Consider the following 72,089-nt stretch of genomic DNA (forward strand, 5'->3'; position numbering starts at 1 on the left):
CTTCCAGTTGTCCTGAGTGAGGCCTGATTTTAACACCTTTTCTTGGTGGTTGCTCTCCTGGGAGGAGGAATGTTGTCTTTTGTGTGTAATGTTTTGATAGAACAGGTGGCAACTTATTGGTCATGTTAAGCTTGTCTTCCAATGCTAAGGCACCTGGTCATGGCGCCAAGTAAACCATCCTTGGCTAAGAGCCACCTTACATCCTGTCAAAATGTGCCTTAATGTTGCAGGTGATGAACACAAAGGACATGAGGGATCCTCTCCTACCCAGAGGTTTAGGTTCTGTGGTGATGGGAGAACATCATATGTTGACCTGATAAGGAAACTGATCCTGCTCTGTTCCATTGACCATAGGAGTTGCCAGCCAATCTTGCGTTGTTCCACACTCTCCCATCTCATCCATTCTCCCTGCTTGGCCTGGGAAATGGCCTTTATACACCTCATTCTCTCCTCCTGCTTTTGCACCTCGTTGACAACCAGCTTCCTCCGTTGAGTTGGAGCTGCCTTGTGCCATGTAGGAGGAGCTGAACTGAGACCAAGACCCCCTCTTTCATGCTGAACTTGCCCCATGATATCACCAATTCGAAGGGCAGCCTTTGCATCCTCCACAGCTTTCTTTGTCGCCCACTTTCTTCCAGTTTTCAACACAGGTGCTACCTCCCTTACGCATTTGTCGCGTGACTCTACTAATGTCATTTCCAGTCAGACATTGGCGCACTTAAACTCCTCGGTTAGAGCGGAGACAGGTAGCTGCAGTATTCCTTTACCATAAAGTCCCACTCTGCTGAGGCAGCGTGGAACTCCCAACCATTTTCTGATGTGTGAACTGATTAAAGCTTCCAGCTTCTCTACTGTTGTCAAAGAAACCTTGTACACAGTCAGTGGCCACAGTAACCTCAGCAGTAGACCAAACTGAAAGCACCAGAGTTTTAGTTTGCCTGGTAAAGCGCTGCTGTCTATGCTCTTCAACCCTTCCACTGCTTGTTGTCTAACTTCTCCCACACAAACTCTGTCCTTTAGATCCCCATCGTACCATCTCCCAAGACTCTTCACTGGCTTCTCAGACACTGTTGGTATTGCCTCACCATTAATGAAGAACGTTTTATCTACTACTTTACCTTTAATTATAGAGATGCTCCTTGATTTAGTGGGCTTGAATTGCATTTGTGCCCATTCAATGTTATTAGTTAATTTGCCCAATAACCGATTAGTGCAGGCTACTTTTGTAGTCATGGTTGTCATGTCATCCATGTATGCTTGAATTGGTGGTAGTCGCATTCCAGAAGCCAAGCGCTCTCCTCCTACTACCCATTTTGATGCCCTGATGATTACTTCCATTGCCATGGTAAAAGCCAGTGGAGAAATGGTGCATCCTGCCATTATTCCAACCCCTAGGCATTGCCATGTAGTGCTGAATTCTGAAGTTGAAAAACTAAATTGCAAATCTCCAAAGTAGGCTTTCACTAAATTTGTTATTGTCATCAGTACACTGAAAAAATCAAATGCTGCCCAAAGAAGTTTATGTGGCACTGAACCATATGCATTAGCCAAATCCAGGAATGTCACATGGAGCTAATTCCTCTCCTTTTTAGCTGATTGAATTTGTTGCCAGGTCACATTGATGTGTTCTAAGCATCCTGGGAAACCTGGAATGCCCGCATTTTGTATTGAAGTGTCAATGAATCAGTTCTTTAATAGGTAAGTTGACAATCACTGAGCAACAATGCTGAAGAAAATCTTGCCTTCTACGTTTAATAGGGACATAGGGCGAAACTGACTGATGCTTGTAGAATCTTTTTCTTTAGGTATAAAGACTCCACATGCTCGGCGCCATGCTCTTGGTATAACCTGTTTTTCCCATACTACTTTCATCAATTTCCACAGGATTCGTAGAACCTGACATAGGTTAGGCATAGGTTCGTAGAACCTGACATAGGTTCCTGCCTTTTTGAATCTGTATGTGTTTCCTCCAAATATCTCTCCAGCTCAAACTTAGATGCTTTTAGTGTGCCATTCTTCTCACTGGTTAATAACTTCTTTACAAATTTGAATGGGTCTTTATAAAAGTTAGTTCTCGCACGCTCCTTCTTTTTGTAGCGTTTCCGTAAGCGCTCAGCTCTGCGCAATGTTGCAAGCTTATCTTTTATGACCCTTTGTAAGAGATTGAGTCCCTCCTTCTGACTTTGTTCTGCTCTTCTCCATTGGTTCCTCAGCTGTCTCCTTTCTCTAACTAAGCGTTCAATCTCCTGCTGCCGTCTAGACTTTCCAGGAATAGTTTGTACTTTTTCCTTCCTTTTTTCAACTCCAAACCTCTCACTTCCATATGCGTAGATGATGTCCCCAAATTTATCCAGTTTCTTTTCAACTGTTCCACTTAACCTTTCCAATACAAAGCAGAGATCTGTGTTTACTGTGTCCCATGCAGTTTTCTCACAAGCTCTTGGCCATTTAACTCCAGGCTTGTGCCCGTTGAGGTTCTTTTCTCTCTTATGCTGGTTTGTCTGACCGGGTTCACAAGGATCATTAGGTTCATCACTAACTGTATCCATGCAAGTCCCCCTCACATCTATGACAGGGGTGCTGATATCCTGCGAACTATGGTTTGCTTCCTGTTGCTGGATTTCATTTGACTGACTTGACTGACTTCGTAAGAAGTACTGATCAATGCGAGGCTCTTGTCCCTTCTCCCTCAAGCATTTCATTCTCCCTTGATGAATCTTCGAACCCCTGACCGTTGTCGCCTTGCTTCAGCCGCAGACACAAACCTGGAGTTCCATGTCTTTGCTAACTGCAGATCTTGAACTAGTCTTTTGTGAAGTACTCTCCATACTCATATCCGTTTCCGTTCCTAAGTCGTTACCCGTGTTGTCCAACCTTGAGTCATCTTCCGCCCCCGCTCTCGCAGACTCTAGGGATATTTTTCTCTTTAATTTCTTAGAAGTCTTGGGCGGGTGTCTCCAGCATCCTGTAAACACAGAGCTGCCGACAAGGGTAGGTGATGCTGGGATGCCAGAATCACTGTCGAGCCCTCTTAAGGTGTTGTGGGCTAGTCGACTAAACACCAAGGATGGAAGGTGCCCAATTGAAGACCCCAGAGAAGTACCCTACTCAGCTCAGTCCAGACGGTTGTCATGCCGATGCGCTAGGGAGGCAGCACTGTGGTTGTGTGTGCTGATGCGCCAGGAAGGCAAAATAGGCCGATCCCTGGAGCCAGAATTACACTTTAGCCATCAAGACCAGGCAGAAGGATATCCACATCATCAGATGGAAGGAAACAGATGGATCACATTAGTTTACAGTAAAATAAGCTATGTCTTAGTTGGTGCTTACCTTGGCGAGAGCGGAGTCCAATATCTGCATGAAGTTTTAACAGCTACTCTCATGTAATGGAAATCATAGACGTTAACAGATATTTAAATATGAAAAGCAATAACTTACTTTAACTTAGTCTAATAATCTTGCATTATTTTGAGATGTGTTTTTATGTTTAAAAAAGTACATCTTTTATAATACCGAAAGTTCACATTTTAAAAAATACATTAATAGTAATCACATGGACAAAATGCAAAGAACTGCTGACTCATGAGTATATCTCAAAATAATGCCAACAGTGCTTAATGCAGCATGCAAATTGCTTATGATACTTAAATGCCAATCAATGAAATAAAATGGTTAAATAATATTTTAGTGTGTGGTGTTTGCTTACAAGACTGACAATGATATGTATAGGGTTTGTTGTATCTTAATATAAAATAAACTTGATTATACTGTGTTTGTATTTTTAGAAGTATTAACAATAAAAAGTATGTCTCTGCGAGGGTATGTGATTTTTTTTTTTTATTCCCAATGTCGCAATATGGAAATTATTATTGATATCGAACGACATCAATATTGCTGCGCTCCATGCATCCTACAAAAATACATCTATATTAAAATAGCCACACGAAACCTCCAAGCTGCATCTTAATGTTGCTCTAATAAATAAATATTCATTTACAGCAGGAAAGCCAGTACAATATGTGTTTATTAGAACCAGGCAGCTTTACTGCTTGTGATTGCAAATAGAATGTTAAAATCACCATGGTTACAATGCAAGAACTGCACCCATGCAAAAACAAAAATATAGGCTGTCTTCAGTGTTTGGGGGTTAAAACAATCTGCAATTATGAAGCACTAAACACTGTTTCAATTCCATCCAATAAATTGTTCATAAATTATTCTCCTAACTTGTACTCTAAATCAGAACAAAACAACGCACAACACAACCCGCCCCCCCCCCCCCTCTCCCCCCCTCTCCACCACTCTGCAGTCTATTACCTAAATAAAAAAAATGTCAATGATACAGTAAGGAACAGTGCTTAACTTGCTAATAATAATAATAATAATAATAATAATAATAATAATAATAATAATAAACTATTCATATATTAAAAAAAATAAATCTCTTGTGCAAAAAAAGGCAAACCAAAAAGGTTTTGTTAAAATCGATCAATTTCAGAAGAGGAATGTCTGCCAGTTGTAAAATGTTACCAATTGTTGCTGTAGATGCAGTACCACCGGTATACATTAATGTTTAACTTCTTCAAGCAGCTGCTTTCTTATAAGCAGGAAGTCTTGGTAATTTCACTACCTTATTGGAGCAAATTCTTAATAAAATAATGTATGCAACAATCGAATGCACTGATTGGCAAACTGTGCTGTCACTCTTTATATCGTCGTGCTTCCATCTGAATTGTATTGGTACTGTTGGGGAAGTGGATAAGGAATACTTTCCCATATTATATGTCAATAAAAATATAAATATAAAATAATAAACACGTAGCTTACTAAGACATAGATAAAGATACAGACAGATCATGGATTCCGAGAGAACTAGATTTGTTTTTGCTCCTCCGCCGTCTCTATGCAGAAGGGCAGGGTCGATTATGTGGCTGCTGGCTTATCTTGGACTCTGTGGATGGTAAGTTAGACCAAGAAATAACAAACACAACAAAACGAAAAAAAATATATAATGAATGGCATTTGACAAAGATCGCTGTCAGTGATACTTAATATGTACGATGTGTCATTGGGTCTGGAACAGTTGAATGTAGAATCTCAGGGAGCTGAGTTGCGCATTTTTGTTACGTTGCAAAACCTTCACGAATATTAATGATCGTATATACAAGTCTACTACTGCTGTGACAATTACAAATGACAAAACCCTGATGTTTAATTCTCGTTTAATTCTGTATCATACGACATTACCCCAGTACAAATTGGACTATTTTGACAAAGTACTCATAAACGATCTAGTGTAAAATTAACAGTCCTAAGTTACTGTAAACACAAACATTAAATGTAAATCAACGTACTGTGCAATATATATATATATATATATATATATATATATATATATATATATATATATATATATATATATATATAATATCAGCATTAATCTCGTCTCATTTATTGAATATAACTTAATGCAATCGAAATATTGCAGTGTAATCAAGGACATGCCAGATTTATATAATAATATGTAGTTTGTATTTATTTAATTGTATTTGTATTGTATTGTTCTGCAATTCCACATTATAATGTATTTGTTTATCAGCTAGGTGTTAAATGTTAGTTTTGCATTTATATAATTTGGGCATGAGCATTTAAGGAAATCCAGCGATGTTAAAACTGGACAGATGCAAAAAAAAAAAAAAAAAAAAAAAAAAAAATCTCAAAATGCCTTGTGGAAAGTCTTTCTAAGCCTGTATGCAGCGCACGAGCTTTTTGCTTGAATCGCCATGGCAACATGCATCTCCAAAGAACTCATATCGCGTTACAGTATTTATGACATGTTTTTAAATCGTAAAGTAATAAATGCAAGTTTAAAACGAAACTAAGTAACACTAATTATAGAGCCAGTTTATTTCGTTAAAAAAAGGCTAATACAGTATTGCAATGTATTGCCACACATGTATGGCAACAGTATTTTGCAAAATAATTATCCTACGCTTTTTTGTAATGGAATGCAAGTCTGCAATGAAGTAAAAGCTTCTATGATAATAAACACGTTTATAAATTAAATACAACGATGCAAATATTGAATTGTTTGAACCATGAAAACAAAACAGGATATTTATTCCAAACGACATTTACTGATTACAAATTTGCTCCGATGCACTTGCAGTGTTCAACGATGCACCGCCATTAGGAATTGCAACCTCTGCCGACAAGGTGCTCATGTTTGCACTGTGGGTGAGGCGCAGCTTCTGGTTCATGCCCAGCCTCCACCCTGTTACACTCACACATTAAGACAGAAAGGTCATACAGTCTGGATTTACTTTAGGTTGATAGGTTTGCTGAGCATCAGATTACTTCTAATAAATATTTAAAAAATGGTTGCATGTATCAATAAGTAAGCCACTTCCCCCCAACATTTAGTGTATTGAGTAGACCAATTGGAAAAGGGGGTCACCAGTAAACACACATTATTATTATTATTATTTATTTCTTAGCAGACGCCCTTATCCAGGGCGACTTACAATCGTAAGCAAAAACATTTCAAGTGTTACAATACAAGTAATACAATAAGAGCAAGAAATACAATAACTTTTGTTCAAGTAAAGTACAAGTTTGACAAACCACAATTCAACACATGACAAACACATTTATTGAGTATTATGCCAGCTATAGGAATAAACCCTAGTAATTACACCAGGTGACATTACTGTCTGTGAAATCCTAAATTACTAAAATAAAAGAACACAGTGTTTTACCAAAGCTCAATAATCAAATAGTATTGGAATTAAACACTGAATGATGCTGATGTTGATTTTTGCTACCAAAATAAATCTACATATATAAACTGTTCTTTTTGTCATTTTTTATGGAATTTAAAGCATTAGAATGTAATATGACAAATTAAACTATCATATGAAAGGCCCAGTAACACTTTTTTGTTGGATCCTCTGAAGTACATGCATGTTTGAAAAATTTGAAAAATAGAAAAACAGTGCTGGTTTGAAAGCTATTTCAAATTCTCTAAAAACATTGATTTATAATGTCATTTTTAAATTTGTATTATAAATAAGATATTTATATTAATTTTATATTAAACATTTTTCAAAAGTGCACCCTGTGAATGTGGCCATAAACACAGGTTTAAAGCTGATAGTCTTTTAAAATTATTATTTACAGTCGTAAACAAAAATACATTTCAAGAATCACAGTACAAGTAATAATACAATTAAGAGCAAGATAAATTCAATAACTTTGGTTCTAGCAAGTACAAGTATGACAAAATACGATTCAATAACGGAGAAGATAAATGTAAAAATAAATGTAAAAACAATTAAAACTGCACTGATACAGTTCTTAAATTGGTGACAAATAAAACATAACTGAGCGTTTGTGTGATTCGTAATTTTATTGGATGCAGAGCTCCAGAAAAAAGACGTGGGGAGGACGTGATATACTATACAGGACATCATGGTGATTGAAGACAGGGAGGATATACTATACAGGACCTCATGGTGATTGAAGACAGGGAGGATATACTATACAGGGCATCGTGGTGATTGAAGTTCCTCGTTGGTGGTGATCTCATAATCGAAAGGAATAGAAAAAAAACATGCATGATAAAAATAGCCAAATGTGCCTGGAAAGATGCCAGTCTGGCAGCACTGATCAAGGGGGAGTAGCCTATAAGTCCCATGTGAGATGCATGCATTACCTATTAAATGTTACCTCAAGTTCAATGTACAAATAAAATGGGAATTTGTATAATTTGTTTTAGAAAAATCAATAATTTAATTGGCGTTCCAGTACTTCAAGATGTAGGACTACACCACTGTATGTAAGGTTGGTGGTACCGCCAGCATATTTTACTTCAGCCTTGCATAAACAACATACCGCAATGTTTGATGCTATACAGCCATCCTTTTTAGATTTTTTATCAGGAAATGATTCCACAGGTGTGACTTTGCTTTGCAGAATTTAAGCAGCTTGAAATCCCTGTGTGCTTCTGTCATATTCTCTTTTGTGTTAGCACAACTACTACGAGTTCTAGTGGGAAGTGATTATCGAGAGAGGTAATAGCAGTCATTTTCCAGTAGACGTTTCCCTGAATTAGTTTAACCAAAAATACTGCTATTGTTGTTCAAATACCTGTTATTGTATTTCCTAATGAATTCGCAATATACCGGTATATCGGTATTATCACGCACCCCTACTCTATTTTTATTTATTTTATTTTTATTTCTTAGCAGACGCCCTTATCCAGGGCGACTTACAATTGTTACAAGATATCACATTATTTTTACATACAATTACCCATTTATACAGTTGAGTTTTTACTGGAGCAATCTAGGTAAAGTACCTTGCTCAAGGGTACAGCAGCAGTGTCCCCCCACATGGGATTGAACCCACGACCCTCCGGTCAAGAGTCCAGAGCCCTAACCACTACTCCACTCTGCGGCTAAGAGAACACCCCCTGGGAAGCAATCAAAGTGTTCTTATAGCTGAAGTGTTCTCTAGACGGTGTTAGCCACCAGACACTATATGTATCAGTCAATAAATAAATACATATTACTTGTCATGACGCAAGTGCATCAACATATGAAATGAACAGAATAAGTAAAAGCAAAACAATAGGCAAGTGTATGTTAATAAACTTTATAATCCAGGGCTGGCAATGGAATGTGAAACAAGCAGTGTGATTGGTCAAGCAATATTCCAGCTGTCTGTATATTGGATGGATATGGACAGTTGGCGCCTTGTCACATATTCGAAATCACTGCTCTGCCTCACAGAATTTAAAGTAACGGTAGCCATCTTGTTTACAGTTTCAGATGTACAGTAAAGCTATAAAACTGAGTGACCAATTACCAGAAAAAAACCCCAAAAGTAGTAAGTAGACATGCCGATTTGGATGAAGAACAATTAAATGAACTGGAAGATAGCAAAAAAAAGCAAAAAAAAATGCTGTCTTTATACTCACTCACCCCGACTTTGTCACTTCAAATTATGTATTTTTAGCAGTTTGTAAACACTAAAGAAAAACACAAAAAGACACCCCTCCACCCCTGTCTAAGACAGACCTTGAAAAAATACTGAAATCCGAGATGAATTTATTTTTTATTCCGCCTGTCTGTTCTGCTCAAACAGTGTGTCTGACAGGAGAAAAACAAAAAAACTCAACTCCAAGGCTGGGTGACCTCTGACCTCTGAGGCAGTGGTGAGGAGGAGGAGAAAGGCTTGCAAAACAAGTATTGGAAGGTGAGCCTGGACTATGTAGGTTGAGAAACCAATAGGATTAGTGTTGCGAGCTGAGCCTCGCTCCTAGAACTACAGCAAGCCTCTATGAACGGGGAACACCAAACTGCTCTGCGACTTGTGTCTGATTCAGGTTTTTTCAAGAGCTCAAACAATTTCCAACTTTGTGTAGCAAGAGTGACAGCGGTGCATTTTGCCCTTTGTTTAAATGCCATTTTGTAGCGATGAGGTGCACTCATGGAAATCCGAATACAAAACAATTCAATACAATGCCAATACTTTTGACTGCGACTGTGTGGTCAGTACCGTGTCTGTTTTAAGGAATGTTTTGGGAATGTTTTGTTGGAGGACTGTTTTGTACATTGATTTTTTATTATTGGTTAAATTAAGCTGCCACTTCATTTTAACTGTTTTAGAAAGGTTGTATCGGTTTATTATCTGTCTGGCTGTTTGGCATAATCGAATGTTTATAAACATTCTTTAAAACTGTCTCGCTTAACTTTTGGATAAAATGTGCCCCTGGGGGTTGTATTTACCATATTCCTTAAAATTTAAGACACACTTTTTAAACCAAATTTTTCTTCTCAAAAATGACCTGCGTCTTAAATCTGAGTACATCATGGTGATGCCTGTATTAAAATCGCCAACAAAAGAGATGACTGCCCGAGTACACAAACAGGAACGTGACTGACTGTCCGAGAAAAGACAAATACCTCACTGCCAATCTCTATTCATCCATGACATATAGACAGACGTTTTCAAAGAAGCGGCATTCGCTTCCTGGGGAATTCGAAGAGAAGCTTTTTTTTCCCTTATTTTAGACATGCCTAGAAATAACACAGTTCACAAAAAGGGAGAACAGCAGGTGCAAGTTGTCATGTCTGGAAATGAGAAGCAACACATAACTGTAATGCTCAGTGTCATAGCAGTCGACCGCAAACTGCCTCCAGTATCTTTGCTAATGCATCTTTAGTTGATGTTTTATAACTAAAGGAGATGATATTGGTTAGATCGCCAGTGGTTAAAATCTTGATTTTATCTTCACCAAAGTATTGCATTACTACCCCCCCCCCAACTCAAATGAGGTACTTCATAAACTAGCAGCACTGCATAATAACACGGTGAGAATTGAAATATCTAGCACATGAACACAACATGAAGTGCATTGGTCTTTTAACACAACCAGTTAAGTGGCATCTGTAAATCAGAAGTGGCAAGATCGATAAGTACAATCAATCTGAAGCCTGCAAACATTAAATCCACTAAACCAATCAAAATGAATGGTGCAGTCTTAATGACTCTTTTTGTAAATAGCTTTTAGGAAATCTGCTGAAGTCCTTTTCTAAATGTAATTTAAAGGTGAACAGAGAGGAAAATTGTACAGCATTTGCACAGTATGTATATATTTGTGCATTAACATTGGCATTGTTGCTGAGTATCGGTTTGTTTGGTGCCGCACAGTAAACGTATATAAATGCAGCACATTTCATTTTTTCTGAGCATCAACCCACAGGGGTTATATGCTGGATGACTAACATTCATCATAGAGACTTGCACTATGGCATGCTCATGTCCACAAGAATTTGGTTCAAAATAAAAAGATAGGGATTCCTTCAAGGGGTTGCGTGACCTTTGGTAAATATGCGTGTGATCTGGTAGTGTTTATGAGATCGACTGCAGTTTCTTACAGTAAATGTTTTTTGTGATTTATTTTCCCAAGTTAACTTAAACATGCCATTATTATTATTATTATTATTATTATTATTATTATTATTATTATTATTATTATTATTATTTATTTCTTAGCAGACACCCTTATCCAGGGCGACTTACAATTGTTACATTATACATTATTTCACATTATACAGATATCACATTATTTTTTACATACAATTACCCATTTATACAGTTGGGTTTTTACTGGAGCAATCTAGGTAAAGTACCTTGCTCAAGGGTACAGCAGCAGTGTCCTCCACTGGGGATTGAACCCACAACCCTCCGGTCAAGAGTCCAGAGCGCTAACCATTACTCCACACTGATGCCATAAAGTTTCAAATATATGCCAGGTCTCTAATAGCTTCCCGCTGGATCGAAAATACCAGAAATATGCATTAATATAGAAAAAAAAAGTGTAATTGTTAATCTCAGGCCAAGGGTTGCTGTGTTCAGATGCATTCTTCAGTTCATGCCATTTTGTAAGAGTTGCATTAAGTTGGATATGTATAAACTTTTAGTATCTTGTTTGAGAAAGCTTTTTCCCCACTAGCTCAATTTAGTTACAGATATTTTCTTTGGTGAATGTCCATGGAAGTGTGTCAATATTTGAAATACATTCTGGAATGATAGCTCTGGGGCAAAATTAAACTACAGGATTGTGTTGAAGTAAAAATCAATCAATACACATGGTTTTTGAATACAGTACGTAGATGTTTTGATATACAGCACAGGGACGTCAAAACGTATTCCAATGCCAGCATAGCATAGCAATCCTCGTCGAATTACTGATTTGTTTGAAGTCAGTCAGTGTGAAGGCGTCACTTAACTGACTTTTATTTTATTAAAAGCCAGGGGCCTGTTTCATGAAAAAGCGATTTGCGGAGAATCTCAGTCGCAGGCACCTCGCAGATTAAAATCTGGGTTTCATAACACGTTCGCAGGGCTGCGACGTAGCAGATTTTTACTGAAATGTGCGACAAAGCCAGACAGCAACTGCAAGTAGCAATTTTCATCGCAAATCCTGTTATAAGACATACCATGCCGCCATCGACGTGGCAGATAAATCAGAAGGGAAAGAGTATTTAGGGGCCGTCAAATCCTCTTGATGCAGCATATACAGACTCAGATATAATATCAAAGTACCGATTGTACAAGAAGGGAGATAACTAATCTTAGGATGGTCAAACGTATTTTTAGATAACAACGAGAAACATTGAGTTTCAAACAATAGTAAAACAAAACAATATATATATATATATATATATATATATATATATATATATATATATATATATATATATATATATATACAGCTCTGGAAAAAATTAAGAGACCACTGCAAAATTATCAGTTTCTCTGGTTTTACTATTTATAGGTATGTGTTTGGGTAAAATGAACATTTTTGTTTTATTCTATAAACTACTGACAACATTTCTCCCAAATTCCAAATAAAAATATTGTCATTTAGAGCATTTATTTGCAGAAAATGACAACTGGTCAAAATAACAAAAAAGATGCAGTGTTGTCAGACCTCGAATAATGCAAAGAAAATAAGTTCATATTCATTTTTAAACAACACAATACTAATGTTTTAACTTAGGAAGAGTTCAGAAATCAATATTTGGTGGAATAACCCTGATTTTCAAGCACAGCTTTCATGCGTCTTGGCTTGCTCTCCACCAGTCTTTCACATTGATGTTTGGTGACTTTATGCCACTCCTGGCGCAAAAATTCAAGCAGCTCGGCTTTGTTTGATGGCTTGTGACCATCCATCTTCCTCTTGATCACATTCCAGGGGTTTTCAATGGGGTTCAGGTCTGGAGATTGGGCTGGCCATGACAGGGTCTTGATCTGGTGGTCCTTCATCCACACCTTGATTGACCTGGCTGTGTGGCATGGAGCATTGTCCTGCTGGAAAAAACAATCCTCAGAGTTGGGGAACATTGTCAGAGCAGAAGGAAGCAAGTTTTCTTCCAGGACAACCTTGTACTTGGCTTGATTCATGCCAAATCTGCCCGATTGCAGCCTTGCTGAAGCACCCCCAGATCATCACCGATCCTCCACCACATTTCACAGTGGGTGCGAGACACTGTGGCTTGTAGGCCTCTCCAGGTCTCCGTCTAACCATTAGATGACCAGGTGTTGGGCAAAGATGAAAATTGGACTCATCTGGGGGTGCTTCAGCAAGGCTGGAATCGGGCAGATTTGTCTTTGTGAAGGACGCATGAATCAAGCCAAGTACAAGGTTGTCCTGGAAGAAAACTTGCTTCCTTCTGCTCTGACAATGTTCCCCAACTCTGAGGATTGGTTTTTCCAGCAGGACAGTGCTCCATGCCACACAGCCAGGTCAATCAAGGTGTGGATGGAGGACCACCAGATCAAGACCCTGTCATGGCCAGCCCAATCTCCAGACCTGAACCCCATTGAAAACCTCTGGAATGTGATCAAGAAGAAGATGGATGGTCACAAGCCATCAAACAAAGCCGAGCTGCTTGAATTTTTGCGCCAGGAGTGGCATAAAGTCACCTAACATCAATGTGAAACACTGGTGGAGAGCATGCCAAGACGCATGAAAGCTGTGCTTGAAAATCAGGGTTATTCCACCAAATATTGATTTCTGAACTCTTCCTAAGTTAAAACATTAGTATTGTGTTGTTTAAAAATGAATATGAACTTATTTTCTTTGCATTATTCGAGGTCTGACAACACTGCATCTTTTTTGTTATTTTGACCAGTTGTCATTTTCTGCAAATAAATGCTCTAAATGACAATATTTTTATTTGGAATTTGGGAGAAATGTTTTCAGTAGTTTATAGAATAAAACAAAAATGTTCATTTTACCCAAACACATACCTATAAATAGTAAAACCAGAGAAACTGATAATATATATATGCAGTAAAGATTTTAATTCCGTTAATATTCAAGCCATCTCACATGCCAACATGTCTGTGTTAGATGCTGTCACTTGATTCCCTGGGAGTAAAAATGGCAGTTTCATTTGGGCAAATTGTGATATTGCTTTACCAGTGGAGATATTGGTAGACAGTGGGTAAGATCATAATAATAATAATGCATTTTATTAACAAGTTGTGTAACTTATAACTATTTATCTTTTTTCATTATTGCTTACTTAGATGGATAACAAAAGACATGTTTATTTACGTTGGGTGAAAGGCAGCAGGAAGAGCTTCACTATCTGCTTTTCTTTTTTTTTGCTTATTCCAATCCTCTCTCAATACCAGCCACAGCTACTTCACCAGTAATATTTAGACAAATGTTTCCTCCTCATGTGAGGTCTTTTTCATCTCCCTTCTTCTTTTCCCTTTTAATTTAGTTCTTCTCACTAGATCTATCCATTTCTTGGTACTGTTCTCTGCTCCGCAGTGTTTTTACTTCATCCATAATCATCTGCCACTTTTTCTTTTCTTTGTGATTAAACTTCCTGACAACTTGCAGAATAGAACGAATTTGTGTTGACCAACTATTTCAATAACTGTATCAATTTTTATTCTTTCTAAAAATCGTCTTTCCTTGGTATACCTACCATTGTATGTAATTATGTGATTATAAATACCAAGTTACTGATTTTTCATACAGATCGCAAAAGAGTGATTTATGAAACGCTGGCAGCGCCAGCCTCTGTCCTCGCAAGCACATCGCAAATCGCAGAACATTTTTGAAAAGGGCCCCAGGACCGTAAAAAAGATAAGACAAAAGCACCTAATATCCTATACAGGCTTTAAGAAAGGCAGTGTCAAGTGATTAGTGATTTTTTTTTCGTATGGCGTCACTGAGACGGACATTTAATTTTTAAAGGGTGGAGACAATTTCAGCAGCACACAGAAACAAAACATGACACAAGAACTTGTTTACAGCTAAGAAAAAAACAAGAAAACACTGTAATTAGAACATTTATTCTGTCTCGTGTTTTTATATGTGCGTTACAACATTTATAAATATTAAGAAATGAGTGGATAGAAGCAGATACTATTTCATACTATTATTTTATATATAAATATTTATTTTAAAAAGTGGTGTCCATTATTGCTTATAAAGACCCTGAGAATAAATGTGTATTATGCCACTGCAGTCACTCGTGTCACAATGGCCCTGCATATCTGACTGTCGGGGAGGGCTTTTGTGGCAGGCTTTTAACTTTAAGACTGTTTTTTGTGTTCTGAGCAAAAATAAAAAAAAATGGCCAGGAAGGATGGGAACAGTCTCAAAACCCCAAATGCCAGGGACCTATTTACTGTTCATACAATGCCAGTGAGTGACGTATATATACATGACATGCCAATGAACTATATACATAAAATGCCAGGAAATAGATCTATATTAAACAAATGCCAGGGAAGACACCGTATAACAGGACATTTTGGCAGGGAATTTATTTTGGCTTTATTGGCGGTTTTGATTGGATCGCCAATAATTCTTCCACCAATCAGAATGTGGTATACAGTGAGCGATCCTGCCCTCTGACAGACTGGTATGCAGCACAGGATAAAGAAGCGCTGGGCAAGGGAAAGGATGTGTTGGATGTCAAAGTGAATATGAGAATGACAGTGTGATGAAGCCAATTTGCTTGAAAAAATTAAAAGCAGACCGTTGTAGATACTACTATTAAGGTGATCGCAACGTCCCTAAACAATATGTTAAAATTCTGCACCGTATAAAAATGAGTTGATTTTGCCAGTGCTTGCTAGTCTATTAACTAGTTTTAAATTCAAAGCATTTTTGTTTTGGCTTTATTGTTAAAGTTTTCACACGTGGCAATGCTGTCCTACAATTACGAAATGATATTGTGATCATTCCACTGTGTTATGTTAATGAACCAGAGCTACGTTTTAAAACTGAGAGTTTGCAAATGCCTATCGTTAAACTGTACTACAGCTACTAATCCTTTCCAATTACTGATATCTTAAAATTAAGGACTATATAACGATAATGCTGGAACTCATTTTTAGAAGGCCTTCTTTGTTCTTATCGAAGTTGCTGCAGTGACATTGTAGATGCTATAACTAGTTACTGTAAATGAGATACAGTTTCAGAAGACAGAGTTCATTAAGTAAACATGTATTTGAATGTTTTTTAAATTAAAAGCAGAAATACAAAGCTGTGGCATTTTTCTTTGTGAACAAACATGCTAAGTGAAAAACGGCAATACAGAAACTGTCAATCTATCAAGGTAGCAAATCTGCCGAATTTAATACTGTCATAGACAAACTGGCTAACATACTAACACCCCTCCTCCTCATCCTCTATTACATTTCCACGGGGTTGGCCAGATGTGGATTTTCCAAATCTAAATGCAAATAGATTTGACTATTGCTTCAATTTCTTTGACATTTTATATAGGGTAAGTAAGGGATATTTTGAGAAGTTTTTTAAGCTGATCACCGAGCAAGTCAGGGAAACTCAGTGGCCTGTAGCGCTGCAGCAGTCCTGCGACATGGAGAATGTTTTTAAAGCTGTGTGGTTATTTTAACTGGTGAAAATAAAAAGTACCTTAGTGTGAGGGATCGACTTCAGCTCCCTGTTATCATATGGGTTTATTCAGACAGGTTTAATATCTCACAAGACTATATGCCTTTTAACACTACTGGAAATAATGTGTACAGTCTGTTCTGATGCCGTCATATTTAACCAACATGATATAAAAATGTGCACCACCAATCCCGTTTCATTTACACATCACAGTCCTGTACACTCTCCAGTCATTTAGACATTTTTCAAATTGCTTCCCACCCACCTCGTCTTCGTATTCCAGTTTTTTTTATATATGTACATCGAGCCAAGTTGGCGACTCAGTGAGTATAATAAGTTGTGTTAGAAATGGATAGATTAATTTGCTACACGAGGTAATGGTTGCGGGGACCCAAGACCCAGTGAACTATTTGTCAGGAAGTTTTGTCAAACAAAACACTTAATACTGCAAAATTGAGATGCAATTTATCTACAAAGCATTCAGAATGTGAAAAAAATTACTTTTTTAAATAAAAGAAACAGGAACTTTGACATGGAAACTTTCAATTCGAAAAATGACAACATCCCTTGATGATCTGGTAGCGAATATTGAAGCCCAGGAATCTCTTTAAGTTAGGTATGTTATGTAAATACTAGGGCTGTCAAGCAATTAAAAAAATGAATCGAGATTTAATCTTGCGATTAAAAAAAAAATCTTAGTTAATCTCGGTTTTAATTGCATATTAAATTGATATATTATTGATGCTATTATTATTATCCTTAACTGTAAATAAAATCATTTAAAATGTATTTATTTATGTAACCAGGAAATGTACCCATTGAGACCATCACCAGAATTTACTAGGGACAATAATTTAGAAAGTGCAACCAACACAATAAAGCGTGTGGTTCTAGCTTGATCAGCAGCACACAGAGATCAGAAAACAGAATAAATAGGATGTCTACTTTTAAATGTGATTGTGGACTGAAATAAATTAGTTTTTTAAATACAATTATACATATGTAGCTGCAGTAAGCACTTCTAGGAAATGAACTGTTAATTGTGAAGAGAACAAACAAAAATAAATAAATAAACATTGTCATCATATCCAAAAACTGCAAATTGACAAGAAAAATTGGTAGGCTTACATACAACGCACAACAACAAAAAAGATTAGCAATGCAGCCTACTTTAAAGAAAAAGTCCTATATTAGCATACTTAGCTTGATTCATGGGCTTGCAGCGATCCTGAATTTCTGTTGAAACTAGTGGGTTTAATTATTTGTTGTATTGTTGTTGTCTGTAGCAGAAGAGCTGCTAATGTACTTTGAGAAGTGAAGGCGTGTTTTTGTTCAGTGAGCTGATAGAATGTTTTTTTAAAAAATAAATAAACTTCCCATTCCTTTTTAATGCTTTTCTCCATGATGTGGTTCAGTGAGTAACTTTCTATTTAAACAATAACTGCACTCAGACACTCAATACAATGTTGCCGCGGCCGGGATTGAAGTACGGTGTGCTGAAAGGCTCAAGAGACAGCAATGTGATTAACACGCATTAAAAAAAATAATCTCCAAAAAAATTAACGCGTTAATTGCAGAAGTTAACTGTGATTAATTGATAGCTGGTACATTTTTGTGAACGTTCAAATGCTCTGCAGGTGTGTGAACGTGTGGTTGGTATTGCACAGGTGTAGAGGTGAGGCAGTGATTATAAACAACAGTCCAACAACAGTTCAATGGTCAAAACAAAGCATTATTGTTGCTTTTTAATAATACGACTGACTATACACAATGATGTGTACAGCCACACGATGTGTACAAACCACGGGGTTCAGTTCCGAAATAATAATACTACAGTGAGTGCTCTGGGTGCAAGTGGTGTTTTGAACAGTGAGTAACAGTGCAGTGCAGTGCAATCCGGGTTTGATGCTGGCTGAATAGCGACAGCTCCCGGATATTTAGCCATCTACAGAGTCAAACAAAGACAGTTAGCTAAACAATCAAAACACTTAACTCTACTTATTAATTACGTCTGTTCTCTCAACGGGTTTTTTCCGTAACCATAGCGAAGGAACAGATCACTGGGCCACTTCCCTTAAATACCCTCTCTCACGCCCTCTTTCGGTGGCGCGGCCAATCACGTCTCCTCCAATCCATGACTGACACATCGCTTACCGCATTAAGGCGCTGACTACTGGTATCGTGGCCCTGCCCCCTTCCTGGATGGCCGGCTTCCGACTGACCCTGGAATGAACTGCCAAACCATCCATTACGTGGCACTGTGCTCCGATTATACAGTGTCCTCACAGGTCCACAGGTCGGGAGGGAGATTGTTGACTAGGATTCATTCGCTCTGTCACAAGGTGTCCGCGTTTAAACGTTTAGACCATATGTACATACAAACACTCTTTATATTACATTCTGATGTATACTGACAGCCCTAGCAGAGGACCCCTAAATAAGCAAATAGCATTTTAACATGAAAGACTTAACTACAAAGTAAAAACTAAAACTAAAAAAACTAAAAAAAACATGCACGTATACACCAAAGTATATATTGAAATTAGTGCTGTTACTCGATTCTAATTTTTGATTGGTTAATTTATGGACATTAGTTGATTAACCAGTAGATTCATCCGTGCACATTTTTAATAAAGGTAACAATCTTATAAGCCAATGGGAATTTGGTCTTTTTAAAGCATGTGTATTATTATTTTTATCTTAGTAAATGTTTCTCTTGTATTAGTGCTGCACTATAGGGCAGCAGTGTGGAGTAGTGGTTAGGGCTCTGGACTCTTGACTGGAGGGTTGTGGGTTCAATCCCCGGTCGGGGATACTGCTGTTGTACCCTTGAGCAAGGTACTTTACCTAGATTGCTCCAGTAAAAACCCAACTGTATAAATGGGTAATTGTATGTAAAAATAATGTGATATCTGTATACTGTGAAATAATGTATAATGTGATATGTTGTAACAATTGTAAGTCGCCCTGGATAAGGGCGTCTGCTAAGAAATAAATAATAATAATAATAATAACTATTGAGATGTACCTGTGCCGGCCCTGTGGGCACAAAGTGAACAAAGTATCAAAGAAGAAACAAAAACAAGAATAACTAGATTTTAAATTTCTGGAGAAACTTTGTCTGCATTGGATGTGGCATACTTGGTTTCCTATAGAGGTTCTATAGTAAACATCACTCTACCTGCAGTGTGTAAGGAGCTATATACTGTCAAAACCGTGAATTGTCCAGTTTGACCATGAACAACAGGTTATAGCCATTACAGTTTTGTGCAACAGGGGGAGACTACCTGCTGCTCCTGCCTTCGTCGCCAGGAGACTACACGCTGCTCCCACCTTCGTCGCCAGGAGACTACACGCTGCTCCCACCTTCGTCGTCAGGAGACTACACGCTGCTCCCACCTTCGTTGTCAGGAGACTACACGCTGCTCCCAGCTTCGTTGCCAGGAGACTACATGCTTCTCCCACCTTTGTCGCCAGGAGACTACACGCTGCTCCCACCTCCCCCATTTCCAGCAAGAGCAGAGCAGCAGGAGCTGCCTCTGTCTCTGCCACCTCCACCGCCAGGAGCAGAGCAGCAGGAGCTGCCTCTGCCTCCACCACCTCCACCAGCAGAGGGCGAATTTCTGCTGGTTCCGCCTCCACCGCCATGGGAGGAGTACCTGCCGGTCCTACTCCCACCTGCACCGCCCAAGGATGCCTGCCTCACACTGCCCAAGGATGACTGCCTCGCACTGCCCAAGGATGACTGCCTCGCACTGCCCAAGGATGCCTACCTTGCTCTGCTCAGGGATGCCATGTCTGCATCGCCTGGGGTTGCCAGCGGTTCGCCATTGCCTGGGGATGCCAGTGCGCCATCGCCTGGGGATGCTTGTCTGCCTCCACCAGCATAGAAAGAGTACCTGCTGGTCCCACCACCTGGAGAAGAGGAGCTGCCTCTGCCTCCACCATCACTGGGAGAAGTGGAGCTTCTGCTGCCGCCTTCATGGCCAGGGGCTCCCCTCCTGCCGTTGCCTCCCGAGGATCCGATACAAAAAAAATGAAATCGGTGGATAGCCATTGAACACTGGAAAACACCAGAAAAACCATGGAAATGGTTGATCAATTAACCTATTCCCATTAAAAAATAAAGCCTACTACAAAAATAATAATAAATACATTTCCCTCTGCTGCTGGGCAATGTCCCGCCTTCCTGACTTGCATCTGTCGTTCTCAATACTTTAAACCTGCCCCATCTACTGAATGACAGCACATTCCTACATTTCTGTTGGAGATTCCACTTGCGAGATTTAAAACGAGATTACAGGATGGAGGCTTGTTAGTGGGATTTCAAGCTGTATTACAGTTAAAATACGGAGGATTTAAAACAGAATTGTGGCGAAATGTACAAAAATGGTTACGCACAAAAACCCCAGAAGGATGTGCCCGTGACCATAGGGATTTCGTTGTGGAAGACGGCAAAGGAAAGAAGGTACAACTTAAGTGTGCAAGTACTGTCGAGTCACTACTTTACATATTTTGAAAGAAAAAAAAAACGCTCAAGCCTTTTGGAAAGTAAACGAAAACACTAATTTCATGCAGTATATCAAAAACGAAAGCCCTGAAAAAATCTATTTACATGAAACTCGAAAATAGCTAAAAATAAGCACAGAAAAATACAATGAATAAAACCTGAAAAACAGAAGCCCTAGGTATAACATGATAACTTGTAATGTGATATTTTATAATGCAATACTTTGTACTGATATTTTGTAACAATTGTAAGTCGTCCTGCTAAGAAATGAATGAATAAATAAATAAATAAATAAATAAATAAATACATAAAATAATAATAATAATAATAATAATAATAATAATAATAATAATAATAATAATAATAACCATAGATGTAGTAATGAAGTGGTGTCTACAATGTTGTGTCATAACACATTTTTTCCTCTTCTATTAATATTCAAGTGTTACGTTTGGCCCACACAAAATGGAAGAAGACTATGAAGATGCCCCGATTAATAAGACATGGGTTTTAGCACCAAAGGTCCATGAAAATGATGTCACCCTTATTCTGAATAAATTACTCCAAGGATATGATAACAAACTCAGACCAGATATTGGAGGCAAGTAATGTTTGAAATTGTAAGATAAAATACTGTAGTCACTGTACCTAGACCACTAGATCCCTAGCACATGCAGTAGGTTGTTTATCAATGGATTGTCTACATAATAGTGTCCTTTTCATTTTTTGACAGGTAAATAACTTTAACAAACAAATCAATTTTAACCCAAAGGTGAGGGAATGCACCATCTACTCCATATTTAAGATTATAACTCCACTACATCATGTCTAGCTTATGATTAATGCATATCTAGTATGTCACCAGAAATGTGTTTGCTGAACTTTGAAATCTCAAAATGCAGGCCTGCTGTATAATACATTGTTCTCAAATGAATGCTTCCTGCAGCACCTGTTTCATTCTTTTGCAGTAGTTAATCTTGCTGCTGGTTTAGTAGCTTAACAAATAGGTAAAGTGCTGAAATGAACGATCCCCTCAACTACACTACAAAAAATGAACATAAGCCACCCATGTTTGTTTTTTACCATGTCTTGATTATCCATACAAGAAAAGTCCCTTTGTAATGTATTTGAAAAGCAATGCTCGAGCTTGAAAGGGGTAGTAAAATGATGGTCCATAATTGCTAGTTGTTCACTCAGTGTGTAATTGTTTTACAGTGAGGCCAACAATAATTGAAACTGGTGTATATGTAAACAGTATTGGACCTGTTGATCCTATAAATATGGTAAGTACATTTGAGTGTTTCTGTCATTGACATATTAGTGTATTATGTTTAATGTTCTGCTGTTATGCAGCAATTAATATTATGCATTTTAATGGGCTGCAATTTGAGTTTCTTTTGCACTGTGCTGCATTTGAGTAGTTTGTGTGACTGATGTCTGTTGATTTCTGACTTTATTATTATGAAAAACTATATAACTACTTCAATTACTACGATGACTACTACAGTAATAACAATAATTAATACATCTCGTACTTTTACTAATATTAAATTGATACATGTAGAATATGTAGAATTAAACAGCATTATACACCATCTTTCCAACCAATCAGACCAGTCTGTTACCAAGGGATATGTAACGACACACTACAGTTTCCTACGCAGTGTATGAAATATAAATTAAATCACAGTGCAGAATTCTGTACTTTTATTCAAGTTCAAGTTCCAATAAAAAGCAAAAGAAAGAACCCTTTTCTGAAAATGTATTCAGTGAATGATGTATATATTTTTAAGTGTATTGAACTCGAAGATACATTTTTACAGGTACCTCCTCATGCACTACACACATTTTTGCACACATAATATAAACATGCATTATTATTACCAGATACTTAAATACAATTTAGCACGCAGGTGAGTTAGTCACGGCTGTCTTGAAAGTTATCCATTATTCTGTCAGTTGTTCGTTTTTTGTTTTTTTTAATTCTTAGATGACATTTTGCTTTATTGAGTATATTGGATAAACAGTGGTTCTAGACGTATTGTTATTGTAAGAGCTGCTGTATTTAGATCCTTTACAGTTTAGATCATTGAAATTTACTTGACTGAGTTTGCGTATTCAGGTCTTATGCAAAGAATAATGGTAAAAAAAAAAACAAAAAAAAACCACATGGCAATACAAGTATTCAATGTAACGTTATTGACTTTGTTTTAGGAATATACGATTGACATATTCTTTGCCCAAACATGGTATGACAGCCGACTGAAGTTCAATAGTTCTATGAAAGTGCTCATGTTGAATAGCAATATGGTGGGCAAGATCTGGATCCCAGATACATTTTTTCGAAACTCAAGGAAATCAGATGCCCACTGGATAACAACACCTAACCGCCTACTTCGACTGTGGAAAGACGGGAGGGTCCTGTACACATTAAGGTGAATATCTCTTTCAATTGCAGTTTAATTTGTACAATACTGTATACATGGTATACACAATTCTTATTGCGAGAATGTAATTCAGTAGATTTTAGAATGTCTTTAAAAACATAAACACAATATGTAGCTTGAACTACATTTTCATACTGTATGTGGTCTTGCCTTTTGTTTTTAATTAAGTCTTTGTTAAGGTATTTGTGATCTTAATTCAGTTCCAGATTCACTTTTTAATATATATATATATATATCGTTTTATCTCTTCACTCTGGTTTCATGATATAGTAGTGCTGTTGGGCTGTTTTCTGTGTCTTTATCTGTATGCCAGATTGTCTAGCTTGTTTTTGCTTCTCAATGCACCAGCTGGACCCTTACAAAGGGTTCTGGTGTATAAATACAATATACAGACAGATTGCTCATTAACCCTGTATTACAATGTATTTAATGTGTTTAACTAAACTTCTATAATTCTGTCATGATTTTAGGTTGACTATTAATGCAGAATGCTACCTTAACCTGCATGACTTTCCTATGGATGAGCATTCCTGTCCACTGGAGTTTTCAAGCTGTAGGTGTTAACCTTCACATGTAATCCACTGACACATTCTTAGGCAGCTTTCATAAAACATAGGAGGTGAAAATGTATTATACAGACCTCAACCAACACCCATTTGATGTGGACATTTTAAGAGAATGAATTAAAGAAAATATATTCGAATTTGAATGATATTTACAAATCATGAATGATGTATTTTAGAATGAGTAATGCAGTAACTTCTTGAGTCTCACCTAATATACATTTATTGTCAGCATATGATGTTTTTCATTGTGTTGTTTCCAAGATCTAGACAGCCAGGACAAGGGCATTTCATGGTGAGGAATTTAATGTATCACAAATTTGATTAATCTGTTTTTGACCAAGGCTATGCTCTTAGTTTTTGTGCCTAAGTAATATGAAGTCATCAATTGCTGTTTACTGAACTGAAACGAGAATGTAACTCAGAAGGGTACAATGTAAAGGGATTTTCTGTTTTTAGATGGGTATCCAAAAAATGAAATTCTCTATAGATGGAAAAGAAACTCTATAGAAGTTGCAGATCAAAGAAACTGGCGACTATACCAATTTTCATTTGTAGGGTTACGAAATACTTCGGAAGTTGCACGCATTCAGTCCGGTAAGATACATAATTAACATGCATGCCAAATTGTTTCATTTTTTTTTTATTAGATTTTTTAGACAAAGATCAGGAAAAATCCACCATATTGTATTTATCTTGCAAGACATTACTATTTAACATCTTTTATCAAGAATGTATGTTGGCTCATTAAGGACAGTGGAAAAACATTAAATGATCTCAGGATCTTGACATTTCAAACTGTTATGTAGGGATCACAAGATCATTTAGGTCAGCACATAATTTATACATTGTACACACACAAAAAACAGGGAACAGTTTATTAAAACTGTGAATGTATTTTAAATAGTAATACAAGTCAACCTGTGAAGCGCCACAAAACATAAAAAAATGTGTGCCTACTCCTTTAAGACAAGTCAGGGATATTGCAATGGGAACTGTTTGTTTTTGTTGCAATTATATGAAGAATTATTCATGTTGTCCCGGCCATGTGATGAAGTGAATGGCACGGTATGCCATTGATCAAGCCAAAACGGCCAGGAACCGTTTATAAAAATGAAATAAATAGTGTGTAACAAAATAGTGCATTGTGTGAAAATACCATACCATTCTGGCTTTCTAAAAGTCATTGTGAATGTAGCATTGTGTTAAATGTGTAGAATACATAGCTATATATATATATATATAATCTCTGTTTTTCTTTTCCAGGAGATTATATAATCATGACAGTATTTTTTGATCTAAGTAGACGAATGGGCTACTTTACCATTCAAACATATATTCCTTGCATCCTGATAGTTGTTCTTTCATGGGTGTCATTCTGGATTAACAAAGATGCGGTGCCAGCCAGGACATCATTAGGTATGGTTTATTTTTAGTGCATGTCTTTAATAGAAAGGGAGGAATACATTAATTAAGCTTGCATTTTATTTTTTATATGGCATATAACTGGTATCAACCTGTCAGAAGCTATTCTGGGTCCTTATGCTGTTTAAGTTTTGGAATTTGTGCATTGGGTGAAATTGTGATAATATTGTAGACAGAAAATGGCAATGCGTAGATATTTTGCAGTAGAATAATTTAACACATGGCTGCAACTGCAAGAAAAAAGAAGAGGAGGCTTAGCAGTGACAGCAGCTTGTGCAAGGAGTGGTGTTGCCACACTAATTGAATCCCTGCATTTTATCCACTAAACTGGATTTTTAACTGAGCTTATTGTTCTATTGCAATATCTTCACAATGATCCCTACTTACAGCATGCTGCCCTTTAAGCAAATACATGTAAAAATATATTGTTAAAGAATAAACTGCCTAGCCAAATGCATTTAAGATTCAACGGAAAATAAAGTAATTAATAGTCAGTATAATTATCTTGACAAGTATATATTATTTACATATAGGACCTGTCTGCCCAAGTCATACAATATTATGGAATCTTGTTATATCAGAAAATTCTGTCAAGTACAATCCTCTCCCCCTCTCTCTCTTCCTCTCATATATAGGTATTACTACAGTATTGACAATGACAACACTGAGCACTATTTCGAGGAAGTCCTTGCCAAAGGTGTCTTATGTGACAGCTATGGACCTCTTTGTATCAGTGTGCTTCATCTTTACATTTGCTGCATTGATGGAGTATGGGACCTTGCATTACTTCACTAGCAACAGGAAGCCAAAGAAAGACCAGGCAAAGAAGTCAAACCAGGCGCCTCCAGTAAGTAAATAGTCATACCCTATTTCCAAAGTATTTGCTGAGGTCTGTATTTAACATCTATTTTTGAAAAGAAAAAAAAATGCTGTTTTGGTGAACTATATCCAAACTGCAAAGCACTCGCTCACAGGTTGTTTGTTACAAGTTAATTAAGGACAAGATTAATCGCTTTGAAAACACATCCAATTTTGTGATACATGTAACACTAAGGGGCTATTTTGAAGTCAAGGTATATAATGTCCCTGCAACCAAAGAATCGCCTCGCCTCGCCTCGACTCCCTGCTCAAAAGACGTAACCCGACTCGAGTCATGCAAAAAAGTCTCCACCTAACACATTGTTTTTATGATAAAATCAATAACAAACTTATTTCATTTTCAATACATGCAGCCCTGTCATTTTGCACATAAATAGGTTCCTGCCATGGTTGTTAAGACCGTTGCTAAGGAAATAGAAAACACCTTTCTAGCCTATAGCATCATTCTGTGATCATAACGTCACAAGCAGCAGGGAGCCCCGGAATCAAAATGTGTAGATGGGAAGCAAAGACAGATTTCTGATCACTGATCACAGAAAATACTGAGGAACGTAGTGATTTTTGAGTTTTGTCACAGACAAAAAAAAACAACAACATGGAGAGTACACTAAAAGTACCTGCGGTGGTGGAGTTCACTTTTAATAATTATACAGTCGACCTGGAGAGAAACAAGCAGGCTGCATCCTGCCAGCGCTGTAAAGCGACAATAGGAATAAAATGCATAACTGCCACTAATTTATACCGGTAGGTTTTTTGTTTTTTTTCAACAGCTAAAATGAGAATCTGAATTAATTAAAAACTCAGGCACAATGCAACAGTTGTATTTTTCCAAAATGATTAGGTAGTCGATATTCGATATTTTAAAAAGTATGCCAGAGCAAATTAAACTACACAGCAGAAAAAGCACTGATTAGGAGTTATTTTTCAGGATTTGTTAGCACACAAATAAAGGTAATGAATGCATCTAAAACGTTTCTAATAAGTAAAATGTTGCCTAGTGGAAGCTTGAAAAGTAAATAATCTGGGAAGTATTTGGTGCTCACTATTCTCTTTATTTAATGTATGTATGTATGGTTGTATGTATTTTATCTATTTATTTATGGACACCATATCTCTTAAGGGAGTTGGTGCTTTGTAGCTTTTTTTAGATTTCCCTTTAAATCCAATTCTGAATAAAACATTGTTTACAGTACACATTTGTTAAGCTAATGCAAACTAATAAAAATTACAAACATTTGGAAGTTTGCCTAAACTAAAATTAGGTAGTCCAAGGTCAGTGCTAATCAGGGTCTGTGAAACTACAGGTTTATGTTTAAAGTCTTAGTTAAAGACTTTAAGGCTTAAAATGTTTTTCTTTTCTTTCTTTCTGGCCATGACTTATACTTTAACATACATATACATAAAACTTTAACTTTAAAGTATAAGACGTGACCAGAGAGAAAGTTTAAAAGATTCATTTGTTTTTGTACTTTTTTCAGTACAGTATTATGCTTTGTTATGCCATTAGGCCTCCAACAGACACCTTTTTATTATGTTTTGTGCTTTTCTGAAGCAGTATCTTTTACTTAAAAATATCTAGTTGACATTTAAGGTCAGCTTACAGTAGAGGAGAGATATGTAGTACAGATTCTATGTTACCTGTGAATTATATACAATTTTGCCTCTGTTTCTGTATTTTCTATTTGTCTCCTATGTGTTAAAACCTTGAAGTAATATCATCAATAACATGAAATTATATGCCACCAAATTTCCTTTCATTTGATTAATGTATCTGAAACAAAACTATAAGGGGGAGTGTCAGTGTTGAGAAGTGAGAAAATATTTAGATATGTTCTTTGTTTTGTGGTATCATTCATTACTAAACACCAACCCAATTGAAAGGGGTCTTTATACAGTGGCAAAATGTGCTTATAGATAGATCAAGGTATAAAATTCTGAAAGACGAAAACAAAGCAGAAACCGTGGACTTTTAATGGTGAACATAAGTGGGTCAAGCATGACCACAGTATTGTGCATCCTAATTTTGTATTTAACAGATTTTTTTTTATTTTTATGTATAGATTGTTAATCTCCTGTAAAACTAATCTGATTAACCCTTTGCGGTCCTATGTCGGACCTGGTCCGACATTGCAATTATTCCTATCCGGTCCAATGTCGAACCCTGTCCGACATCATCAAAAAGACGCAAAAAACGGGTTTCTAGTCGTTTTTTCAACTACCATTTAATGGCCTAGTGGGAGCGTCAGGAGACGAGACAAGCCGAAAAAAAGGGTGTATCTCATGAATAGTCATACTTGCCCCTGGCATCAGATAACGGCGGCCATAAGGAAACAAGCTGGCTGCTAGTGCATCAGCGCTCAGAGAATATCACAGACATTTGCAGAGCTTTTTTTCAGATGTTATAGTAATAAAATAATGACACGCACTTAATAAATGGACTGCAAAGGGTTAAATCAAGATATCTTGAACTGTCAGAACCAGTGCTTAATTTTTGGGCGTGCAGAGTCATATTCCTGGTACCTCAAATTAAAATTCTCAACACAGTTGTATCACGTCTGAAAGTTCTTGCGTGTGCGCTAAAGAGAGACAGTCCACTGCCACGTTTGAAACCTACTTTAAATTACTTTACGATTTCAGCTTGACTGCCTTTAAATAAGATGACACTGGCTGCAACTCTATTGTCGTTTTTTATACACAAATAAGCTTACTTGATTTGAAAAACGTCATGAACGATACAAGCAACTTCTTACACTACTTGGTTTGATTCAATGAGTAGTAGACAACAAAATATGAAAGCTGAGCATTCATTTCAACAAAGAACAACTTTTAAATGAAAAAAAAATATTGTATCCTACTTCAATAGGAACATTAGCCTGCTATATTATATTAAACCAAAACAATAAAAAAAAAAACGATCTGGTCCTCTCCTAAGTTTAATTAATCGTTTTTGTAATCTACCAGTGGCTTCTGTTGCATACACATCGCTGATAATAGTGCAGATTGTGGGTCGGGGAACAATGTTGTCCTTCTGGGGTCCTCTGACTTTTAATTTGTTTGTTTTTTAAACCATTTAAATGCAAAACCATAACAAAAACATGTATACAGTCTTTTTTTTTAAATGTATTTAAATTTGTCCTGCGGTTGCCTTTGATTAATTTTTCTGCACGTACTACTACTTTGTATATGATGTCGAATATGTGAATGTAAACATCTAACACCAGTACATACAATACTCTTTCAAATAAACCTGTTATGATTTTGAATGTGCAGTTCTTAAGAACAGTATTATTGCAATGGCTTGCGCCCCGGCACCTCTTTCTTTACAAATTAAGCACTGGTCAGAACTAATGACTCAAACTGACTTCAGCCAGATTGGTGACTCGACTAGACTCGACTCGAGCAGTTTAGCGACTCGACTCGAGCTTGGCATGTCAAAGAGTCGACTCGAGCAGTTTAGTGACTCCACTCGACTCAAGCCTTTAATTTTTCTGCACGTACTACTACTTAGAATACGTGAATGTAAATATCTAACACCAGTACATACAATACTCTTTCAAATAAACGTGTTATGATTTTGAATGTGCGGTTCTTAAGGACAGTACTATTGCAATGGCTTGCACCCCGGCACCTCTTTCTTTACAAATTAAGCACTGGTCAGAACTAATGACTCAAACTGACTTCAGCCAGATTGGTGACTCGACTAGACTCGACTCGAGCAGTTTAGCGACTCGACTCGAGCTTGGCATGTCAGAGACTCGACTTGAGCAGTTTAGTGACTCGACTCAAGCTTGGCATGTCAAAGACTCGACTCAACTCGAGCAGTTTAGTGACTCGACTCGAGCAGTTTAGTGACTCGACTCAACTCGAGCTTGGCATGTCAAAGAATCGACTCGACTCGAGCAGTTTAGTGACTCGACTTGACATGTCAAAGACTCGACTCGACTCGAACTTGACATGTCAAAGAATCGACTCGACTCGAGCAGTTTAGTGACTCGACTTGACATGTCAAAGACTCGACTCGACTCGAGCAGTTTAGTGACTCGACTCGAGCTTGGCATATCAAAGACTCGACTCGACTCGAGCAGTTTAGTGACTCGACTCGAGCTTGGCATATCAAAGACTCGACTCGACTCGAGCAGTTTAGTGACTCGACTCGAGCTTGGCATATCAAAGACTCGACTCGACTCGAGCAGTTTAGTGACTCGACTCGAGCTTGGCATATCAAAGACTCGACTCGAGCAGTTTAGTGACTCGACTCGAGCTTGACATGTCAAAGACTCGACTCGACTCGAGCAGTTTAGTGACTCGACTCGAGCTTGGCATGTCAAAGACTCGACTCGACTCGAGCAGTTTAGTGACTCGACTCGAGCTTGGCATATCAAAGACTCGACTCGACTCGAGCAGTTTAGTGACTCGACTCGAGCTTGGCATATCAAAGACTCGACTCGACTCGAGCAGTTTAGTGACTCGACTCGAGCTTGGCATGTCAAAGACTCGACTCGACTCGAGCAGTTTAGTGACTCGACTTGACATGTCAAAGACTCGACTCGACTCGAGCAGTTTAGTGACTCGACTCGAGCTTGGCATATCAAAGACTCGACTCGACTCGAGCAGTTTAGTGACTCGACTCGAGCTTGGCATATCAAAGACTCGACTCGGGCAGTTTAGTGACTCGACTCGACTTGACATGTCAAAGACTCGACTCGACTCGAGCAGTTTAGTGACTCGACTCGAGCTTGGCATATCAAAGACTCGACTCGACTCGAGCAGTTTAGTGACTCGACTCGAGCTTGGCATGTCAAAGACTCGACTCGGGCAGTTTAGTGACTCGACTCGACTTGACATGTCAAAGACTCGACTCGACTCGAGCAGTTTAGTGACTCGAATCGAGCTTGGCATATCAAAGACTCGACTCGACTCGAGCAGTTTAGTGACTCGACTCGAGCTTGGCATATCAAAGACTCGACTCGGGCAGTTTAGTGACTCGACTCGACTTGACATGTCAAAGACTCGACTCGACTCGAGCAGTTTAGTGACTCGACTCGAGCTTGGCATATCAAAGACTCGACTCGAGCAGTTTAGTGACTCGACTCGAGCTTGGCATGTCAAAGACTCGACTCGGGCAGTTTAGTGACTCGACTCGACTTGACATGTCAAAGACTCGACTCGACTCGAGCAGTTTAGTGACTCGACTCGACTTGGCATATCAAAGACTGGACTCGACTCGAGCAGTTTAGTGACTCGAATCGAGCTTGGCATGTCAAAGACTCGACTCGGGCAGTTTAGTGACTCGACTCGACTTGACATGTCAAAGACTCGACTCGACTCGAGCAGTTTAGTGACTCGACTCGAGCTTGGCATGTCAAAGACTCGACTCGGGCAGTTTAGTGACTCGACTCGACTTGACATGTCAAAGACTCGACTCGACTCGAGCAGTTTAGTGACTCGACTCGAGCTTGGCATGTCAAAGACTCGACTCGGGCAGTTTAGTGACTCGACTCGACTTGACATGTCAAAGACTCGACTCGACTCGAGCAGTTTAGTGACTCGACTCGAGCTTGGCATATCAAAGACTCGACTCGACTCGAGCAGTTTAGTGACTCGACTCGAGCTTGGCATGTCAAAGACTCGACTCGGGCAGTTTAGTGACTCGACTCGACTTGACATGTCAAAGACTCGACTCGACTCGAGCAGTTTAGTGACTCGAATCGAGCTTGGCATGTCAAAGACTCGACTCTGGCAGTTTAGTGACTCGACTCGACTCGACTTGACATGTCAAAGACTCGACTCGACTCGAGCAGTTTAGTGACTCGACTCGAGTTTGGCATGTCAAAGATTCGACTCGACTCGAGCAGTTTAGTGACTCGACTTGGCATGTCAAAGACTCGACTCAACTCGAGTCTTTACTCCCCAATGACTCGTTGGTGACTTGTTACAACTGTTATATAAAACAATGTAAAAAGTTTATTACTGCAGGAAACTAGATTTTTGCCAGTTTTGTGCCATTAGAACTATTTTAAGCTCAAGATAGGGCCAGAACTGCGCTGTCAAAATCACGTTTTAACACAATCTGTACAGTGACTGTTGTCTATGCAGCACTACGTACATTTCAATGTGAAATTACTCTTTTGCTTTAAATGCTAAATCTAAGTAAAATTAAATAGCAGTGGCTTAATCAGAAGGTACATTTTTAATGTTTTTTACATTTTAATTCTTGATGCTGACCTTGAATTGAAGGTTTGCTCACTAAATATATTCCAATCCTGCTAAATGCTAATTTAATTACATAACTGACATAAATAAATTAAGTTTTGTTTGCTTGTTTAAAGGCCAAACTGCCAAGCAGTACAAAGACACTAATAAATCCTTGAAAACAAATATTATTACTCCATAGATGAATGATTATCCTCTTTGTCTGAATCGGCAGCTTTCAGAGAGATTAGTATATGAACTGAATAATAAAACAGTTGCTTTTACTCAAATTTACTAAGGCTACTGTAAACCAAACAATTGTAAGTGCAGCTTGCCATCATAAAAGCGATTACAGTAGAGAAGATGTTTTCACACATCTTTGGGTCTATCTTTCCCTGCAGGTCACTACTGATGAAGGCTATCCAAGTTGGTAATTTTTTAAGAAATGCTCTTGCATACGTGTATTACATAAGCGATAACTACTTAGCAGTTTGTGTGTATGAGGAGATTGCAACCTTCCGACTGGATACAATCTGGATACAATCTGTAACAGAGTTAAGGGTTTTATTATGGCATGGATGACTTTTTGGCAACAGCACCAATTCATCGAAATGCACTGCATTATGCACCACAGTGTCTAAGGATTCTGGCTTTGACCGGATTACTAGATAAAACACTGTAAACTCCAAGGGAACAATCTTTCTTCATATTGCCCTCCCAAAAAGTTAAATATGCCCACAGTAGATCTTCCCTCCCCTTTTGTGTCTCTTTCATTTTCAGGAATTGAAAGATTTGATGCATAAAATAAATTGCAAACTGGAAACTGCTCAGTTCTTACAACGTCTGAGTATGCACACAACACTTTATTTTAGATGTACAGCCTTAGGGTCATATAAGTAATATTTACTGTCCCTTATAAAAGTTTAGCACAGTACTTTTGCAGTTTTGCCATGTATTTCCCATGGTTATACTATGCATTTACCACATTTTACCATGGTTTGCCACATTTCTTAAGGTTAATATATTGGATTTAGTCATATGAACCAATATTGGAGACAGAACATTTTATGAGTAGCATGAAATGTCTATTTTCAGAATATCATTTTATTTGAAGAGCACGCTATTTCATTCAAAAGAAAAAGAAACATAAATGAATTTGCCACTGTAAAGGGCCTCTTTCATAAGAGAAGAATGGCTCACTTTCTTACATCACCCGGCTTCTTGTTCGAAAGCAAAAAAAAATAAAAAAATATTTTGCATGGGGCAGACTGGGATTCCTTTAAATAAAGGAGTACAACTAGCTATCTGCAGTCAGTATCGAACTGACAGAATTAATGTAACGAAACATGTTACTAGAGCCTTAGGTTAGAACACAATCACTTTCGATTCACACTTTTACTTCCCTTCAGGTTTATGTAATGCATGTTTTTTTCCCTTCGTTTTGTCTGTATGCATTCAGTGTTATTGAATACCTTTCAACAGTCCTTTCTATGTTATTATTATTATTATTATTATTATTATTAATAATAATAATAATAATAATAATAATAATAATAATAATAATAATAATTTATTTAGTAGCAGATGCCCTTGTTACAAAATATCACAATACAAATGTATGACAATACAGAATATCAAATTCAAATAAGAGCAAAATAAAGAATACAGTAAATAATTTCATTTGAGAGCAAATTTGACTAAGAGCAGTTAAACTTAAAGTACGGATATTTGCTTATAAGAGTAAATTCCATTAAGAACATGTAGTATTATAAATGGATAAGAATGATTTCAAATATGAGCAATTACAAAAAAACGTGAATACGGATATGTGAACAGGATGCCTTCACTGATGACGTCAGACCAGAAACACAGACTCAGGAGGTACGGGTGAGAGCTGAAACGCTACGACGTTCAGCTGCTTTTATTAAATAATAAAACAAAAACAAAAGATTTAAACAAACAACAAAACACTACAAAACAAAAGGGCACATTGGCCAAACAAATATAAATAAACAAATAAGCGTGCTGGTTTTACCCCAGCACGATACTTAGCAGTTGTTTACTCTCTCTCGCTCGCTCAAAACCCGTCTCTCCTCTGAGGGTAGAGAGCTGCAGGTTTATATACAGTGACCATCTCCCGATTAGCAACAATTAATCAATGAATTAACTCGGGAGATGGTCACCGTCTGCACGAGTTTAATGAGGATGTGTGACTGTCAGCTAGCTAAATAAATCACTAGCTGATCAGTCACTCATCCTCACGGGGTTTTTAAAAATACAAAAACAATAACAAATATGCGGCGCAAACAAGAATACAAAAACAGTGCACAAATATATAGAGGCGGGACACTCCGCCACACATGCCCCCCCCCCCCCCCCTTGTGCGCAGCACACATGGCCTTTTCGGCCACATCCCCCTTAGTCCCCAAAGTTCCGGTTCACAGTCCCGGCCCAGGAACGGGCAGCAACGGGCCATAGGTGGTGGCCACGACGGGATGTCCTCCTCCCATCCAAACAGCTGTAGCATCCCGGTGGACCGCGCACAGGCCGGCTCCTCCGGCCAAGGAAATTTTGGGGGTGGTCTCCAGACCTCCTTCCCCGTCTTCATGGCTGGCAGCTCCCCTCCGTGGGGCTCTAGCCACCCGTTTTCCTGCAGTGAAATTGCTGCAGGGGGAGCTGGTCTCCTGACCTCCCCCCAGTTCTTCATGGCCGGCAGCTCCCCTCCGTGGGGCTCCGACCACATTTTCTCCTGCCACGAAAGTGCGGCTTTGGGACCTGGTCTCCTGACCTCCCCCCCTTCTTCGTGGCCGGCAGCTCCCCTTCATGGGGCTCCAGCCACAGTATTTCCTGTCGCATGGCAGGACTGGTAGTGACCCGAGGTGAAGCAGGACCCTCGGGAGGCAACGGCAGCAGCAGCAGCGGACCCTCGGGAGGCGACGGCAGCAGCAGCGGACCCTCGGGAGGCGACGGCAGCAGCGGACCCTTGGGAGGCGACAGCAGAAGCAGCAGTGGACCTCGGGAGGCGACAACAGCAGCAGCGGACCCTCCGGAGGCGAACTCGGGAGAGGAGCCCCTGGCCATGGAGGCGGCAACGGGAGCTCCACTTCTCCCTCGTACCCTGTAACTGGTGGCTCTCCAGGCGATGCGGAGCCACAGGCAGCCCCAGGCGATGCAGAGCCACAGGCAGCCCCAGGCGATGCGGAGCAACAGGCATCCTTGGGCGATGCATGGCAGGCATCCTTGGGCGATGCATGGCAGGCATCCTTGGGCAGTGTGAGGCAGGCATCCTTGGGCGGTGCGAGGCAGGCTTCCTTGGGCGGTGCGAGGCAGGCATCCTTGGGTGGTGCGAGGCAGGCATCCTTGGGCGGTGCGAGGCAGGCATCCTTGGGCAGAGCAAGGCAGGGCAGGAGCAGTCCTTCCCATGACGGTTGATGTGGAACCAGCAGGTATTCACCCTCTGCTTGTGGAGGTGGGAGTGGTAAGCTGTCCTCCCACGGCGCTTGAGACGGAACCAGCAGGCATTCACCCTCTGCTGGTGGAGGTGGGAGGGGCAAGCAGTCCCACGGCGGTGGAGACGGAACCAGCAGGTATTCACCCTCTGCTTGTGGAGGTGGGAGTGGTAAGGTGTCCTCCCACGGTGCTTGAGACAGAACCAGCAGGCATTCACCCTCTGCTGGTGGAGGCAGAGGCAGCTCCTGCTGCTCTGCCCCTGGCGGTGGAGGAGACAGAGGCAGCTTCTGCTGCTCTACCCCTGGCGGTGGCGGAGACCGAGGCGACTCCTGCTGCTCTGCCGCTGGCGGTGGAGACGGCAGCGATGGCTCCTCTCCCTCTGGCACTGGAAACAGTGGCGAGGGCTCCTCTCCCTCTGGCGCGGGACACAGCAGCGGGGCCCCTCCCATATCTGCAGCCAGGTAGTTGAGCACCATCGCTGCGATGTCTGGGAGTGATGCTGGGTGTTGTTTCTGTTCCCAGGCCTCCCACCGCTGTCTATCTCTTGCCCACAGGAGGTTGATCACAGCAGGGAGGGCTTCCATGATATCCCTCTCAAGCGCCACCAGCCAGTCCCAGAGGACCAGTTCACCTCGGAGGATGTAGAGGCAGCTCCTGCTCCTTTCCCTCAGATGGTGGTGGTGGAGGTGAAACCAGCAGGTATTCCTCCCCTGCTAGTGGAGCCTTGGGCTGTGGATGCTCGGCCTCCCACTTCCTGGGCTGTGGACGGACCGACTCCTCATCCTCCGGTTCCTGCTCTGGGCAATCCTCCCTCACCTGCCATGGAGGGGGTTGGTCGGGTGCTACGTGCCCAACCTCACCAACAGCGAAGCAATATTCCTCACCTTTCAGACAGGTGAGGCAGATGTCTAGCACAGCAGAGACCCGGCGGGACTTGGAACCAGCACCGCGCTGTTGCTGATGCACTTGCTGCTGCTGTTTCCTCCGTCCACTTCTTCCCATTATTATTATTTTCTCAAAAACAGAAAAAATACTTTTGAAAAAAACTGCAGTATTTCTGGCCTGACGCCTGGCGGCGCTGTCCTCCCGCTTCTGGACACCAACTTTGAACAGGATGCCTTCACTGATGACGTCAGACCAGAAACACAGACTCAGGAAGTACGGGTGAGAGCTGAAACACTACGGCATTCAGCTGCTTTAATTAAATAATAAAACAAAAACAAAAGATTTAAACAAACAACAAAACACTACAAAACAAAAGGGCACATTGGCCAAACAAATATAAATAAACAAATAACCGTGCTGGTTTTACCCCAGCTCGATACTTAGCAGTTGTTTACTCTCGCTTGCTCAAAACCCGTCTCGCCTCTGACACTCTCCTCTGAGGGTAGAGAGCTGCAGGTTTATATGCAGTGACCATCTTCCGATTAGCAACAGTTAATCAATGAATTAACTCGGGAGATGGTCACCGTCTGCACGAGTTTAATAAGGAGGCGTGACTGTCAGCTAGCTAAATAAATCACTAGCTGATCAGTCACGCATCCTCACTGGGTTTTTAAAAATACAAAAACAATAACAAATACGCAGCGCTTTTATCCGCGCCGCAAACAATAATACAAAAACAGTGCACAAATATATAGGGGTGGGACACTCCGCCACAGGATACCTTAAACGTGAATAAGGATACCTTAAACGTGAATACGGATACCTTAAACGTGAATAAGGATACCTTAAACGTGAATACGGATATCTCAAATGTGAATACGGATACCTTAACCCTTTGCAGTCCTATTTTGGACCTGGTCCGACATCGCAATTTTCCCTTTCCGGTCCAATCTCGGACCCGGTCCGACATCATCAAAAAGACGTAAAAAACAGGTCTCTAGTCGTTTTTTCTCCGGAAAAAACCGAGAAAACCATTCAATGGCCGAGTGACACCGATAGGAGCCGAGAGAAGCCGAAAAAAAGGGACGTATCTCATGAATACAGATAGACCCGGCACCACATAGATAACACAACATTTGCAGTGCTTTTTTTCAGATGTTAATGACTTTGATCGCATTATTGAGGAGTTTGGTGATAAAACGAGTGATCAGGAGATGATTTATCGGTATGCACTACTATGAAGAGGTATGTGAAAAATACAGTGAACAAGGGGTGGGGCAGGGCTGGAGATGCAGTACTGGGTGTCCTGTTGATATGCAATTCCTTTTAAACCTATTTTTCTGTAAAAAAAAATACTTTTAAACAGCATGTCTAAAATAAACTGCGCATGTGAAAATAAATTGGACCTGACGCGCCTGAGACGTACTGAATAAATGGACCGCAAAGGGTTAAACATGAATACGGATTCCTTAAACGTGAATACAGATATATTACTCAATCAGGCTGTAATTGCCTTTCACTAATTGTCTGCATCATTATCTGCTGTTGGCACATTTTTTTTTTCTCAATCAGTATTTTACAAAATGTGAAAACAAGTGAGTTCTTACTCCGCATCTGTTTGTAAACACAATGGATGGCTGCTGTGGTACACTTCCTGATACAGCGATGTTTAGCTCTTATTAAAGACAGGCAAGAAAAACTTCAGAAGAGAAGGGCAAGACAGAGAAGACCCCGCATATTCAAACCCAGGGTCACTTTGTTGGGAGGGATTGCCCTCTCCGCTTGCCTCTCCACCGGTCTCAGCTGTGATGTGGATGACAGCCCTCCTGTTCCTGCTGCATGGCTGCGTTGTGAATTTCGCATTTGTTTGCCGCTGCAGGTCCTGCCACCTTTTCATGACCTGGTTGACTGTCCTCCTGGTAACACCGACAGCATTGACTTTCTCCACTAGAGGACCATATTGCTTCTTTGGTAGCATAACTGATGTTGGCTGAGGCTTTTCCAAGTAACTCAATTTCAAGGACTCTCAGCTCCTCTGCAGAAAGCTTTTCTTTTCCGTGCACCAAGAGGACTTTGCTGCACTTCCTCTTCCTGACATGTTTTTTGTTTGGTTTGATTTTACAACCGCTGGACACTAAGTGGGGCCGCTAAATAGCTGAACACACAGGTGGCGTTCATTGCGACCCTCATTATCATGATTGCGGCTCATTATTTGTGCATGTTGAGTAAGTTGCAGTGCTCTTAAGCTTACATAGGCCACAGTGCAAAATAATTGCCTGGCTGCTAGGCAATTAGGATTTTGCAGTCACAATTGTTTGCACTGCGCCTATCCTTACATCAGCCCCATAGTTGTAAATTGTATTTTCAGGCGCTGCTTGTATACATTAGAAAATGAAGTTTGATTATTGCTCTAAGTGTGCCATTACTTCAAGTACACCCTAAGATAAGTGTATATCATGATAGAGTTGATTAGAGCATATCATTTTTTTTTTAATATTACTTTTTTAGATGTCAGTGTTTTAACTTTGTAACCGAAAACATAAAAGTTTATTATTGCATCCTTAAGTGAATGTACCGTCTTACATACAGTTGTAGTCAAATGTTTACAATGGAAATTTATAATTTCTAGAAATTTCTCGAAAACAAATAATTATAGGAAACATCTTTTGTAGCAAAAGTTTTGCTTTTGTGGATGAGGAAGAAAAGTTACAAAAATAGATGTCTACAGTTATTTACTTCAGCAGTTTTTTGAAAAACTCAAAAAATACTAATTTGAAAGTATTCATACCCTGACAAGGAAAATGAAATTAGTAGCTAGTTGAGGCACTTTTAACAATAATAACCTCTTTTAATCAATTACGATATTTGTCAATGAGCTTTTGGCATGATTCTTGACCAGTGATTTTTGACCATTGTTCAACGCAAAATTGTTCCTGTTCATTCAAATTCCGAGGACTATGAATGCACGTATAGTGAAGCAAAAATGTAACTTTCCTGGAATTAACCATGCATAAAGCAAAACCAAAAAAAAAGGTAACATTCCCATTCGTTGATCATTTTAATTAGCAGTTTTTTAACTATAAATAGCCTGGCTAAACGGTGGTTAGGAGTTCATCTCGAAGCAACAGACAAGCAAACCAAGTGCGAGAAGGAGAGCAGGTCGGGAGAGTGGAAGAGGGAATGGGCTCGCCCCAGGTTTGGCTGCTGGAGCAGGGCTGAAGCGAAGCTGAAGCGTCTCGTCTCCCAGAGAAAGCCGCAGCACCTCTCACAGCAAAAGGCAAATACATTAGGAAAGATAACCACGTAATAGGCCTAATATTTATGCTCAATAAGATGTCTGTGTTATAAAGTGCCAGCACAGCTTTTCTTTAGTTCAGATACTTTATCAAAAGGGAGAGACAGAAACGGAAGTTAGACTGAGAAGTTGTTTATAGTTTGAACAACACTGGTACTGTATTTACTGTAGAAATATTGCATGAATCACTAGTATAGGGAATTGGGGGATATGCTGTAGGAGCGTTATATCTGAGCAGTATTATAACTGAGAGCCGTATAGCGAGAGAGCACTGTATATATAGAAAGAGATGGCTTTTAATATAAAACAACTACTTTGTTTAACTATTCCAACCTGGGTTAAAATACATTTCTCTCTTAACGTTAACACTAGCACCGCCATAGCTGCTTTTTGAACGGCTTTTGCAATTTAAATATCTCTGCGTGTGTGAATATTTCGTGCATGTCTGTTCTTAAGTGTTACTAAATATTTGAATTAAATACCTATACGGTGTTTCAGCTGCAGAATCGTAATAATGAATAAGTTATAAGCACTTGCTTCTTCAACCGCCAGACCCGCAGTTTATGCGGCATATTGAAATCAATACAATATAGCCGATAGTTTAGCCTGGGCTTTGTGAAATAACATATTATAATCCTGTTGAGTACTTGAAACACAGATGAAAGTCATTCTACACATCATATATTATTATCATTTACACTACATTTCTCAGGTGGAACGACTGTGCCACCCTGAGTGTGATGGTGCAAAAAAATAAATAAAATGTGCATATTCTAAGCTCTCTGCACAGATCAGTGACCATCGGGACTGATGCTAAACGAAAGCCAGAGACTGTTGCATTTTACAACGCAACGAAGTATGGTGTAGATATACTGGATCAAATGGCTTGGCTGTATTCTGTCAATAGTACTTGCAGGTGGCCTGTGGCTGTTTTTTATAATGTTTTGGAACTGGCAGCCATCAACACTTTGGTTTTGTACATGGAGTGTACCGGCAACACAATCATTGTGAGGGACTTCATTTTGCAGCTAGCCCTGGAGCTACGGCAGAAACATTTTGATAAGAGACACGAAAGCCGACTGGCAAATGCCCCTCAACCTTCAGCCAGCGCTGCGCCCACTGGCACACAGAATAAAAGACAATGCCAGGTTGCTAAATGCAATAAAAACAGAACATTTGATGTCTGCGCCCGTTGTGAAAAGACAATCTGGCAAATGCACTGGTACAGTTGAAAAGCGTGTTTTCTGCGTAGATTGTACTTAGAAAGCTGTAATAGAACTCTGAACAAACAGCCTTTGAACTCTTTCTCTTTGAGTATCCGATTGTTTGGTTTTTATTTTCATATCGAAGCCCATATGTAGTCCGAAATCTCGGCGGTTCTGGTGTTAAACACATTCTTCTCAGTAGGTTGGCTTTGTTTCATGTATAGATGTGGTTTAACAATTAACAAAGTAATATTGGACAAAGGCTGCCAGAAGGTTCATAGCAAACTTCTAAGTCTGCAATTATAGATCCAATTATTTTCACTTAAATCCAGGCTGTCAAAAACATGGTCAAATATAACAACCTTGTATTAGCTATTCAATGCTTAAACTAAACATGACCTCTCTCTTTGTTTCTACAAAAACCCTGTTCAGGCAAGTTTCAGACCACCTGCTTTTTTTTGTTATTAATAGGAAACTCTACTGTATTACATTCTTACTGGATCTAAACACGGTCCCACACTATTGGCCCCCTCACTTCTTTTACCAAGTCTTCATTAATATCTATAATATACTGAGCTTCAAAAGAAACTTATCACTTATATTCAAGCATCCAAAGAAACAAATCACTTATATTCGAGCATCAAAAGAAACGTATCACTTATATTTGAGCATCAAAAGAAACTTATCACTTATATTTGGATAAAATTCACTAGATGTGATCGAAAAATGACAAACTCTGTTTTAAAGCAGTTGCAGTGACTTTTTATTGTGCTGATTAACAATTGACATCACGAAGATGCTGCAAAATGATCTGTCGATCTTGGGCAGGTGTTGTGACTCTTGGTCTCCCAGTTCGTGGCCTGTCATTGACAGAGAGTGTCTGATTATACCGTCTCGCCAGGTTTGAAATTGCTGGTTGTGAGCACCCAAGACAGCGAGACACAGCACACTGCCCTAGTCCAGCCTGTAACATGCCGATTGCACGAAGGCGCTGCTCTCTTAACAGACGTGGCATATTGTTTTTGTTTTCTGTGATTTTGTTTATTGCTTTTATTCAAGCTTGCAATTCAACAGCTGAATTCACTCCATATCCAGTGTCCAATCAACTCTCTCACTAATTAGGTGATTTAGTGCATATGCTTCAGTCATAGTCATTCAAACGTGTCATGGTCAAGGATGAATGATCGAGTGATTAAAAAGTAACCAAAAACATTTAGTCAATGTCCATGATTTACATACCTTATTTTTTTCTGAAAATAAATGTGTTATAATAGTGATATTATTATTTGTTTATTTAGCAGATGCCTTTATCCAAGGCGACTTACAGAGACTAGGGTGTGTGAACTATGCATCAACTGCAGAGTCACTTACAACTACATCTCACCCGAAAGACGGAGCACAAGGCGGTTAAGTGACTTGCTCAGGGTCACACAATGAGTCAGTGGCTAAGGTGGGATTTGAACCGGGGACCTCCTGGTTACAAGCCCTTTTCTTTAACCACTGGACCACACAGCATCCTCAATGATATGTTTCTTTTGATGCTCGGTACATAGTGACGCCATAGACAGTTCACCATTGACACACACTCCTGTACCAGAAGGTTCTTCTTATTAGTTAAAAGATCAATCATCATAGAAACCTTGAATTTAAACTGCTGACGACCGATGAATCTTGCTTCATTTGCTAACACTAATTTTTTCCTGTCTTAGCCACGACTGGCACCGCTTTGTATAAGCAAGCAAAAGCAAGTTTACCAATTAATTATATGCCTTCAGTAAATCTACTCTAGATTAAAGGTATTAAATACAGTCTGCACTATATTGTTTTATTTTCAAACTTAACAATTCTTCTGTTATAATAAAATGCTTACACTTATATTCTGTTTGAATTATTCTAGAATACCTGTGTTTACTACTTTCAGATCAAGCTTTTCTAAACAAGAAACTTGACTGTGGACACATTCTTGAGCCAATTAAACTAGATGCTTGTTTTTCAGTCTTCCTTTTTTATTTTTTATTTCAGTAAAACCTTATACAAATAAAACACTTATTTGTTAGTCTAACTTTACTCACACATATTGGCTCTTTTCATAGAACATAAGAACATAAGAAAGTTTACAAACGAGAGGAGGCCATTCGTCCCATCTTGCTCGTTTGGTTGTTAGTAGCTTATTGATCCCAGAATCTCATCAAGCAGCTTCTTGAAGGATCCCAGGGTGTCAGCTTCAACAACATTACTGGGGAGTTGGTTCCAGACCCTCACAATTCTCTGTGTAAAAAAGTGCCTCCTATTTTCTGTTCTGAATGCCCCTTTATCTAATCTCCATTTATGACCCCTGGTCCTTTTTTCTTTTTTCAAGTCAAAGAAGTCCCCCGGGTTGACATTGTCTATACCTTTTAGGATTTTGAATGTTTGAATCAGAGTTTGTTATTCTTATAGAGCCTCTGTGTTTAGTTTAAAACATGTTTTAAATTATTTTTGCCTCGCTCATGCAATACTTGTTAGTATAACAGTTTATACGTAGGGTTTGATTGGGAAGCGCAACTGACCAGCAAACCAGCTTTAAATGCCCCAATATTGCTTCACTCAGGCAAGCAGAGTCGAGGGGTACCCTGCAGTAAATTTAATGACAAAACACATGTAGCTTTATGCATGTGCCCAAGTTAGTAAACTAGGTTACAGCTTTGTATTACATTGTTTCACTTTTAAACTTATCAGTTTCCCTGTAATAAATACTTTTGTTTCCAAAACATAAATAAATGCAACACTTCTTTTCGTTTTAAATGTAATTCTGTCCAACAGTTGCTTTTTCTTTTGTAATACAAAAGACTCTGTGTTTTTGGCTCACAAACATCATCCCTCAGTGAGTCTGTCAAAGCCACCACAGGTGTGGGTGACAGTCTTTAAAAGCCTGATACCTGCAAAAAACTGAAATCTTGTTAGCTGGGCTCCCATCTCTACATTCCCATTCCCATTGTCAGTGGGAGAACTTAGCTGTTAAAGAAATTAAGCTGTTTCTATCAAGAGCCATGCATCTCTGCCGCATACACTTTTCACTCAAAAAAGGTGATCGCACCTTGAACAAGGGAAGACAGGTTTTAGGTTCACTCGTGAGTTATTTTCTGTGAATATTAACAATCCCTTCCAAAATGAGCCAATGCCGAACAGTAATGCACATAATAATAATCTTGGTTTCCCTTCAGTGATTTTTGTAGCTCTGAAGGAATTACTGTCATGAACAGGGAACACATGGTTATTTCACCAAAATAGCTTGAGCCTCGTCTAATTATAGTTTAGATGTGTTTTGTACTGTTTGATATGTACAACCAATTAAAAAGAGAAAAGGAAAGAGCACAGCAGTACACGCTTTAAAATGCATTTAATTCAACAAAGTGTTTATATTTAATGTACTGACCATTTGATTTATACATTCCAAATGTATTTTTAATTTGATTATTTTACAGTCAGTATGATAAGTGTGTAATACAGTACTAGTGAGTGCTTCTTGTTAATATTTAGGTTTTATATAGGTTTGTCATACTGCTGTAGGTTTAAGTATGACAATGATATTACATTATAATAGTAGTTTTTCAAGGAACCTATTTAGTAGACTCTTTCCAATTGAAAGTGAAAACGATAATAGAGCAATATATTGTGCAGGTTGGTGCAATGCAGCAACAGTTAGTGGATAAATTCAAGGCGTAAATATTGTTATACTAGCAAGAAGAAAGTTGCCTCCAAATTGATTTATCCTCTATTTAAAAGAGACCTCTAGAAGTAGATTTTTTTTTCAATTAAATTTGTTGAAACCCCTTTAATAATGTGCTTCTTGCAGTAGAATTCCGATTACTAAACGATGCCCTTGTTCTGCTTTATAAAGTCCCCATTTTTTTTTTTTTTTTTAATTTATTTATTCCTTAGCAGATGCCCTTATCCAGGGCGACTTACAATTGTTACAAGATATCACATTATACATTATTTCACATTATACAGATATCACATTATTTTTACATACAATTACCCATTTATACAGTTGGGTTTTTACTGGAGCAATCTAGGTAAAGTACCTTGCTCAAGGGTACAACAGCAGTGTCCCCCACTGGGGATTGAACCCACAACCCTCCGGTCAAGAGTCCAGAGCCCTAACCACAACTCCATACTGCTGCATTTTCTGTCTTTGTAAACTAAAGACATATCTACCATACTGGTAGAGACGCAAGAAAAAATGACTGCAAGAGAGACAAGAGAGCTGCACAAAACCAGCAAGCTTTTTTTTTCTTTTGCAGTTTAAGTACATTTTAAGTACATCTCTATGTTGGTTTTAAGTATTACTTACAAGTACTATAAAACAAGAAAAATTCGCGAGGAAGAAATGTTTGCGTTTGTTAAAAATCTGCAAAATTATTGTGCCGTGAAATATCTTATTCATACATGTGCCGTACAATAAGATAAAAAGAAGCGCACACATTTACTGCAGCAAAAATTGTTCTTGATGGCCATTAGCAAAATTAAGTTGCCGCAAAAAAATCCTGTTTTAAAGTAGTTATGAATAAACTGGGATCACCTCTATGTTGACAATTAACACCCTAATGCAGGGGTAGTCAATAGACGGACCGCGGTCCAGATCCTGACCGCCAGAACATGCCAGTCTGTTTTTACTTGCATTCACATTGGAAATGCTATGAATTTTTGACACAACACAGTTCTTATGAGAGTGTGGTGCGCGAGGGTACAGTAGGTGTCGCTGTCATAGTAAGTAGCAGATACAGTGAACGGCATGAATGAAACTAAATGTACAACATAGTGGTGGGCAGTTCGATTCTTGTTACTGACTCGACTCATTTGATTCAGTTCCGTTTGGTGAGTCTCGAACAATTTTTTCATTTGATTAACTGATTCAATGAAACAAAACCAATCAATGTAGACTGAATCAATTGGGTACGAAGGTTTATTTGAACGGAAAAGAATGAATCGTTCACAAACGGCACATCACAAATCTATAGCTAGCTGTCTTCAACTTTACAAAAACAGTTTTGCTGTTATTTTTTTTATTATTATAAATAAATAAATAATAAGTCAATTTAATTACTTATGTCTTCTTTATACAGGGTTGTAAGTGAGAGGCTCTGTTTAATTAGACAGATCCATCCCTCCCTGCCATACAACGCTGCTACGAGAAGTTGAATGTTCCCAAAGCACAACGCTGCCATCGATTATACTGATTTGCAACAAACCCATTATAGGCATTAAAAATTAATTTCGGTCACCATCAGAATGGAAAAACGTGACAATCACAATAGTCACACGACAGATCCGATTCTGAATTTATTTTTTATAAATACAACACAAAATACAATTCAGTATTACTTAAGCACTAAATCTCTCTCTCTCTCTCTCTCTCTCTCTCTCTGACATCTTGACAAAAAAAAAAAACTTTTAAGCATGGCAAAATTCTGTTTGCTGTTTGAAATGATCTCACTCATTTCTTTGTTATGGGCTTTACAGTAAGGTGTCTAATATACTATATAGATTTACTGCAATATATGAACTATCTGGTAAACATACTAATTATTTGAAGCAAAACTGTTAACCCTCTGCATATGACAACATGGCACATAATATTCAGTTTTATAACACTCAACGAGTTGATAGACAACCTGTTTCTGAATCATTTTATGAGTTTTCATAGGCTGGTAAATCGACTCCTGTGTGTCACGCAATTCATTCATTGGATGAATCAAAAGAACCGATTCAGACGGGACTCTGATCCGATTCCCATGATTCACTGTAATGAGTTGTTCAAAAAGAACGAGTCGTTCTCAAACTGCACATCACTAGTACAACAGTATTAGAAGCTAAAACGAAGTGAAACTGCATGTGTTGGCTGCTGTCGTCTGTTTTGCAAGCGTCAATCTTTCCCATCTCTATGGCCAATACCTTATGATTCAAGTTTAGAAAAATCGCATTTCACAAAGACAAAGAAAAAAATCAATGAATACCTGTAGCAGGGCAGAAGAGAGCCCTGCACATAGTTAGTGGGGCAGGGCGAAGCCCTGCTGTTAAAATATATTGTGTTGGTTTAAAAAAAATAAATAAAAAAGATGTATTATGATTTAAAAAGAAACATGTTGTTTGGTTTGTGTGTTGGTGGTGGTTGGTGGGGATGGGGTTAATTCCTATCCCTGCAAAAAACGTGAGAATATGGCTGGAGCCTTTTACTGAATTCTTGTTTAAGGGGTTTGTAATTGGTATGAGAGGCACGTGTATAAAAGCTTGTGTTTTTCTGTGTTCAGGGTGGGTGTTTGGAAGGAGGAACGTGTGTGAGAGAGTAGGGAAAAACTAAACATAAAGTAAAAAAAAGTAAAACAATTATTTAGTGTGAGAGATTTGTTTTGTGCAAACCTTTTACTTTGGCTGTGTGAGCTGTGTTTTTGTACATCCTGTTGATTTATTTTTGTTGTTCGAATAAATACGTGCGCACCAGCGCCTTCAACCCCGCAAGTACCTGCCTGTGTGGCAGCTTTCTGGTCTGGGTACATCACCACTCGAGACAACCTGTCACAGTACCGGTTTTCTAAGCTGATTAAAAATATTACCGGTAAAATATAATATACTCTTTTTTTAAAAGCACGTACAAGCAGTGGTTAAAGTGGGGCAGTGTACACCGGTATGCATACCGGTAAGATAAAAACTGACAGTATGGTATACCGGCAAAAGGAAAACATAAATCTACAGGGAACTCCAATAAACCAACCTTATCTTTCACCAGTCAAATCACAGAGTGCTAAAGTTTTGAGTCCCAAGAAATTTTTTTTGTCGGTTCCATCTTCTTTAGCAGCTGCAACATTGTTTACCGTCAGGAGTTTATGGATGATTTAATCGCACAGCAGATTCCCTAGTTAAATGATGAGCTGATAAGAGATCCTCAGCCAAAGAAGCAAGAACGGTAATTTAAGACGTTGCCATTAATGAAAAACAGTAATGTAGCGTGAGTTTTGTACTGAAGTAGCTTTTGCAGGAAAAAAAAGGTTTCTTTCTCAAACTGACCAGAAAGGTGAAAACAGAACACATATAAATACTTGGGACTGTAATTAAGAAGTGTACTGCTAAGAAAAAAGAAAAAAAAAACGCGAAATATTTAGGGAATTAGAAATGAAATGTAGTGCAGCTTACTTGACTGCAGTAAAATAAACTACCATTCACTAAAGTAGCTCTCAGATTGTGCTGATGAAAATATCTACAACATATGACAATGTGCTTGCTGTGGTGTATTTAATATCAAAAATAGCAGAACCAACACGCTGCAATTTAAACTTGTTTTTTTACTCTAAAATAAACGGTAACAAGTAATCATAAGAGCTGTCTGTGTTACATGCTGTCAGATCAGGACTTGACAACACTGAGCATGAGAGCTGCAGCATGCTGTTTCCCATATTACAACTGTACACAATTAAAGGTGCAGTCACCAATTCCAAACACATTTTCAGCCTGTCTGGTATTGCAGGGCCTTGATGCTCTGAAAGTCAATTTCTCTTGTTGATCTTGCCTTGCTGTGAGCAGTGCTGAAAAAAAAACATTTCACTGTACTAATGGAGTCAGACACTAGAAGTACACCACTGCTAGTCTAGCACATGCTTAAGCCATCTGAAGTTGTGCCAGAATGCACCATTTGAATCCTTTTTTTTTTTAATGTTCCTGTGGGAGGAGGGACACATCCCTCCCACACTCTCCCCCATTGGCACTACACGCCACAGTGACATCGGTGCTACCTTGTAAGTGCCATACAGCAAAGTCATTTTTCAATTCATTTTTATTTTCTTGTGCTTCACTTTTGTTTGCTACAATAAGCTTTGTTTTTGCAATGGTGAAATCCAATGTTTGGGTCTGCTAACACAGACGCATATAAGAATACAGTAGCTATACAATTCTATGGTTTTGGCAAGGAAATAACTCAGATAGAAAGTCAACAAAAAAGGCAGACAGCCGTTTTGATTACCAAAAAGCAAAAAAAACTCCTATAAAACAACAACATGTGTAATAGTGATATTTGTGTAGTTATGTGTTTGTTTGGGGGTATGGGGAGAGGGGTCAGAGTTAAAATGTGCTCTGGACCTTCACCTTGCTGTAACTTAAGAATTTTGGACCTTCACATAAAATAATTGACCACCCCTGCCCTAATGCAATTAAACCGCTTCTGACATAATTGCCATTCAAATGACAATAACTATTAAGCAATTGATAAATAAAAAAAAAGATCTAAATGATTGTGCTTTTTCCGTAGAAGTCATCTGTCATAGATATCCGACCGAGATCAACGCTACTTCAGGTGAACAACATGGCCTACTTTCAAGAACAAGATGATTATTCATGTGAGTGTCTTGATGGGAAGGATTGCTCCAGCTTCTTCTGCTGTTTTGAAGACTGCCGCACAGGAGCTTGGAGAGAAGGGAGAGCGCATGTCCGGGTTTCAAAAATTGATACCTATGCCAGGATCTTCTTTCCTACTGCATTCGGTTTGTTTAATCTTGTTTACTGGGTTGGGTATCTATACCTATAAAACCAGCAATTGTGAAATAAAGGTTAGTGAATATACACCTGAAGGTGATGTTAGCTAGTCCAAGATTAGTGCTCGGCTCTGAGGATGTACATTAGATTCTTTCTACACGAATATAACAAACAAGACCTGAACACACACACCTCTTCTCAAAGCATTTCTCTAACTTAGTATGTTTTTTACTTTTGCTGTAGAGATCATTTTATCACCTCAAAAGACAATTTTATCCAAATTACACTGTGGGTTCCAAATGAATGACAAAAATCATGTCATTCACTTGTGAAATAGTACGATAGTAAAATGCTTTCACTTTTATTTTCTTGTCTTATAATTATCTTGTCTATTGGTCTGTTAAAAAAAAGATAAGAAGGGTTATGTTATTTGACTAATACAATAGAGAACAGATAAGCATAGCGTATAATAAAAATATTGATATTAAGTTTTGAGAAAAAAAGCTTTATGAGAATTTACAGAAAGGCAATCAAACAGTATCAACTGCACTTTCAGAACAAACTTCAATATTCGTGTTCATTTTTGAGTTGATACTTTTTTTTGTTTGTTTGATTTGTTTTTGCTTTAGATAAATAATACTGATACATTCATGGAATTAAGGTAAACTATAAATGTAGAATACAGAACAGAATACAAGATAGGTTTTTCATCATGGACACTTTCATAGAACTACAGTAAAAACTGTGAATGAGGTCATGTGAATATTATTATTAATGAGTGATTTAGCAGACACTTTTGTCCAAAACGACTTACAGAGATTAGGGGGTGAACTATGCATCAACAACTAGGACCTTGGTTTTACATCTCATCCGAAGGAACGAGTGCAAGGAGGTTAAGTGACTTGCACAGTCACACACAGGGATTAGAACCGGGTACCTCCTGGTATCAAGCCCTTTTCTTTATGTATATGTGTTTGTGTGTGTGTGTGTGTGTGTGTGTGTGATTGCTTTCTGGAAAGGCTTCCTGCTGCTGTATCAACTGGTGTTTTAATTAACTTATGTCTTGTTTAAAAATAGAATATAGGGTTCTGACACATTGCAAAGTAAGTATATTCAAATTTACTAGCATAGGGCACGCTGGCATGTGGCCAGTATGAATACTATCATCCTACAGCACATGAAATCTTGACATTGGATTTCCAGTGTTTCAATTTCAGTTGCACTGTACGTGTCATTTCAATTGCCAATTTTTTAGATGTGCAAGAAAGTCAAACTTCTGTTTGAATACAATCTCTGGAACAATATCCTTGAAATGTTAAATGTTAAACAAAGAACAAAATGCATAACTATATACTGTGATTCTTGATTAACTTGCAAACCTCAGGCCTTGGATATTCAGATACACTGGCGTGGATTTCCTCTGCAGTTTATAAAATGTATTTATATTTTTATACATGTGGGTAGAAGAAAAATATACTCAATAGTAGAATTAAACAAACAAATCATTTTAGCAATATAGATATGTTGGATTAGCCTACAATTTTTTGATAGAAAGCAGCATTAAGCTAACATTTTACATGTGTAAAATTGACAGCTATATATATATATTACAGCCTACCTTTGCAATATATTTAACTGGGTATCAATCTTTTAATACCAATAAGATTCAAACTAGAAAGCTGGAGCAACTGTAATATATGGCATTTTAGATGTGAAAAATACCTTAAATGCCTCGTTTGATGATTATAGTTGGTTGGGATACACAAATACAACTTTATATTTACTCACATGTAGTTCTGGGTGTTACATCGTTGTTTGTCAAACCTTGATACAATAAAAAAATAATAAAAAAATACTCAATTCCTAGAGGCCTGTAGCTGCATGCACAGAATGACATCGGATTTGCTTGTTTCTGAGCAACAAAGAATCAGAATTGAGCTGCAGCAACACATCCATTTTTAAGTTACTGTGGTGCTGTGTAGATAGAAAAGAACACAGACAAAGACATTAATAATGACCTAATTGCAGCTACAGTTACAATGGAAAGCTCTAAAAAAAAAAACAGGATGTTTTTTAGAACAGAATGTTGGAAATGCATTCAATGAGATGAAACCTACCAACTTACAAACTTGTTCTTTAAGGTGCCTGTTAAAGGGTGTTTATTACTGGCCTGTATGTTACACAGTACTTATGGGTTTGCATATTCTTTTAAAATACATTGGAATTAGGTTGGATCAATCAATTTGATGAGCTTAACAAAACAATTGCACCTTGCTTTGTAGAAGCAAAACTGTGATTACAATGGAAATGGATCCTAATTGTATTGTGGATTAAAATACCTGAATTCCACTACTGTTGATGCTGCTGGATGTATTGATTGATTGAGTATTACAAAATAAACTATATGCCATATATATCCTGGATACAACTGAAAATAAGATTTCAATAAGATTTATTGGGCACCACTATCTCAAACAGTGAATGCAAGTCTGTTTTGTGTATTTGTATCTGCTAAGGTATGTAAAAAACCAAGGAGGACCCTGTCTAGAAATGGTGTTTGTAATTAGATCTACCACTTTTCACTTTATTTAAATAAGGTCCCTTACTACATACTAGATATGTCTTAATGTATAATTGTGATGTTATTGTGTGCAGTGTGTTTTGTTCAGTTAGATATCTCCTGTGAGTGCCAGTCACTTGGATAATATAATTCGAAAAACTGCATTCTAAACATTGGCATACAACAAATGTAGTGCCCATTCATTGAAAACCAACAAAATAGGAAATAATGCATGTCTCTTTTACTGTTAGTGTGCTTTACTAAGACATTTAAATCCTTGCTTTCATGTGGTTTTGGTGTGTGTCAACAGTGCCTGTTAGTTTAAATAGACAGTTAATAACAAATTTAACAATTCATATAATTCAATTAATAGAATGTTACATATTTAAAATGATGGTTGCTTTGCACCCACAAGTTGCTACATATTGTATAAATAAAAATAAATAAATAACAAAAAAACACACCAATGGATATTCAAAAGCATGGACTGTGTTGACAAGGTTTTTTTTTATTTTTATCTGATGCCTTACAAGGTAAAATGTTAGCAAAGTCTACTGCATTTGTTCAAAATGTGTCCAAACTTTGTTTTTATGAAGACTACATAACTCTGGTAGTGGGTTTCTTGAAAAGTTGTCTTATAAATATAATGACCTGACTTATATTTCTCATTGCATAACATGTGGTTGTTTACTGTATGTAAGTGTTGTCTTGTGTCTGTGAATTTACTGTATGTGTTAACGTCTTTGTGTCTGTGAATTTACTGTATCTGAAATGTAACTGATTCACTGTGAACAATAAAACAGTGCCTGCAAAAGTACAAAAGACTAAAGCACTTTCTTACCATCTTCTCAGGTGGCACAGCCACATTTAATACAAATGTTAAACCATACAAGTTAAGGAGGTTTGTTGACAGCAATCATGAAAACCTTACTTTTCAAATGGCTTCCACTGTGCATTCCCTAACACTAGTGACAGAATTGTTAAACTGTGCCATAGCATTTCACCTGTAAATTACTGGGAATGAAAATAAATTGAACATAAATGGGGCAGTATTATTGCATGCCACAGTTTGGACCATTAACATTACTGGTGGGGGAGCAAAGTCAGCTCCTTTTTTATGAAAAAAGGTAGATATTTGGGCTATTCTAGCGATATACACAAGATATATACAAGATATATACAAACTTTCTAGTTTGCCTTTCAGTTTTGTATTATTATTATTATTATTATTATTATTATTATTATTATTATTATTAAGCCTATGAAAAGTCTTGGGAGATGGTATGATGGGGACCTAATGGACACAGTTTGTGTGGGAGAAGTGAGACAGCAAGCAGTGCAAGGGTTGACGAGCATAGACAGCAGTGCTTTATCGGGCAAACTTAAACCCTGGTGCTTTCAGTTTGGTCTACTGCCAAGACTTCTGTGGCCACTCACTGTGTATGAGGTTTCCTTGACAACAATAGAGAAGCTGGAAGCGTTAGTCAGTTCATACGTCAGGAAATGGTTAGGAATTCCACGCTGCCTCAGCAGAGTAGTACTGTATGGTAAAGGGATACTGCAGCTGCCAGTCTCAGTTCTAACCGAGGAGTTTAAGTGCGCCAAGGTTCGATTGGAAATGACATTGGTAGAGTCACACGATGAATGTGTGAGGGAGGCAGCACCTGTGTTGAAAACAAAGAAAGTGGGCAGCAAAGGAAGCTGTGGAAGATGCAAAGGCTGCCCTTTGTATCAGTGATATCATGGGGCAAGTACAGCATGGAAGAGGAGGCATTGGTCTCAGTTCAGCTCCTCCTACATGGCACAAAGCAGCCCCGGCTCAATGGAGGAAGCTGGTAGTCAACGAGGTGCAAAAGCTGGAGGAGAGGATGAGGTGCGTAAAGGCAGTTTCCCAGGCCAAGCAGGGAGAATGGACGAGATGGGAGATTGTGGAACAACACAAGTTTGGCTGGTGAGATCTATGGACAATGGAACACAGCAGGATCGGTTTCCTCATCAGGTCAACATATGATGTTCTCCCATCATCACAGAATCTTAATCTATGGGTAGGAGAGGATCCGTGGTGTCCTTTGTGTTCATCGGCAGCAACATTAAGACACATTTTGACAGGATGTAAGGTGGGTCTTAGCCAAGGATGGTTTACTTGGCGTCATAACCAGGTGCTGCGATGTTTGGCCTTAGCGTTGGAAAACAAGCGCAGCATGACCAACAGATTGCAACCAATTCCAGCAATATATGACACATGAAGAACAACATTCCTCTGTCCAGGGGAGCAACCACCAAGAAAAGGTATTAAGCCTTTGCGGTCCATTTATTCAGTGTGTGTCAGGCGCGTCAGGTCCAATTTATTTTCACACGCACAGTTTATTTTAGACGCGCTGTTTAAAAGTATTTTTTCACAGTAAAACAGGCTTAAAAGGCACTTCATATCAACAGAACACTCAGTACTGCATCTCCAGCCCCGCCCCACCCCTTGTTCGCTGTATTTTTTACATACCTCGTAATAGTAGTACATACCGATAAATCATCTCCTGATCACTCTTTTTATCACCAAACTCCTCAATAATGTGATCCAAGTCATTATTTTATTACTATAACATCTAAAAAAAGCTCTGCAAATGTCTGTGATGTTCTTTGAGCGCTGGATGCGAAGCAGCTATCTTGTTTGTTTATGTCTGTGTTATCTATGTGGTGTCGGGTCTATCAGTATTCATGAGATACGCCCCTTTTTTTCGGCTTCTCTCGGCTCCTATCGGTCTCACTCGGCCATTGAATGGTTTTCTCGGCTTTTTCCTGAGAAAAAACGACTAGAGACCTGTTTTTTGCGTCTTTTTGATGATGTCGGACAGGACCGCAAAAGATTAAAACCAAAACTCATCTAGGACAACTGGAAGCTGCTAGAGACTGTAAAATGCTGGCAGATGTTGGTCAACGGCTCATTTTCCCACCTGAGCTTTCCACCACTAACCTTCAACCTGATATTGTCTTGTGGTCTGGATCAGTATGCTTTGTTCACTTTGTAGAGTTAACTGTGCCATGGGAGGATACTATGGATGAGGCGTATGAAAGGAAGAAACTTTGGTACGCTCAACTGGCTGCTGAAGCGGAACAGCGAGGATGGAGAGTCTAGGTTTACCCAGTGGTGGTGGGTTGTCGAGGATTTGTGGCATAGTGAACAACTTATCTGAAGCAGCAAAGAGGAGCAGCCACTGGCTCTGGTTGAGATGAAAAGATTCTGTTTGGGGACCTCAAGAAGAAGAAGAAAGAAAGCAACGTCGATGTAAATGAAGGTAAGTAAGATGGGCTTAGCTGAGTGGGGGACGTAGGGGGGTGAGGCTGGGACGCCAGAATCACTGTTGAGCCCTCTTAAGGTGCCGTAGGCTAGTCGATGAAACACCAAGGACGGAAAGTTCCCACTTGAAGACCCCAGAGAAATACCCTACTCAGCTCAGTCCAGACGGTTGTCACGCTAATGCGCTAGGGAGGACGCACTGTGGTTGATCCCTGGAGCCAGCATTACACTTCAGCCATCAACACCAGGCAGAAGGATATCTACATCATCAGATGGAAGGAAACACAGATGGATCACATTAGTTTACAGTAAAAGAAGCTGTCTTAGCTGGTGCTTATCTTGGCAGAGCTGTCCAATATCAGCATGAAGTTTTAACACCTACTCTCATGTAATGGAAATCATAGTAGTAATATTATTAGTAGTAGTATTTTATTACTATTATTAGTAGTCGTCGTAGTAGTAAATATTTGTAAAGATTCCAATAGAAGAACAAGCAGCAGAGGAAAGTGCAAAAGTATTTTAGTATGGAAGTATGGAAACAAAAAAGTCATATAATTTATAAATGAACTCAAAAAATGAATGGATGGGGATTTCAATGTAATATTTAAAACTTAAGAGTGTTCTCCCCCATACATTATTCAGTTTGATCATTCAAATCTCATAGTGGATATCCAAGCACTGCTGGGTTTTTTAAAGTAGTGTCACAGAGAAAGATTGCCAACAGTAAAGCCATCTTTCAGTTTATCATGTTCCTGATTTGTTGATGATAATCTGAAATGAGGTAAGGATGCACAGACAGGAAGAACTTTACTTAAAGTGAGATCAGATTAATGGACTTGTGTGCTTTGGTTAGGAATTAGATGTACCGGATAATAGAAAAATAAAATAAAGAAATACACTTCATATGGATAACACATTCTTTGGCCACGAATTGGAGAAAATAATAACACGACTTAAAGTTATGCATTAAATGTAATGTAAAAAAAAGAGCTACTAAATAGTGCTACTAAATTTGGACATTACTTAGAATCATGATTTCCAAGAATTACCACTTAAAACATAAAATTGAAGAACTATTCGTTTTAGCTCACTACAAACTATTTGTATATCATTCAACAATATACAATTTCGCCACAGTGTGCATTCTGTTTTATTTAAACATACTGGGATCTATTTAATTAATCTAAAAAGTGATGTATGTTGGGAGCCATAAATAAAATAGCTTTTAGAATTAATTGATTCTGATTAAACAACAAGATATACTGCATATGGTATCAATAAATCTCCCCAAAACCCCAAACCAAGCCAACACTGAGCTATTATTCTTAAGCAAGTTATGCTGATAAGAGTTACCACAGACATGGCTTCTTATCCACTTAAAGACCTGAAAAGTAAATCATGTATGGGCTGATGGTAAATTGACAATCACAGGACTGATTTGGGAGGTAGTTTGTTTGCATTTGTGGGGCCAAGATGTTATTCAGTTGGGATCCTTCAAGAAGCTGCTTTATTAGATTCTGGGATCAATAAGCTACTAACAACCAGACGAGCAAGATGGGCCAAATGGCCTCCTCTCGTTTGTAAACTTTCTTATGTTCTTATATACAATGGTAAGAAAAATTGAGTTATCCCAGTTTATAATCCAGGGCTGGTAATGGAAGTGAAACAAGCGATGTTATTGGTCGAGCAAGTTTCCAACTGTCCGTATATATTAGATGGATAAAGACAGTTGGAGTCTTGTCACATATTCTAAATCACTGCTCTGCCTAACAGAATTTAAAGTATCGGATTGTAGCAATCTTGCTTTTACAGTTACATATGTACAGCTGTAACTATGAAACTGAGACCAATTACCTGCAAAAAATCCCAAAGTAGTAAGTAGACATGCCGATTTGGATGAAGAACAATCAAATGAACTGGAAGATAGCAAAAAAAAAAATCGCTGTCTTTATACTCAGTCACCCCGACTTTGTCAATTAAAAGAATTTATTTTTTAGAGGTTTGTAAATGCTACAGAAAACCATAAAAAGACACTTCTGCACATTATCCACCCCTCTCAGACACATACCTTGAAAAATTTCTGAAACCCGAGGCGTCGTTGTATTTATTTTTATTCCTCTCATCTGTTCTGCTCAAAGAGTGTGTCTGTACTGTCAGTGACAGTGAAAAAAAATAACTCAGTGCCGTCTAAACTCCGCCCCCTGGTGTATCTTTTCAATGGCAATGTCCACAATATCACAAATACAGATGTACTTTCTTTTGCATTTTCCAATAAAATTAATTTACTCATCTTAACTTGGTGTGTAATTCAAAGTTATAAATCGGTCTACTTTATTGGTGTGAGGATATTTAATTTAAAAAAAAAAATAATAATATTTTTTTTGCCCTAAACATGATTTATGCTTTTTTTTCTTCAAATCTCCTGTTTGACCTGGATTATAAATTCAATAATGCCCAGAGGCATCCATATATTTGACGTATACGGACGGCCTGTCAGGCCTTATTGCATACATAACATCACAGATCAAGTACCGGCAACCTCCTCACTGAAAACCTAGACAGACATATCAATCCGCCACAACTGTCAATAACACAGAATACATTACACAATTCCTGAAGTGAATTTTAATTCAAACATGACAACTGTGGAAACCTCATTTGGCAAAGAGCTTTCAAACAGAGTAGCCAGGAGACCAGACAGCACCTCTCAATGAGAGAACAAAGAAAACATTAAAAAAAGACATCTGGAGATTGACTCTGAGGGACTAGACAAGATAGAATCTGACAGAAATGAAGCATCCACAAAAGTTTTTTACGACTGGGTGAGTGAGAGTAACACAGATATAGACTTGAAAACTGTCACAATAGAACACCTTAATACAGTTCTATGACAATGTTATGCCTCTGTCAAAAATAGCTCCGGCGACCCGTATGGCATAAACAGTTACGTGGGGCTCAGAGCGGGCTTAACAGACATTAAATGAACCGCCCCTGAGTCCTAACATTAATATACTGTCAAATGCATAGTTCAACTCTACTAACTATTATTATTATTATTATTATTATTATTATTATTATTATTATTATTATTATTATTATTATTATTATTCAAAATGTAATCTATGTCTCCATTTAAACTATGAATCAGGGTGACCTGTTCATTCAGCTGAGGTAGACAACATTGACTACAAATGTAAGTAATTTATAAACATTCTTCCTTGAAAATAATGATGTCCGTTTTCTTTTTGAATTGAGACGTGTTTCTAAGTTATTTCACTTCATTAAGCAACTGCTCCCCATTTTTTATGTAGCAAAGTTTACTCATTGTCCATTCTGCAAAGTCCGGTGGTACGATACTTAGGCATCAATGAGGTACACAGAAAGGTCATTTATTAGAAGATGGCTCTTGTGGCCATATTTTACCAAGTGATTAATTACCAGGCAAGATCCCCTAATAAAGTAGTTTCAGAATGTGCTGAAGAATCATTTATTATAATGAACAGGTTTAGTACAAAGAATTCATCAGCTATAACAATGCTGTGTTGTTTTAACCTGTTACATCATACTGTCATGCACAGATGGTTTAGATTAAACAAATTGTTTTAAAATAGGGTTATTTGGGTGTACTCGTGTGTTATGTAAATTTCATTAACATAGGCCTGGCTTACATACAGTTTAGAGACTCCAAATTCTCTCTCCATTGTTGTGAGACTGTGACATAGCAAACACATATCACGTACATTCCTCACGCTATAGCAAGTATGCAGGCAAAATTGTGCATTGTTTTGAGATATACACATGCGTCAGAGTTTCACTGAATTTTGAATTACTTAAGCTATTAATTTATTCTTCGCCGTGCTTTATATGTGGACTTTCAGTATTATAAATGAAATGTACTTTTTAGACATCAAAACATATAAAAACATGTAAACACAAAATAGATCAAGTGAAAATTAAATTATTAACACAGCAGTTACTGCTTTCCATTCTGAAATGAAATATGCACTATATCCAGCCACAGATGACTCATGTCATTTTGAAAATGTACCCTAGGAAACATTTTGACTGGATGATTTTTATATCATTAACCTAAAGTATTGGATTTTAGCTCCATTTGTAGACTACTATAAGGATCTGAATTGCTGAAGCGACACTTCTGTAGGAAACCTTGTATACAGTGCCTTGCAAAAGTATTCGGCCCCCTTGAACTTTGCGACCTTTTGCCACATTTCAGGCTTCAAACATAAAGATATGAAACTGTAATTTTTTGTGAAGAATCAACAACAAGTGGGACACAATCATGAAGTGGAACGAAATTTATTGGATATTTCAAACTTTTTTAACAAATAAAAAACTGAAAAATTGGGCGTGCAAAATTATTCAGCCCCCTTAAGTTAATACTTTGTAGCGCCACCTTTTGCTGCGATTACAGCTGTAAGTCGCTTGGGGTATGTCTCTATCAGTTTTGCACATCGAGAGACTGAAATTTTTGCCCATTCCTCCTTGCAAAACAGCTCGAGCTCAGTGAGGTTGGATGGAGAGCATTTGTGAACAGCAGTTTTCAGTTCTTTCCACAGATTCTCGATTGGATTCAGGTCTGGACTTTGACTTGGCCATTCTAACACCTGGATATGTTTATTTGTGAATCATTCCATTGTAGATTTTGCTTTATGTTTTGGATCATTGTCTTGTTGGAAGACAAATCTCCGTCCCAGTCTCAGGTCTTTTGCAGACTCCATCAGGTTTTCTTCCAGAATGGTCCTGTATTTGGCTCCATCCATCTTCCCATCAATTTTAACCATCTTCCCTGTCCCTGCTGAAGAAAAGCAGGCCCAAACCATGATGCTGCCACCACCATGTTTGACAGTGGGGATGGTGTGTTCAGGGTGATGAGCTGTGTTGCTTTTACGCCAAACATAACGTTTTGCATTGTTGCCAAAAAGTTCGATTTTGGTTTCATCTGACCAGAGCACCTTCTTCCACATGTTTGGTGTGTCTCCCAGGTGGCTTGTGGCAAACTGTAAACGACACTTTTTATGGATATCTTTAAGAAATGGCTTTCTTCTTGCCACTCTTCCATAAAGGCCAGATTTGTGCAGTATACGACTGATTGTTGTCCTATGGACAGAGTCTCCCACCTCAGCTGTAGATCTCTGCAGTTCATCCAGAGTGATCATGGGCCTCTTGGCTGCATCTCTGATCAGTCTTCTCCTTGTATGAGCTGAAAGTTTAGAGGGACGGCCAGGTCTTGGTAGATTTGCAGTGGTCTGATACTCCTTCCATTTCAATATTATCGCTTGCACAGTGCTCCTTGGGATGTTTAAAGCTTGGGAAATCTTTTTGTATCCAAATCCGGCTTTAAACTTCTCCACAACAGTATCTCGGACCTGCCTGGTGTGTTCCTTGTTCTTCATGATGCTCTCTGCGCTTTAAACGGACCTCTGAGATTATCACAGTACAGGTGCATTTATACGGAGACTTGATTACACACAGGTGGATTCTATTTATCATCATTAGTCATTTAGGTCAACATTGGATCATTCAGAGATCCTCACTGAACTTCTGGAGAGAGTTTGCTGCACTGAAAGTAAAGGGGCTGAATAATTTTGCACGCCCAATTTTTCAGTTTTTTATTTGTTAAAAAAGTTTGAAATATCCAATAAATCTCGTTCCACTTCATGATTGTGTCCCACTTGTTGTTGATTCTTCACAAAAAATTACAGTTTCATATCTTTATGTTTGAAGCCTGAAATGTGGCAAAAGGTCGCAAAGTTCAAGGGGGCCGAATACTTTCGCAAGGCACTGTATATAATTATATATGTACTGGTACATGAATATATGTACTGGTATGTGCAGGAGTGATGCAGTGTGATAAAACAGACAAAGAGAGTTATAATACAGTTAGAAAGGAATTTTATTGTATCCAGGTCTGGTGACCACATAATAAGACCCTGGCAATACACAACAATGTGTATTGTGCGGCGTAAATAACACGGATTGCAATTCCAAATAATAAACACAAATATTCGTCCCACAATAATACTAACACAGTCACCAGTCCTGGGTGCGTGCAGCAGTGCTCGTGGTGGGTGGTACAGTTTATTAGTGACAATCATGCAGTGCTGTTCCGGCTTTGCGCTGGCCCTTGACGACAGATCCGGAATCGTGTCAGCCGTCTAGTAATTTACAAAACAAGACAATTACAGACAAACAAACAAAACACTCATGAAACGTTATCACTGTCGTTACAGGTTTAAAGCTCAAACCAAAACGAAGGAACAGATTACGATTCTCCGTCCCCTTTTATGCTGTCACACATGACCCCTTGGTAACCGAGTGCAACCGCCGCTCCAATCTGTGGCTGCCACATCGTTTCCCTTCCGGGTCAATGCATTATTGCATTATTGAACTAAAAAAACGGCCCTTAAAATAAAGCGTGACCGTTTATTGAAGTGTATTCTGTTTATTGAAGTGTACTCTGTTTATTGAAGTATACTCCATTTACTGAAGTATACTTAGTTTATTGAAGTATACTCCGATTATCGAAGTGTACTCTGTTCATTGAAGTGTACTCCGTTCATTGAAGTGTACTCTGTATATTGAAGTGTACTCTGTTTACTGAAGTATACTTCGTTTATTGAAGTATGCTCCGTTTATTGAAGTATACTTTTGTCATGTAGGAGGTGTTTGCCAATTGTTGAGGTCATCCTGTGTCACCAGTTGATGAACGTGGAACAGAAGAGATTGGTTTATTTTTCTAAAGCTGTGTAGTATGTCTCTGTATAGTGCAATTTTAGCGCTCTTTTTTTCAAATTTGGAATCGTCAATTATTTCTTATTTTCTCACCAATTTAAAATGTTTAATTATTTTTATTTCAACCTAGCTCACCGCTGCCATCCCCGCACTGACTCGGGAGGGACGAAGGCGGACACACGCGTCCTCCAAAATGTGTGCCGTCGGTCGTCCGCTTCTTTTCAATCTGTGGGCCCGCCATGCAACTACCTCAGAGCTACAGCGTCGGAGGACCACATAGCTCTGAGGTAGCTTACAGGCAGGCCCGTAGGCCAGGTGAGATGTTGTTGTAAGTGACTCTGCAGCTGATGCATAGTTCACGCACCCTAGTCTCTGTAAGTCACCTTGGATAAAGGTGTCTGCTAAATAAACAAATAATAATAATAGTAAATGCACTCATATTGTAACATGGCTTAACTAAGGAGCTAATCTTTTAAAATGAATTGAGCTCATATTTCCTGGTGTATTTCCACCTCATGTTTTCCAATTATCTAAGCTGTTTACAATTTATAAAAATATTTGCGAAATTGACTTTTATTACAAAGTATGTCTTGTGTACTGTGGAACAGATCCATCTTCTGTCCAGAATATAATTCAGACTTGCAACTTCATGATCATATGGAAACTGGTAATTTTTTTATGTCTATAATATATGTAATTGAAATCTTTACAGATTTGCGTAGGAAACGCACCTTTTTAGCATTTGTGTGGTTTGGTAGTTCTAAGCCACACATAGATACATGCTTAAGACCATTCGCTGATGAAACTGTAACATTAGGCAATGAAGGGTTTATGTGGAAAAACACTTTTACTGTGACTGTTGCATGGCCTGTCTTGCAGAATGCAGTGTAATGGTGAATATGGATGTAGCTGGTGTGAGCAAACTGGTAAGATGACTTCCAAGGGGCACAGTTTTTGTCATGTCTATGCTGCTGAATTTCCTAATATACTTCAAACTCGTGATTCTGTTGTTCACACTGCGTTGGATGCTTTGCATTTTGATCAGCCAGTGAAGGGAATTAAATCTCTGTCACCTTTAATGTTTTGATATGGTTGATGGCTTTGTTCCAGATTATATGCATGCAGTGTTACTAGGTGTTAAACAAATGACAGCTTTGTGGTTTGTCTCATGTTATCATGGGAAACCGTGGATAATTTGCTACATAGTTTTACACCTATAGACAAACTATCTAGGTACATAAGGACTCTTAAAGTTAGGAGATATTGGAAGGCAAATGAGTGAAGACATTTTTTACTTTTTTATTCTCTGCCTTCTCTACCTGGTAAATTAAAATGGAAGTATTATTTTCATTGGTCAATGTTGGTTAATTATATTTATGCCCTTGAGGCAGGGTGCCCCGCCCCGTGCGTATTTTATGTTTTATGTGGTGTGTATGTATTGGTGCATGGGGTATAAGGTGGGCTGTGTAGCACAAGTGATTTAAAATGTATATTTGTATTTAGGCACTGGGATTACAAAATCACTTCACGTGCAGATAAAATGTGAAGTAGTATGTGGGCATGGGGATTGCACAAATTAGTTCACGTGCCAGGATTCAAGTGAATGATTAATTAGCATTTGAATCCCGACACAGCTGTATATATAGAGGCACGAAGCACTCACTCAGGGTTGGGTGTTCAGTGTGCAGAGAATGGGAGAGAAAGTCAGGAGTAAGCTTTTAAAACAAATAATTACAATTGCTATTCATGCTAGTTTTACACCAGCGCAGTACTTGTTTTATTTAGTATTTCTCCAGTGTTTGTTTTGTCTGTGTTGGCCATCATTTTGTTAAACCTTTTGATTTACAATAAACCGGTGCAACAGCACATTTACTCACAGTACTGTTGTCATTTCCTTCCTGGTCTGACATCACCACACAAGCCATCGTGTCGCAGCCCTCCTTCAAATGGCAATTCCAGCAAAATCTCCAGTCTTTTGCAAAATGATTTCAGATGTTGTATGGAAAGGAACACATGTCCTTTAATGTGCACCTTTTGTTGCACATGTGTTGAAGTGTCCGTAATTGGGGACCTCTTTGGGCATGTGTGACACAAACAGAATGATTCTTGGTGGCAAATCTCCCTCCCAACATGTGAGGGTGCTAAGTAAAGGGAACAGAGTACCCTGGACTGGTTGGCCTGATAATTCATTCCCAGGGTTAAAAGGAAGTAAGTCATCTTAGAAAGGGGGTGGAGCTTCGGTGCACTAACTCATCGACCCAGAAGGGAAACGATGTGGCAGCCACGGACTGGAGGAGCGGCTGCAATCGTTTACCAAGGGGTCATGTGTGACGATATAAGTGGACAAAGTGACGTTATCTGTTCCTTCATTTTGTTTAAGAAGCAACCTGGAATGACCTGTGTTTGTGAACTTGTTGTGAAATCGTATCGTGAGTGTTTGTTTTTTCTCTAATTGTTACTTGCTAACACATTCTGGAGCTGTCTCCAAGGGCCAGCACGAATCCAGAACAGCACTGCACCTGTATCATGACTTACTGTACATGCACCATGAGCACAACAGTGTGCACCCAGGACTGGTGACCACGTTTGTACTTTGTGTGTGTACATTGACTGTTTATTATTTGGGACTGCAAACCCTTTATTTAGAACGGTGCAATGCACATTGCCGTGTATTGCCTGGGATTTATTATTTACAGACCTGGATTATAATTAATCCTCCTTACTCCACCTGCACACTGCAAGCCACTTTGCCACAGCATGGTCTACATTTTCTTTTGAATTTTACAATCATCACCTACTGTTCTTCTATCATGGTGCCAAAGGAGTATCTATGAAAATATTTTAAAATGTTTGCCTGTTGAGAGATGTGCAATATAATAGTCACTTTTATTTTCGAAATGCAACCACCAGTGCCAAACTTTAATGCATAAATGAAGTATTTTATTCCTAAACACAATTTGGCAAATTGTACACAAATTAAATGATTTGTCAACCTAACCCTGTTCCCATTTCCCATAGCGGCTGAATCATTCTTTAACTGTATTTATCCAGAGTATGACAGATTGAATCTATGTAATGTAGATTATTCATTAATAAGATGTGCAAGGCAGACGAGAGGCAAATTATACAGTATGTTTCCATGGAAGATTTGCTTACATTACTGGTATCTTACAAGTCCACTTTCCAGATGAAACAGATGTAGTTGTTGTCCTAAAGCTTTTACAGGTTGTAAAGAATTTCAGTGGAAGGTGGCAAAATTGTTCCATAAAATGCCCATTCTTATGTGAAGTGGAAGATACTGACAAGCAGATTGTAGGTCAAAATTGTGTCTTAATGAAGACACAATTTATAATGTTTATTCTGTCGTGGCCTGAACAGGAAGCAGTTGGGAGGATTATTATTATTATTATTTATTTATTAGCAGACGCCCTTATCCAGGGCGACTTACAATCGCAAGCAAATACAAATACATTCAAGTGTTACAATATAAGTCATACAATAAGAACAAGAAATACAATAATTCTCAAGTGTGACAAACCACAATTCAATAATACAGCAGATAATAGTGAAAGTTACATCAGGATATGATTAAATAGTGATAGTTACATCAGGATATGATTAAGTACAAAATACTACAGATTAAACACTTGGCAGATTACAATATTCTGAGGTACAGGATTAAATGCAGTAAAATAGGCGGCAGATAAGAGCAAAATAAAGCATATTTAAATGAAGGGTGATAGTGTCCCAGGATACAACAGAGGAGTTCTACAGGTGCTGTTTGAAGAGGTGAGTCTTAAGGAGGCGCCGGAATGTGGTCAGGGACTGGGCAGTCCTGACATCTGTAGGAAGGTCGTTCCACCACTGCGGAGCAAGGGTGGAGAAGGAGCGGGCTCGGGAGGCAGGGGAGCGTAGCGGAGGTAGAACCAGTCTTCTAGTGCAGGCGGAGCGGAGAGGTCGAGTGGGGGTGTAGGGAGAGATGAGGGTCTGGAGGTAGCTGGGTGCAGTCTGATCAAGGCATCTGTAGGCTAGTACAAGAGTCTTGAACTGGATGCAAGCGGTGATCGGGAGCCAGTGGAGCGAGCGGAGTAGTGGAGTAGCGTGGGCGAAGCGAGGTAGAGAGAACACCAGGCGAGCAGCAGAGTTCTGGATGAGCTGGAGCGGACGGGTGGCGGACGCAGGGAGGCCAGCCAGGAGGGAGTTGTAGTAGTCTAGGCGGGAGAGTACCAGGGCCTGGACCAACTGGCCAGTTGGTCCTGGATGAACTGGCCAGCGAGATCTTCTGATCTGAACCCTATTGAGCGTGCTTGGGACATGCTAAAGAGAGCGCTAGCAGCCCGACCAGTATAGCCAATCACTCTGTAGGAGCTCCAGGATGCCCTTATCCAAGAATGAGCCCAGCTCCAACAGCAGTGTGTACAGTATCTGATTAGTGGGATGTGCAGGCGTTGTTAAAGTGGCAGACATACAGGGTGATGATCATGTTCAAAAACACAGGCAGTGATGCTTTATTAATTTTATTTTTATTCTGCATAATTTTTCACAGGTTAAACTGTATATTAACACAACCAGCCATTCAATAAATGTCACAGTATGAAACTCCTTTTTGTTGAAAATCCTGATCCCTAGCAAATGTTGTGTTGTATATCATATTTTTTTAATGCTGATTTAACTGGTTTACACAACATAAGTTACCAACCTTGAAAAATAACCCCATCTGGGTCTAAAACATTTCACCACTGCGTGCATCTGAAGCACTGTTTCAATTTAAGATGACGTGTCTTTGGGCCATTTATTATTTTGTATTGCACTAGTTAACCCTATTTTCTTTCTGTACGTGTAGTACAGAACTGCCCCGGTGTGTGCAGTAAAGTGGGACATGTTTCCCCAAGAAATAACAGTATCTAAGAAATTTGACTGCAAGCTAACTGCAAAAAAGTGTAGAAGTATACTTTTTTGGGGGGAGGGGGGGTGGCTGTGTAAATTCATTATGCCCTTAGTGTTCTATTTAAAATGCTCATGTGTTCTGGTAACATCTGTATCCATTTTGTTTCCAGAAAATATAGGAAAGAACATAAGAAAGTTTACAAACGAGAGGAGGCCATTCGGCCCATCTTGCTTGTTTTGTTATTAGTAGCTTATTGATCCCAAAATCTCATCAAGCAGCTTCTTGAAGGATCCCAGGGTGTCAGATTCAACAACATTACTGAGGAGTTGGTTCCAGATTCCCACGATTCTCTGTGTAAAAAAGTGCCTCCTATTTTCTGTTCTGAATGCCCCTTTATCTAATCTCCACTTGTGACCCCCTGTCCTTGTTTCTTTTTTCAGTATTTCTAGAGCAGCAATATCCTTTTTGTAGCGAGGGGACCAGAACTGAACACATTATTCTAGATGAGGTCTTACTAATGCATTGTAAAGTATTAACATTACTTCCCTTGATTTAAATTCAACACTTTTCACTATATATCCGAGCATCTTGTTGGCCTTTTTTATAGCTTCCCCACATTGTCTAGATGAAGACATTTTTGAGTCATCATAGGTCCTTGGTCTTTTTCATTGATTCCTTCTTCAATTTCAGTATCTCCCATATGGTATTTAAAATGCACATTTGTATTGCTTGTGTGCAGTACTTTACACTTTTCTCTATTAAATGTAATTTGCCATGTGTCTGCCCAATTATGAATGCTGTCTAGATCATTTTGGATGACCTTTGCTGCTGCATCAGTGTTTGCCACTCCTCCTATTTTTGTGTCATCTGCAAATTTAACAAGTTTGCTTACTATACCAGAATCTAAATCATGAATGTGGATTAGGAATAGCAGAGGACCTAATACTGATCCCTGTGGTACACCACTGGTTACCTCACTCCATTTTGAGGTTTCTCCTCTAATCAGTACTTTCTGTTTTCTACATGTTAACCACTCCCTGACCCATGTGCATGAATTTCCTGAATCTAAATAAACCATGTCATATGCTTTGCAATTATCCATTGTCGATGTTGCATCCTCAAAAAAATCAAGCAGGTTAGTTAGACATGATCTCCCTTTCCTAAACCATGCTGGCTGTTTCCCAGGATACTGTTACCATATAGGTAATTTTCCATTTAGGATCTTATTATAGTTTTCATAAGTTTACATATAATAGAAGTCAGGCACATTGGTCTGTAGTTACCTGGTTCGGTTTTGTTTCCCTTTTTGTGGATCGGTATTACGTTTGCAATTCTCCAGTCTGATCTTGGTTAGCAGTTTGTAAATAAAATCTATATAGAACAGGTCTATATAGATTTCAGTGTGTTAGCAAACATCATTCTGAGATGCCCTACTTTGCAAAGCACGCTGTCCAGTTATAACTGAATTGCCAGATAATGTGGGATCCTCACGCAACAGATTGTTTAAAACCGCAAACTGTCTTTCAGTTCTTTACAAACAAAATTGAATTAAATAGAATCAAAATTTGACTTTACTGTGGCAAAGCTCTAGGAAAGGATGTCTAGTAGACAAATACTTTGGTAGAATTCTTTATCAATGTCTTTATGGTTCAGTACGGAGAATCTGCAATGTGGATGATTTTAATTGCAATTGAATAGACAAATTAATGATGATAATGAATCTGGCCGGAGATCTTGTCCATGGGTGTTGCCGCAATGTTGGCTGACTAGCAAAAACACAATGACCTCATGTAGTCTAGTATCGTGGATAGGAAGTGGCTCCCCTCAAAAGACAAAGCCTCCAAACCATGACTGGAAAAAAAGATGATAAATGATTAATGCAACAACTGCAGTGGCACAATGCCACCTATTCCAAAAAATAGGAAAATAATGAATGAAAAGTAAACAGCTGAAACACGGGCCTGCCCCCCACGCATGAAATGGGAGAACCCGGCTTCTCTGGCCTGCCATGCACCTTGCAGAAACTAAGTACGAACCGCTCAGCACTCAGGTAAGGAACCCTCCCCCCCTACTCGCTGGTAGGAGGAAACCTTAGGGAATGGCTGAGGTAGCCCTTCCTCCAGGCTCTAAAGATGGCCGTCTCCCTGTTTGGCCTCACCGTGTGTGACTGAGAGGCCAGACGAAGAGAAGCGACATGAATGCAAGCCACACAGAGCTTTTATGGCACTTGGATATGATGTGTTGATTTGTGGGCAAATTCTCCTTCAAGAAATACTGTACAACCAAGTTTTCCATGACAACCAGTAAAGAGATTTATAAGGGTTATTATATATGAAATATTCAAAACAAATAAATCAGGGTCAAGATGCATTTATGATTATTATCAAAATAATGTAGCGATCCGTACAATTATGTTTTGTACTTGGTCCCCTCTGTGTTTGCGTACTGTAATTCCCACTTCCCTTCCTGCACTGTGCTTGTATAACCCTGTCGCTGTGTCTATGTGTAAATGTAACCTGTGTGTGTGGTGTTGTCCATGTCTCCCCTGTAACTGGCTGTTGTTTGTCTGTGCCCATTGGTACTGGTGTGCGGCTGAGGACCAATGGGATGTGTTTAAAGCTTCAGCACCCGATTAACATAAGGGTACGGGGCTATTTTATAAAAGGGTGTTGTTGTTGTTGTTGTTTTTGCTGTCCTGATTTGGTTGTGTTCCAGAAAGCAGTGAAGCAGTCAGAGCAGTGGTCTCTGAGTGGGTGCTAGAGATTAGCTTCCCAAAATAAAAGATTTGGAACTGCAGGGGCTCCCGAGTGGCGCAACCAGTAAAAGCACTCGCAAGAGTGCAGGATGTGCTCTATAGCCTGGACGTCGTCGGTTCGAGTCCAGGCTATTCCACAGCCGACCGTGGACGGGAGCTCCCAGGGGCGGCGCTCAATTGGCCGAGCGTCGTCGGGGGGAGGGAGGGTTAGGTCGGCCAGGGTGTCCTCAGCTCACTGCGCACCAGCGACCCCTGTAGTCTGGCCGGGCGCCTGCAGGCTTGCCTTTAAGCTGCCCAGAGCTGCATTCCGATGCTGTAGCTCTGAGGCGGCTGCACGGAGAGTCTGCAGAGTGTAAATAAGCGGGCGGCTGACAGCACACGCTTCGGAGGACAGCGTGTGTTGTCTTCGCCCCTCCCGAGTCAGCGCAGAGGTGGTAGCGGTGAGCTGAGCCTAAAAATAATTGGGCCTTTCAAATTGGGGAGAAAATAATAAAAACTAATTGGCAACGACTATTTGGAACTGATTTCAGCATGTTGTCTCCCTTCTTCCATTTCAAATACCTTTTTCGTGTGAGGTTGTGGCATTGCTTGAGAATGAATGGAGTGCCCACTGATGTACAGTAACTGCATGCAATAAGTATCAGCATGGTAATTGCTTAGTGCATACTAAGAAGACCTTTCTTATTTGTATTACAATTAACCTTCTCAATATTACCACATCTGGTACATCGGTGCGTTAAAGACATTGTAATACAGATTAAATTACTTACACCAGGGACATGCCATTAGGTCCAACAAGTATGTCCCTTTTGTTTATACATTCATTATGGTGCAGTGCAAAGGCTCTGTAGTATTGTACAGCATTCTGGTTCTCGTCCTCTGGTGTATACAGTTCTGTGTCATCTTTGTCATCCAGAGAATGCCCTACTACTACTGTTGATGATGTTTTAAACTGAAATGTCATTTAGGGAATGTCATTCTTGCTGACTATAGATTTTTATATATATATATAATGGGCTTGTTTTTTCTTTGATTAAGCTCCATATAAGTGCCTTTTTGTATTTCTATTTAATACTGTCTGCCACTGGTATTAACAGCGATTTCAAGAGACACATGCTGCATTACAGTAAAAGCTCATGGTTGTTAAGCTATCTTTTGGGCTGTTTTAGCAGCATTTGAAAATAATACAATATGGCAACAAGGGGAGTTCAAATGAAAATGGCTGATACAGGTAACACAAAACATATCTGCACACATAGGGCCATGGTACCTTAGGTGTTTTTTCCCTCAATTATTTTCCCCTGTTTTTCACCCCAATTTAGAATGTCCAACTATCGATCAAAAACTTCCCTGCAGGGAAATAGGATTTTAGAGTGAAATGTTCAAACTTCCCCTGAACTGAACTTTCCTCCAAGCTGATCAACTCAACATCGCACAACTTCCCAGTAACTTTGCAGTAAATTCACAGAAAAGGGTTGTGTCATATTAAATTAGGGGTGGTACACACTTCCCTGAACTTCCCAATAAGAAAACTTCCCCAAAGAAAAGTTGGGGAAGTTCCAAGCAGCAAGTTAGAAAATAAACAAAAGAAAAAAAAAAAAAACATGTGAAAATTATATCAGAAACATATAACACTGACCAAACAGGCTATAACACTGAGAAGCAGAAAATGAATATCCTAAACCACACAGGTATATACTGTATGCAGCATTATAGGAAGAAGAAACAGTGCTTTGACACAATTGTGCAGCCCACAGAATCAGGGGACTCCAGATCAACTTAAGCCACCCCTGGAAATCGCAACCAGAACCCAAAGTACTGTAAGTATGCATTTGTTTTATATTTGAGTCACCACTGCACGTGTGGGATGGAATCTTCATTAAAATATTTTGAATAAACTTAAATATGGAAAGACTGTGAGGATTATACTTTTTTCATTATACTGACTCTTGATTGGAAAATAATGTAAAAGATATATCTTGTGAAATACTTCTGTGATATGTGTTTTCAATCAGAAGAACACAGA

The 72,089-nt window shown here is 38.9% G+C and overlaps 1 protein-coding gene across 1 annotated transcript; it reads left to right on the plus strand.

Annotated features, from left to right (window-relative positions):
* The first annotated feature begins 4,586 nt into the window (after nucleotides 1–4,586).
* gabrg1 (gamma-aminobutyric acid type A receptor subunit gamma1) lies at nucleotides 4,587–52,834 on the plus strand. Its single transcript, XM_059006423.1, has 9 exons — nucleotides 4,587–4,960; nucleotides 21,413–21,574; nucleotides 22,189–22,252; nucleotides 23,184–23,404; nucleotides 23,887–23,969; nucleotides 24,439–24,576; nucleotides 25,246–25,398; nucleotides 26,040–26,251; nucleotides 49,592–52,834. The coding sequence occupies exons 1-9, from the start codon at nucleotides 4,857–4,859 to the stop codon at nucleotides 49,865–49,867; spliced, it is 1,413 nt and encodes a 470-aa protein (XP_058862406.1). The 5' UTR covers nucleotides 4,587–4,856; the 3' UTR covers nucleotides 49,868–52,834.
* The last annotated feature ends 19,255 nt before the right edge of the window (nucleotides 52,835–72,089 follow it).

This window comes from Acipenser ruthenus, chromosome 2 (genome assembly GCF_902713425.1).
Source record: "Acipenser ruthenus chromosome 2, fAciRut3.2 maternal haplotype, whole genome shotgun sequence".
In the NCBI taxonomy this organism is placed as follows: Eukaryota; Metazoa; Chordata; class Actinopteri; order Acipenseriformes; family Acipenseridae; genus Acipenser; species Acipenser ruthenus.

Bases quoted from the DNA above. Each gene is read 5' to 3' on its own strand.
- gabrg1 (XM_059006423.1), top strand. From the start codon at position 4,857: ATGGATTCCGAGAGAACTAGATTTGTTTTTGCTCCTCCGCCGTCTCTA. The intron at 4,961-21,412 runs GTAAGTTAGACC...TTAATATTCAAG, and splicing joins TATCTTGGACTCTGTGGATG to TGTTACGTTTGGCCCACACA. The intron at 25,399-26,039 runs GTATGGTTTATT...TCTCATATATAG, and splicing joins GCCAGCCAGGACATCATTAG to GTATTACTACAGTATTGACA.